The 72,089-nt window shown below is 39.6% G+C and overlaps 4 protein-coding genes across 7 annotated transcripts; 2 read left to right on the top strand and 2 right to left on the bottom strand.

Annotated features, from left to right (window-relative positions):
* Window positions 1-3,819: 3,819 nt before the first annotated feature.
* On the top strand, window positions 3,820-4,347 carry LOC107761929 (pectinesterase inhibitor-like). The gene has a single exon (XM_016580223.1). It carries the CDS (start codon window positions 3,820-3,822, stop codon window positions 4,345-4,347), a length of 528 nt encoding a protein of 175 aa, XP_016435709.1.
* A 21,623-nt stretch (window positions 4,348-25,970) lies between these two features.
* Window positions 25,971-31,152, bottom strand: LOC107761932 (nitrogen regulatory protein P-II homolog). 3 transcript variants are annotated; one of them, XM_016580228.2, is made up of 9 exons: window positions 30,847-31,151; window positions 30,706-30,751; window positions 30,520-30,547; window positions 28,925-29,012; window positions 28,765-28,832; window positions 28,299-28,368; window positions 27,979-28,048; window positions 26,465-26,500; window positions 26,283-26,382 (listed from the first exon to the last, which is right to left on the bottom strand). In XM_016580228.2, the coding sequence occupies exons 1-7, from the start codon at window positions 31,034-31,036 to the stop codon at window positions 27,984-27,986; spliced, it is 555 nt and encodes a 184-aa protein (XP_016435714.1). In that variant the 5' UTR covers window positions 31,037-31,151; the 3' UTR covers window positions 26,283-26,382; window positions 26,465-26,500; window positions 27,979-27,983. The 3 variants fall into 3 exon arrangements, with proteins under 3 accessions (XP_016435713.1, XP_016435712.1, XP_016435714.1); XM_016580227.2 differs by lacking the exon at window positions 27,979-28,048 and having other exon boundaries at window positions 25,971-26,382; window positions 26,465-26,497; window positions 30,847-31,152; XM_016580226.2 differs by lacking the exon at window positions 27,979-28,048 and having other exon boundaries at window positions 25,971-26,382; window positions 30,847-31,150.
* A 2,170-nt stretch (window positions 31,153-33,322) lies between these two features.
* LOC107761934 (GDSL esterase/lipase LIP-4-like) lies at window positions 33,323-39,068 on the top strand. 2 transcript variants are annotated; one of them, XR_012702739.1, is made up of 6 exons: window positions 33,323-33,722; window positions 36,024-36,209; window positions 36,295-36,452; window positions 37,676-37,940; window positions 38,649-38,959; window positions 39,050-39,068. XR_012702739.1 is itself a non-coding variant. In XM_016580229.2 (5 exons), exons 1-5 carry the CDS (start codon window positions 33,413-33,415, stop codon window positions 38,876-38,878), a joined length of 1,149 nt encoding a protein of 382 aa, XP_016435715.1. In that variant the 5' UTR covers window positions 33,323-33,412; the 3' UTR covers window positions 38,879-38,982. The 2 variants fall into 2 exon arrangements, 1 of the variants encoding a protein (XP_016435715.1); XM_016580229.2 differs by lacking the exon at window positions 39,050-39,068 and having other exon boundaries at window positions 38,649-38,982.
* Window positions 39,069-48,091: 9,023 nt separating this feature from the next.
* On the bottom strand, window positions 48,092-48,541 carry LOC142173536 (uncharacterized). The gene has a single exon (XM_075239142.1). It carries the CDS (start codon window positions 48,539-48,541, stop codon window positions 48,092-48,094), a length of 450 nt encoding a protein of 149 aa, XP_075095243.1.
* Between the last annotated feature and the right edge of the window lie 23,548 nt (window positions 48,542-72,089).

Below are 72,089 nucleotides of genomic sequence, written 5' to 3' on the forward strand. Positions count from 1 at the left end.
TCATTGTGAACGATGTTGTATCTGGCCGCTTGCATTCGCAACTTCTTGGCCTCTTTGTTATCGTTGGGGAGTACATCGTCCTGTAAATATGCAATAATACCGTTGCGCCAATCCCAAGTCAAGTTTATGGTTCTTATCTTGATATGGTCTATCGCCGAGTTGAGGAGGTGGACCACACTTCGATTTTCATTTGTAATGTTTTTGGTGGTTGCTGCTAATTTGGCGAGGCCGTCCGCCTCGATGTTCTGTGCTCGGGGAATCTGGTCGAGTTGACTTTCGTCGAACTCGGGTAGTAGTTTGCAGATTTCGGTCTGGTATTTTTGTAATCTTTGCTCCTTGATTTGGAAAGTCCTTGTGACTTGGTTGACCACGAGCTGAGAATCACAGCGCAACATTAGCCGGTTTGCCCCGTATTTGAGTGCTAGTCTCAATCCTGCAATTACGGTCTCATACTCGGCCTCATTATTAGTCATGTCCGGGCACCTTATGGACTGGAGAATCACTTCGCCTGTTGGGACTTCGAGTACGAGTCCCAGCCCAGACCAGACCCTGATGCGTTAGATGCGCCGTCGGTGTACAGGACCTATAGGTCTTGTGTTCAGGAAGAAGAGTGGACAACTTCCTTTTCGACTTCGGGCATTATTTGCGCACTGAAGTCGGCGAGGATCTCTGACTTTATCGTCGTTCGTGGCCGAATGCTCGCTTAGTTCGATGGCCCATTTGGCTAATCTGCCCGACAATTCGGGTTTATGTAAAATATTTCTTAAGGGAAAAGTCGTGATGACCAAGATGGGGTGGCATTGGAAATACGGTCTAAGCTTTCGTGAAGCTAACTAAGGCCAGAGCTAGTTTTTCAAGATGGGGGTATCTGGTCTCGGCGTCGACTAGTGTCTTTCAAGATGGGAGATTGCGTACCTTTATTTTCTTGGACTAAGACTGTGCTCACAGCTACTTCAGACATGGCGAGATAGACAAGGAGTGGTTGTCCCGGTTCTAGTTTTGAGAGCAACGGTGGCGAGGACAAGTACACCTTTAACTCCTTCCAGGGCTTGGATGCACTTAGGGGTCCATTGGAGGTCGTTCTCCTTTTTGAGTACGCCGAAGAACTTGTGGCACCTATCGGAGGATCGTGAGATGAACCTCGAAAGGGCGGCGATACGGCCAGTCAGCCTCTGGACCTGCCTTTTGGTGGTCAAGTGCTTTGGTATCCTTTCGGTGGCCTTGATTTGGTCGGGATTGACCTCGATACCTCATTGCGACACTAGGAAACCCAAGAACTTTCCTGAGGCCACGCCGAAATCACACTTTTCGGGGTTCAGTTTCATGCCGTATTGTCTAAGTATGCTGAAGGCTTCTCTCAAGTGGTCGATGTGATCTTCTTTCCTTTTGGATTTGACCAGCATGTCGTCGATGTAGACTTTCATCATTTTTCCAAGTTGTTCTTTGAACATTTTAATCACCAGCCTTTGGTAAGTTGCCCCCGCATTTTTCAATCAGAAGGGCATGACCCTGTAGCAGTACGTCCCCTGGTAGGTCGTACAAGTCCCGCGGAACATGAGGAAAAGCAGAAGCACGGGAAGAGGACGACTGAGCCAATAACTGCGCCTTCTTGACCTCGAGGGCAGCAACTCAATCACTAAGGTCCGAAGCCTCCTTTTTCAGTTCCCATATCCGCTTATCAAGCCGCTCATCTCTGAGCCTGACCGTCTCCAAAGCACTCTCCCGATCAGAATAAAGAATGCGGATCATGATCTCCAAAGCCTCCGCCTTCCTGGCAGCCGACAACTGGGCCAACTCCTCCTTCTTTAAACACGTTGACTTCTCAGCGACCTTGCCACTTAGAGCGTCCACTTTTAGTTGACACTTCTCGAGCTCGGCGCTCAACGAAACCACCTGGGCCTGAAGATCGGCTCATTGGGCCTCGACCCCCTTGCTCACCTCAAGTTCTTCTTCTTTGTCCCTCAACGCCCCCTCTAGAACGCTGCATTTTCCGATGACCCTCATCAACTCGTCATCTTTCTCCTTCAGTTCACCTCGGAGAGCCTGGAAATTGCCGCTCCAACCGAACCGCCTGTAGATCTCGCGGTGCTTATCACGATATTCGCGATATTTTCGCTCTATCTTCTGGAAAATGGCCTTATACCTCTCCTCTCGTCGGGCGCTCTCGATCTCCAAAATCACGGTCTGAAAGAAAGACAGAAAACGAGTAAGAACAAAACTTTGAACTCGACATAAAAAACGGAGAGATCGAAAATCTTACCCTAAGAGCGAGGTCGGCTATGCTCCTCGATAAAATGGCATCCTTAAGCTTCTCAAGGGTTTAACCCTCCACTTCAGAACAGAGGGGACCAAGAGAAGGGACCACATCCTCCGTGTCAACTAGCAAATCCCGGTCCAAGGGGATCGCAATAGTCTGCGTGGTCCCCTCCAATCTCACCTCAAGTCGAGTAAGTGCTTCCCCCATGATCCTCACTTCCTCGGCATCCATATCGGAGCCCGTTTCGTAACCTTCTTCGGCTACACTTTTTCCTCTTGTGTCGACCCTGGAAGAAGGATCCTCGGTTGGTAGCGAGGCCGATGGCTCATTCCGTCGTAAGTCGTCAGGGACTCTCGTCGACGGCCCCTCAAAATCCATCATGATCTCAGGGAAAGACGTACCCTCCTCGGCTCCCGATGACGGCGGAATCGTGGGCAGCAATTCAGTGCCGTCTTCAAGTTCTATGGTCGCCGTTTCTCGGACGACGAAATCCCCCATCGCCAAACTCGCCGCCCGGACAGCTCCTTCGCCGACATCCACAAATCGCCTCTTACGAGGAAGTAAATTATCACCATTCGACGACAATTCCTCCTCATCGTCCTCATCTACTAGATGATGCAAAGGGGAAGTCAAAAATCCTGTGGCAGGTGTAGTCGACGACCGAGCAGACCTCACCACAACAGAAGGAACAGATGCAGCCTTCATCTTACAAACGCCGGAGCAGGAGACTTCGGCCTTCTCGAAGATCCTCGGGCTGAAAAAGAAAAATTAGAAGACTGTCACTTCCTGTACAAAATCGTAACGAGCAGGCGCCCATGAGGTCAAAACGGTATAGACAAAGGATAATAATTATGTGTAAATAAATACATATAGACGAACTCACCGGTCACGGAAGGCACAGGCCCGAATTTCTTGATAAAGGCCGGCCATTCACGAATCCCCACTGTGTAAGGCAAGACCTGGCAGACCCGATCATAAATGTGCACGATCAAGGGAGGGAGCGAAGTCTCAGCTGCACGAAGAAGGGACGGAAAAACGGGCAAAACAAATGCTCGACGAAAAGATACTTACGGGGCGGTAATATTCAGAGGAGACCAAATACCCTTAGGGCAGGTAGTGTAGTTAATCATTTTGAAATGCAACACCTAAAAATTGTGGAGATCTATCTCATTTGAGAGGATAATTCCATTCTTTGCTCAAAAGAGTGGAATAAATATACTTTTAATAATATCTTTGTAATTCTATTGATGAACTTACTAATTACAATAAAATTCATTCTATTTATTCATTCATTTAATAACTTATATACTAAAAAGAAGAGTAAAAGGATTAATAGAGATCTTTCATTTGGGAGGGATAATTAGATTTTTACTAAAAAGAGGAGAACAAATCTGACTGTAATAAATATTTTTGTAATTTTTATTAATGAACTTACCACAGTACTAATACTTGAGCAAGTATATATATATGAAGGGAATGGAGGCTGGAGCCATGAATCATCCATTTATTCGTGCAATAAGAAGAAAAAGAAAGAAGAGTTGTACGTTCTTTTCTTCATAAAAATGGTTTTCATCTCTGGCTCTAATTTCCATCTCTTTTTTCTAGTTTTCCTTTTGAATGTGATTTCATTAGGAGCAGACCCAATCACAGGCGTCTGTAGTTTTACCCAAGATCCAACTTTTTGCACAAAGGCTTTTCAATCGGATCCACGTTCTAGAACTGCTGATTTTGCTGAACTTGAAATCATTGCCATCGATTTAGGAACAAAGAGCGCAAAAAACACCAGTGCAGAGATCCGTTCTCTCATCTCAGGAGCTAAGGACTTTCGTTCCAAGAGTAGCTATACCCAATGTGGCAGTTTTTATGAGGGAATAATTGACTCCTTGAGCCAAGCAAAGAATAATTCAAAAGCTGGAAATCATGTAGATGTTAATCTACAAGGAAAGAGTATCATTAATTATGCTGTTGAATGCGATGAATTGTTAAATGAACCACCTCCAGTTCAATCGCCAGTTTTATCACAAGATAATCTGTTTGCTCGGCGTTATGGCGAAATGATAGCCGTCGTATCTAAACGTCTTCTGCACTAATTTTATTTTTCTTCTTTAAAAATCATCATGAAATGAAAAATTCGAGTTTGAAATCAAACGATGAGTGCTTTTAGCACTAGTTCTGTTGTGTTTAACACATGCTTTGCTTATGAATATCTTTTATTATTATTTCCACAGTCTCATATTAACCGTCGTGGTTACTAAAAATAGTAGTCTCAAATTATTTATCATTTTAGAAATTAAAGACAAAATTAATTATTTTTTTCTTTTTTTACCCTTAGTAATAATTGTTCTTGAAGAGGGAGATAATACATAAATAGAACAAATATTTAATGAAAAGAGATTATATCTTAAGACATAAATAAGAGTAGAATAGTCCAATCCCTTTCCTAACTAATATTTTTTAAGAGACGTGTAAAAAAGAAACACGACACATATAATATGAGACGGAGGGAGTACGTCTTTTCTACCCCGGCCCTATCATTTGCGTTCTCTTCTTTTATTTACATATTACTCCTTTATGTTTTATCTACTTGCTGTTATTATTGTTGTTGTTCCAAAATCATGAAATAAGTGAGTTGCACCCCGAATTTATTATGCTCTCTTTTGTGGTTCGGTGTCTTCTTTTTCATATCTACAAGTGAGATTAGATTGGGCCTTATTTGAGAGTCATGTGATTATATATGAGAAGTCAAGTTAAGAAATGGTTAGATTTTCTTAAACCTATAATCTTAATGTGAACAAGGTTATCGTTATGTCTCCTTCTACTTCCATTTGCTTTGCTCGTGAGACCAAAAAAGTATGAACCATCTGAATGCACAAAATTAAAGAGGAATGAAGTTCCTTATTTTAAAATGGACACCATCTATGCGAATTTCTCTTCTCCATAGTCAAATTAAGTTACATTTAACTAACGTTTAAAAATATAATCTTTTGCTATTTCGTGAGAAAAATTACTTCTTTTGCTATTTCTTGATAAAAATTGTTAACTTATAATACTTTTCTATAATATGTCAGTACTAGGATTTTAATCTAAGAAAATGAAGTAATCTGTTTCACACTGAATTCAGTACATATGATTAATACACACTTGCAAACATTTGATATTTAATATTATCTAGAATTTAATTGATAGATCATTTCATGTAATGTACTAATGCATATGGCAAAAACGCGAAAATCCTGATTTTGCACAAAAGATGATTTGTTTACTCGACATTACGGTGAAAAGATAGGTGTCATCTCTGGATTTCGTGGATAATGATAGCCTTTTTGGCTAAGGTCCTCCAAATGCCAAAAGTATTTTTTCAAAAAGAGTGCTTTCATTTCTAAATTGACGTGGTTGCCAACGTTTTAGGAGGAAGAAAACACTTTTGGGTAGAAGTGTTAATCACGTCCAACTATGCCTTATAAAAAGGTTTAAGTGATTGTTGTAAATATAATTCAGTTTACAAGTTCGGAGTTGAATCTCACAAAGAATTAACCTACTAATCACAACTGTTAGTTCCGCCAGAATTCAAGTAATCAACTTCTATAAATATTGAATAACGAGTTGAGTGTTTGTTAACTAAAAGCAAGGTAATTAAAAAGTTGTAATTTTATTACTAACAAAGCAAATGTTGTAGACAAGATCGGAAAGGTATAGTGTTACGACTTCCCCTCTTATCGGAATCCACTCCGCTACGTTTCTTATAAATTCGCCTAGATATTCTCTACCGGTTGTGAGCACTTTAGGTGTCGTAATTCTCTTCCGAGCAACTACAACAATATGCTAGACGTATTCTTCCAAACTATGCTAGTTGACTTTAGTTCACCGCTCACTAAGTTCACACCAAGGTTTCGTTATTCCTAATCCCACCTGTAAACCCTCTGTATTGATCCCTCATATATGTTATGAGTGATATTGTTCAACAACTACCTAAATATGTATCATTTTCCAAGTAATGCACACTAAATAGGCATAGTCAACTAAGGGCCCTTCAATCAACCACAATAATCACGTAGTTGAACAAGTAGAGAAAATTTAATGGAAAACTTATATTAAACGCAACAAAAATTCATCCTCCAAGAGGTTCCATCAAACCCTAGAATAAAGAGTTTAGCTACTCATAATTGTTTGCACAACTACAATATAAGAATTCATCACCAATAATATAAAAAGGAAGAAGAAAGATAAAAACTCGTTTATGAATCTTCTGCCTTTCTCCTTGCTTGTAGAGCCTTCAAAGATGTTGTCTCCCCCTTAAAAAATCGTTCTTTTATGTATTTATATCATTTAGGGTTGATAAGGGGCGAAACATTTCAATCCAACTTCAGATGGGAAAAGCTGGAATCCGCATCTACCTTCGCGCGTCGCGCACCCATGGACGCGGATTCAGCTTTTGAAATTCTTCCATTTCGCGAAGCGATCCGTGCCTTTGCTTCACTTCGTTGTTTTGTGCCTTCAATTTTCTCCTTTTTCGCGTCCATTTTCGTGCCACACACGAGAATAGACGAGCTCCCAATCCTTCCACTTTTCTCCTTTTTGCAATAATTTGATATCTTTTTATCCATTATCATTCAAGCTCACTCCTACAAATAAGAAATACGTAATGAGTATAATTCACTTTAAAGATCATGTAATCTCCCGCAACTCACACGATAAATGAGATGAAAATACACTCGAAATCATGAACTTTTGGCCATTTATCAAGCATAAGCTATTTTTTATATGATGAAAAAAATAGCTTGTCCTGGAAACAAAAAATATTTTTAATTTATCTCTTAGCAAAAGTTTTATATACCAAAATAATCTTACTCAATTTAAACTAATATTTAGTTATTCTAAACGCAATTCTCTTAATATATAAGTTTTTTTTAGGATAGATTTCTAATATATAATTACTTTTGGGAATCACCCGGTTTGTTGTTGTTGATGACTTTTGTGATGAATATTTTCGTATTTGTTGAATAATAGAATAAATAAATTTTTATCTTTTTTTTTATTTTACTTAATAAAAAAACTTAATTATAATATTTCATAATAAAGATGTAAAATTATGTATCTACTTAAATAATACTATTAATCAATAAATAAATATTTTTCTGTCCTTATTTGTAATTTGACGTTTAAAATATTTTTTTTAAAACTTGGTCAAACGTAAATTGCTGTTTAAAAATTCTTTATAAATTGATTAGCTAAATACAAGTTATTTTTTTCTTCAAAGTACTTTTTCAAAAATTCTTTTCAAAATAAGCTGATTTTAGAAGCTTAACAAATGGGCTATAATTGAGTTATTATTGTTCTCAGAAGTCGTAAGTGTTTGATTGAGAATACGTGCTTCTTACTCCAGTTTAGAAGTAAAAATCACGGTGACCCTCATACTATGTAATTTGTAACATCTTGCCGCTAAACTAAGAGCAGTTCCACCCATCAAATTTTAATCATTTTTAGTTTAGGAATTAAAGTTGGTTTTCATATTTCAAGAATGTGTATTCTAATTTTTAGTGCACAATGAAATGCAATTATAGTTTGTTGGAAAAAAAAAAAAGAAGAGTAGGTTTTTGTTTGGGCAATTAAAGTTGCTTTCCCTTCCCTCAAATCCCCCCTCCCCCCATTTTCGTTCAATGAGATTTTGACCCTATTATTAATTGATTAGGTTTTCCTTTTTCTTTTTTGGTTTTTGTTTCTTTCTTTTCTTATTCTTTTTTTTTGTTATGTTAAAAGACCAACATACCCTAACTTAAATATGGGTCATTACATATTACTAACATGTCTGACTCTTTGTTTCTTAGGAAAAATTATAAAAAAAAAAAGGCAGCTAATGATGTCAACGTCGCACACAATGTTGAGGCACAAGAAAATCTGCCTCAACACCAAGGATTCGATCAGTGACACTCGCAACGAGGCAGACGTAGCAACGTCAGTCCATGGCAAGCTTTATCCCCGACATGTACGGGAGGCGACTCTTGACGATGCTGAGGACGAGCACGTTATGGAAACGGTGAGGATCTTGAGAGAACAACAAAAGGCCATCATGGGCCATCTCTCAAGGCAAGACCAGGTCATGACGGAACTAAGTCAAGCGTTGTCAGGTGCTTCCAACAACGAAAATGGAAGAGGCCATGTTCCTCCCGGTGCTCCCTCAAATCAAACAGCGTAAAGGGTTGATAACAACACCTCGAAGGGTGAGGTCGGCTTCGATGGGGCCGGGGGGATCGGCACCGGGTCTGGTAACGATAACAGCAATGATCCCTTCAAAATCGAGCTTATGCGGTTCAAGAGGGAAATGAACGAGCGGATGGACCAGAATGCGAAAGAATTCCACGCTCGAATAGACTAAATTCCAGGTGCACCACCAGTGATGAAGGGATAGAACTCAAAGAAGTACACCCAATTGCCGTTCAAATCGAGCGCGGCACCAGAATTAAGTCCAAAGTGGTTCAAAATGCCAGACGTACCGAAATATGATGGGACTTCAGACCATCAGGAGCATATCACCACCTATACAATGACAGTGAAAGGAAACGACTTGCCTTAACATGAGATTGAGTCGGTCCTGCTGAAGAAGTTCAAAGAAACCCTCACGAAGAGGGCCCTGACATGGTACTCACTCTTATCCGAACACTCAATAGATTCCTTTGAGATGCTCGCAGACTCTTTCATCAAGGCCCATGCCGGGCCCAGAAAGGTCCAGGTCCGAAAGGCGGACATATTCAGAATTTCGCAAGAAGAGTCCGAGTTGCTGCGTAAGTTCGTGATCAGGTTTCAAAAAGAAAGGATGATGCTACCATCCGCCAGATAAATGGGCGGCTGAGGAATTAACTAAAGGGTTAAACTCGAGGAGTTCCAATGCCTCTTAAAAAGTGAAAGAAAGCCTTCTCGGGTTCCAGGCAACTACATGGGTGGATGTCCATCACCGTTACGAATCAAAGATAAGGATAGAAGATAATTAGCTCAGGTTCCCAGCATCAAATAAGGTCCGAAGGACGTGACAATAGAGGGTACCAGTCAGCGGATAGGTTCACTCCAGATAGAAGAACTGACCACGGTCAGAATAACAGGTCATTGCAAGACAAAGAGGTATCGGGTTCCTGAGATTCCACCTATCCTGGGCTATCCGAGTATAATTTTAATGTCAGTGTAGTGGAGCTGATATCGACAATGAGGAACATCAAGGAAGCGCAATTCCTGAGGCCAATGAGATCCGATCCTAGTCAGAGAGATCCTAATTTATGGTGCGAGTATCATGGGACTAACGGTCATCGGGTTGGGGACAGCCGACATCTATGCGATGAGGTAGCAACGCTATTGAAAAATGGTCATCTCAGAGAATTCTTAAGTGATCGAGCTAAGAACAACTACGGTCATAGTCGAGACAATGCAGAGCCTTCAAAGATAGGTGAAGACCCTCATCGACTAACCATCAATGGTGTAACCTTCTCGACAGCAAAAAAGACAAAGGTATCGGTGACTCATAGTAAGAGACTCCGGAAAGTCACTGAGGACAACATCACCTTCACAGAAGAAGACGCTGATGGACTTCTACTGTCGCACAATGACGCCCTGTAATTTCTCTTAACGTTCTAGATTTCAAGATTAAACGTGTTTTGGTTGACCTAGGAAGTTCAACCAACATCATTCAATATAGAGTGCTGGAATAAGCCAAGCTAACCAGAAGCATCATTTCGACAACAAAACTCCTCGCCGAGTTCAACTTAGCAAGAGTGACAACCCGAGGGGAGATCTTGCTACCCACGAATGCCGAAGGGGTCACGAAGACTACCTTATTTGAACTGACAGCAAGGGAGATAAACGCGGTCTCGGTTTCGAGCAGTAAAGGGAAGAAACATGTGTCATAGCAATTATAGGAACCGACGCTTGCTCCCGAACCAAACGAAGACGATAAAAGGGAAGAGACGTTGGAATCCCACCAGGTACCATGGTATTTCCAGGTATCGGAAGAAACGTACGTGACAAAGTCCACGGCGGAAGAACTCAAAAGTGGCCTTGTTCGACAAATTTCTAGAGAGGAAGTTTCACTTAGGGACAGGACTAAACCCCGAGCTCGGATCAGGATTTATTGAATTTCTTAAAACTAATGTTGACTGTTTTGCATGGTTGCACACGGATATGACATGTATCCCGCTACAGGTGGCCGTGCACATACTAAGATTGATGAAGAACTTAGGTAGTTCATTATATAGTCTTTGTAATTATAATTTTTATTATTATATGAATAATAATATATTATATTGTGGTACCAGACCTAATATATACACGGTAAAGTTAAAGGCAAAAAACTGATTGTATGCAAATAAAGTTATTCACAAATCATCTAAAGGTTGTTTAAGAAGCATTGCGGTAAATGTCGTTCTAGTTCGGGAGGATGAAGGTACGCAATCTCCTATCTATTATCTTAACAAAATTTTATCGGGAGATAAAACTCGTTATCCGCACCTAAAAAATTGGCCTTAACTCTCGTAGTGCCGGTCGAAACTTAGGTCTTATTTTCAGTGCCACCCGATAGTTGTAGTGACAACTATTCCCCTACGAAATGTCCTTCACAAACCCAAGTTATCATGTCGACTGGCCAAATGGGCAGTTGAAATTAGTGAATTTAATATTAAATATAAGCCCAGGACAGCGATCAAATCACAAGTTTTTGGCCGACTTCATGTTTGATTTTAGTCCCGGGCTACTGCGTTTGGCCACGAAAGAAGAGGTGATGGTGTCGGAAATGACATCAGGAGTTTGGACCTTGTTCACGGATGGAGCTTCTAACATAAAAGGGTCCAAGCTTGGGGTTGTCTTAATCATGCCCTCGGGATAAGTCCTAAGGCAGGCCATAAAAATGTTCCCTTGACTAACAATGAAGCCGAGTATGAGGGTTTGATTATAGGACTTGAATTTGACCGGGGACTAGACTCCGAGGTCATTGAAATCAAATGCAATTCTCAACTAGTGGTAAATCAAGTATATGGAATCTTCGACACCAAAGAGGAGCGCATGCATCAATATGTGGTTAAGGCTTAATCTTTGCTCATACGGTTCAGGGAATGGTCGATAACCTATATCCCGAGAGAAGAAAATGCAAAAGCGGATGCATTGTCCAATTTGGGATCGTCCACGGAAATGAAGGGATCAGATTCTGGTACCGTCATTCAGCTCATGCATTCAATACTAGATGTGGACAGTTATTATGAAGTAAATACAACCAACCTAGTCTGTGACAGGAGGAATTATATCATCGATTACCTCGAGCACGGCAAGCTGGCCGAAGACCCGAAAGCATCCCGGGCACTCCGCACCAAAGTAACTCGTTACAGCTTCTGGGAGGACAATTATATAGAAGGTTGTTCCAAGGTCCATTGGCCCAATGTTTGGGAGCCTCGAAGGCGAACTACGTCATGAGAGAGGTTCACAAAGGAATTTACGAGATTCATTCAGGTGCAAATTCGTTAGTGCTAAAATTAGTTAGGGTAGGATACTACTGGCCCCGAATAGAACAAAACGCTAAGGCTTTCGTTCAGAAATGCGACAAGTGTCAACTCCATGCACCACTAGTGCACCAATCGGCAGAACTGCTGCATTCGGTACTATCCACATGGCTATTTATGAAATGGGGAATGAATATAGTCGGTCCGCTGCCACCGGCTTTCGGGAAGGTAAGATTTATTTTAATTTTAACTGATTACTTCACTAAGTGAGTTGAAGCAGGTCCTTACCAAAACATTGGCGAGCGCAAAGTGGTCAATTTCCTATGGGAAAATATAATTTTCCGGTTTGGAATACCAAAAGAGATTGCCTGCGACAATGGGCCACAGTTCATAGGTTTAAAGGTCACAAAATTCCTTGAAGATTTGAAAATTAAAAGAATCACATCTTCGCCATACCATCCGAGTGCAAATGGGCAAGCGGAATCAACCAATAATGTGATTATTCAAAACCTCAAAAAGAGGTTAGAAGCAGCCAAAAGCAAGTGGCCCGACTGTTTGACGACCAAATCAAGCACGGGAGAGACAACTTTCTCTATCGTATACGGTACAGAAGCTCTGGTCCCGGTGAAAGTAAGAGAACTAACCTTGCGGTACTTCCGGGTGGACGAATAAACAAACAATGAAGTATTGCTAAATTGGAGATGCTTCATGAAAGCATGGACTTAGCGCACATAAGGATGGTGGCCTAGAAACAAAGAATGGAAATGTACTATAACCAAAGGGACAATCTCCGTTATTTCAATGTGAGACCTGGTTTTGAGGAAAGTAACTCAACACACCTGGGAGCTCAATGTAGGAAAGCTGGGCCCAACGTGGGAAGGCCTCTACCAGGTTTCAGCTATCACCGAAAAAGGGATCATACGAACTAGAAAACTAAGATGGAGTCAAATTGCCGAGCAGCTGGAACGTGACTCACCTCAAAAGGTATTACTGCTGATCGGCACCGTTTATACTGAAAGTATGTGATACACTCTTTTTTCCTTCGCCTAGTTTTTGTCCCAAATAGGTTTTTCTGGCAAGGTTTTTAACGAGGCAGCAACATAAAGCATACTACGAAGGAAATGTCATCAGCAGAGATAAGACCTTTAAATGACAAGGTATTGAAACAAAAAACCACAGTGGGATGGTGAGATAGTCTTTGGCTCGATGGCAAATTCCTAATAGGAAGCAAAACTTGCCATCGGACCAAAGGCTATTCAACCGTTCACGAGTGCTCTTTCCTACAAGCCACTAGGGGTGGTTAGATAATCTTTTGCTCAACAACAAATCTCCTAATGGGAAATAAAGCTTGCTATCGAACCAAAGATAATCCAACCATTCACTAGTGTTTTTTCCTTAAAGGAAAAAGACCTCCAGTGTTCCAATTCGCATTCCTCGCATTCGAACACTAGGGGAATAGTATAAGAATAAGGCAACCTGATTTCCACGAAAACCAGGACTACGAGACTTGGGGAAAAATGCCTCATCAGGACCGGGGACTACACAGCCAGCCCCGTAGAAATAAGTTGTATAAATTAGCCCCATGAAATGACAATTTCTTTTCTTTCAGCAAACAAATGATTATGTATTTTTGAATATAGAAGGAATAAAATAAAGTCTTTTTATTTTTTATCTTGTTTCTTGTCCAAACGATGAATTGATTTTATCATTTGAAAGTGAACCAAGTACTTTAAATGCTAGTGTCAGAATGAATAAGAGACGTCCTCTTCAAGAGCACTATAAATATAAGAGGACCTTCTCTTATGAAACTCTCACAGTAAACGGTTGATTCCGGAAGATTTTATGCCCGGAACCCAAATGCTATTGAGGGAAAATGCACCCGAAGCCTTTCCTAATTCAACGCAAAAAATAAACTTTGCGCAATGCTTAAACAAAAAGCACTTCTATTTATCAAACGTGCCAAGTAGCACAAGTACAAAAATACAAAAGAAAAACAACAAAAGGAAAATAAAGCAAAAAGCTAAACTACTTCGCCAGCAGGACTCGGGGGAAGAGAATCAGTGCCCTGGGAGAAGCAGGTCGGATCTGCCGCTGGCGCAGGATCTTGGTATTCATCATTATCTTCTTCAAGTTCCTCCTCGGTTCCTGAAAATCTGGAATCGAAACTAGGAGAATCAGCTGCATTGGTATGAGTTGGGAGGCGTCCTCGAGTAGTTGACTCAAACGCTCGGGCCTTGGCGATCTTATCATCATCAATGACGCTCGCCTTGGCCTCTTCCAAGGTTTTCCTGCTTATATGATACATGGAGTGAATTTTTTCGATGATGAGGGAATCCCCTCGGCACTGAAGTTCTGATTTAAGACAATCAACCTCAGTAAAAAGGCCATCCCGCTCGGATCTCATAGCGCTAAGGCTAATTTATCTCATTCTTTGGTCCTGATATCCATGCTTAGACTAGTTAATTGATAAATTGATCGTTCTTTTCGTACTTATGAACTATCTGTGATAATTGAGTATTGTTTCTGAAGTTGAGATTGGTATTGTGGAACTATTGTTTACAGAAGACTTGATATTGCTTATTCCATCTCCATATTGTTATATGTTCACTGTTACACGGTAAAGGAGAGTGTTAAAGCACGAAGGGTGATACCGTGCCGTATTTAAGAGTTAAAGCACAGAGGGTGATGTCATGTCGTATCTATTGATTCATGAAGAAATTGAGAGTAAAAGCACGAAGGGTGATGTCGTGCCGTATTTATAAGTCATGTCGTTATTACTGTTTCATAGTGAGGCTGAGAGTAAAAGCACGAATGGTGATGCCGTGCAGTTTTATTCATTATGCTTGTTCATTTTTTTGATTGAAGGTTTATTGACTGATTCTTGTTATTATTCCCTGTTGTAGTTACCGTATTTTGTACCCCTTTCGCATGTCCCCTCCCAATTGTACTTGTTAATTCTTTATTTGTGGTTATTTTATATGTATATTTTCGTCTGTACAGGTTTAATTACGTGGGTGTCCTGTCATAGCCTCGTCAGTACCTCGTCAAGGTTAGGCTCGACACTTACAGAGTACATTAGGTCGGTTGTGCTCATACTACATTCTGCACTTCTTATGCGGATTTTGGTACTGGTCCCAGCTGTCCGTGAGGCGTACCAGCTCGGATTGGCATTTGGAGACTCGAGGTAGATCTGCTGGCGTCCACAGACCTTGAAGTCCCCTTCCATTTCTCCTATTTAGCGTCCTTTTCATTCGAGACAATTGTATTTATTTCAATCCCTCTTTTGTAGAGATTCTAGAAGCTCATAAACTTGTGACTCCAGATCCGAGTTGTACTTAGATATTATTGGTTTTATGTCATTTTGTACTCCATTTTTGTTTCATTTCAGCTTAATTGGTTTTACTTATTTGAATTGATTAAAAATTGGCTTAAAGATCCTCTAACATTGGCTTGCCTAGCAAGTGAAATGTTAGGCGCCATCACGGCCCTGAAAGTAGAAATTCCAGGTCGTGACAAGTTGGTCACTAGGTTACTTAGGTCTCAAGAGTCACGAGCAAGCTTAGTAGAGTCTGAAGGATCAGTACAAAGACGTCTGTACTGAGGCTATGAAGTTTAGGAACAAATTTCACTGTTATTCTTCTCTGTCGTACAGTTTTATTCTATTATTGATAATTGAACTCTTTTATTATTATCCTCCCGCAGATGGCGAGAACACGTGAAACATCTTCAGCTGGACAACAGTCGGAGCCCCCAGTGGCATCTCCTACTAGGGGCAAAGGACGAGGCCGAGGTTGCGCCGGAGGTCGAGGCAGAGGTAGAGCTCAGCCTAGAGCTCGAGTAGAAGCACTAGTAGTGTAGCCTTAGGTAGATTTTGATGAGGAGGTTCCAGCTCAGACTGTATCTGTTGGACCAACTCAGGTCCCGGAGGGGTTCATCGCCATCAAGTGCTTCAAGATGCTCTAGTCCGTTTGGTGGGCCTTATGGAGAGTGTGGCCCAGGCCGGTGCATTTCCTGTGGCACCAGCCGTCTCTCGGGCTGGGGGAGGAGCACAAACTCCTACTACTCACACTTCGGAGCAGATGGCTCCCCAGTATCAGTCTCCAGCAGCCCCTCTATTTGGGGTAGTTCAGCCAATTATTGCAGTACAGGCCGGTGATAGGCCCGCTATGTCTTTTGAGGCATTATTGAGATTGGACAAGTTTACTAAGCTCTTTCCAGTTCACTTCAGCGGTGCACCTTCTGAGGACCCATAGGATTATCTCGACAGTTTCCATGAGGTGCTACAGAACATGGGTATAGTTGAGACTAATAGGGTCGATTTTGTTGTATTTCAGATGACGGGTTCCGCCAAGAGGTGGTGGGGCGATTACATGTTGACTAGACCAGCTGGGTCGCCTACACTTACTTGGGAGCAGTTTTCACAGCTATTTCTAGAGAAGTTTCTCCTTATCACTTTGAGAGAGGATTACCGCAGGCAGTTCAAGCGTCTCCAGCAGAGCAGTATGACTGTTACTCAGTACGAGACTCGTTTTGTGGATCTAGCCCGTCATGCTCTCCTTTTGCTTCCTACTGAGAGAGAGAGGGTGAAAATGTTTATTGATGGACTCGCTCACCCTATCAGGCTACAGATGGCCAAGGAGACCGGAGTTAGATTTCCTTTTAGACGGCTGCTAATGTTGCTCGGCGGATTGAGGTGGTTCTTGCCCAAAAGAGGGGGCAGGGGTCTGATAAGAGGCCTCGTCATTCCGGTGGGTTTAGTGGCTCTTCGTCTGGAGGTAGGGGTACTTTTGGTAGAGGCCATCCTCCTAGGACGTATCATTGAGCGCTCCAAGCATCTCACAATGCTTCAGGTGGTCGCGCACTTCATATGTCTCATCCCAATCAGCTAGCCTACAGTGCACCACCAGCTCTTATTAGTGCACCTCCGCTCCAGACTTTTCAGGGTGGTTACTCAGGTCGACAGGGTCAGTTTCAGGGTGAGCAGTCACAACAGCCGAGGTCCTGTTATACTTGTGGTGACCCGAGGCACATTGCTAGATTTTGCCCTCGGGTACTGGGCAACTCACAATAGCAGGGTTCTCGTGCCATGGTTCCGGCACCGGTTGCTTCACTACCTGTTCAGCCAGCAAGAGGCAGGGGTCAGGTAGCCAGATGTGGAGGTCAGGTTGTTAGATGTGGAGGTCAGACCATTAGAGATGGAGGTCATCCAGTTAGAGGTCGTCCCAGAGACGTGGTTCAGAGTGGTGGGCCCCAGCCCCGATATTATGCTTTCCCAGCCATGCGTGAGGCTGAGTCATCTGACGCTGTTATCACAGGTATTGTTTTAGTTTGCCATAGGGATTATTCAGTTCTATTTGATCCGGGCTCCACTTATTCCTACGAGTCATCCTACTTTGCTTCATATCTGGTTTTGCCTCAAGATTCTTTGAGTGCTCTTGTGTATGTGTCCATACCTATGGGAGATTCTATTATTGTAGATCGTGTCTATCGTTCGTGTAAGGTTATCATTGGGAGTCTTAAGACTAGCGTAGATCTCCTACTTCTTGATATGGTGGATTTTGATGTCATCTTGGGTATGGATTGGCTGTTACCTTATTATGATATATTGGATTGTCATGCCAAGACGGTGACCTTAGCCTTGTCGGGGTTGACTCGATTAGAGTGGAGGGTACTACTGGCCATTCTACCAGCAGGGTTATCTCTTATGTGAAGGTTCGGCATATGGTCGAGAAGGGGTGTCTAGCTTATTTGGCTTATGTCCGCGATTCTAGTGCGGAGGTTCCCTCCATGGATTTAGTAGCAGTTGTTCGTGAGTTTCTAGAGGCCTTTCCTGCAGATCTGTCGGGGATTGATGACTTATTTGATCAGCTTCAGGGTGCCAAGGTATTTTCGAAGATTGGTTTCAGGCTACCATCAATTGAGGATTAGGGCATCCGATGTCCCTAAGACAGCTTTTCGGACTCGATATGGGCATTATGAGTTTCTAGTGATGTCATTTGGGCTGACAAATGGCCAAGCAACATTTATGGATTTGATGAACTGGGTGTTCAAGCCCTATTTGGATTCATTTGTGATCGTGTTTATTGATGATGTCTTGATCTACTCCCGCAGTCGAGAGGAGCACGAGCAACATCTTCGGATTGTACTTCCGACTCTGAGGGATAGCCATTTGTATGCCAAGTTTTTAAAGTGCGAGTTTTGGTTGGACTCGGTCACTTTCTTGGGGCACGTAGTATCGACAGAGGGCATTCGGGTGGATTTTAAGAAGATTGAGGCAGTTCAGAACTGGACTAGACCCACTTCAGCTACCTAGATCCGGAGTTTCTTGGGCTTGGCAGGTTATTACCGTCAGTTTGTAGAGGGGTTTTGGTCTATAGCAGCCCCATTGACAAGATTGACCCAGAAGGGTGCCCTGTTCGGATGGTCAGACAAGTGTGAGGCGAGCTTCCAGAAGCTCAAGACTGCTTTGACTACAGAGCCGGTATTGGTGTTGCCCACAGGTTTAAGATCTTATACGGTATATTCTAATGCATCTCGCGTTGGGCTCGGAGAAGTATTGATGCAGGATGGCAGGGTGATTGCATATGCGTCGCGGCAGTTGAAGGTGCATGAGAAGAATTACCATGTTCATGATCTAGAGCTGGCATCCATTGTTCATGCGCTGAAGATCTGGAGGCATTACTTTTACGGCATGTCGTGCGAGGTTTTCACGGATCATCGGAGCCTACAGTATTTTTTCAAACTAAAGGATCTCAATTTGAGGCAGATGAGGTGGTTGGAGCTATTGAAAGATTATGATATAACCATCTTGTATCACCCTGGGAAGGCCAATGTGGTGCCCGATGCCTTAAGTAGAAAGGCAGCGAGTATGGGTAGCCTTGCGTACATTCCAGTCGGTGAGAGACCGTTTGCATAAGATGTTCAGGCTTTGGCCAATCGGTTCATGAGGTTGGGTGTTTCAGAGCCCAGTCGTGTTCTAGCTTGTACAGTCGCTCGGTCTTCTTTGTTTAAGCGCATCAGGGAGTGGCAGTATGATGACCCTCATTTGCTTGTCCTTAGGGACACAGTGCGGCACGGTGGTGCCAAGAAGGTTACGGTTGGAGATGATGAAGTTTTGAGGATGCATGGTCGTATTTGTGTGCCCAATGTAGATGGACTTCGTGAGTTGATTTTTGAGGAGGCCCATAGTTCCCGGTATTCTATTCATCCAGGTGCCGCCAAAATGTATCAAAATTTGCGGCAACATTATTAGTGGAGGAGAATGAAGAAGGACATAGTTGCTTATGTAGCTCGGTGTTTAAATTGTCAGCAAGTAAAGTGTGAGCATCAGAGACCTGGTGGGTTGCTTCAGAAGTTAGAGATTCCTGAGTGGAAGTGGGAGCGTATCACTATGGATTTTGTTGTTGGACTTCCATGGACTCAGAGGAAGTTCGATGCAGCATGGGTTATTGTGGACAGGTTGACCAGTCAGCATATTTCATTCATGTGGCAGTTACCTATTTATCAGAGCGGTTGGCTGAAATTTACATCCGCGAGATCGTCCGTCTTCACGGTGTGCCCATGTCTATCATTTCGGATCGAGGTACGCAGTTCACCTCGCACTTCTGGAGGGCAATACAATGTGAGTTGGGCACGCAGGTTGAGTTGAGCACAACATTTCATCCTCAAACGGATGGACAGTACGAGCGTATTATTAAAATATTAGAGGATATGCTCCGCGCTTGTGTTATAGATTTCAGGGGTTCTTGGGATCAGTTCTTTCCACTTACGGAGTTTGCCAATAACAACAACTACTAGTCGAGCATTCAGATGTCTCCTTATGAGCCATTATATGGGAGGCAGTGCCGATCGTCAGTTGGATGGTTCGAGCCGGGGGAGGCTCGGTTGTTGGGTACAGATTTGGTACAGGATTCCTTGGATAAGGTCAAGATTATTCAGGATTGACTTCGCACAGCTCAGTCTAGGCAGAAGAGTAATGTCAATCATAGAGTCCGTGATGTTGCATTCATGGTTGGAGAGAGGGTGTTACTCCGGGTTTCACCCATGACGGGTGTGAGTAGATTCGAAAAGAAGGGCAAGTTGGGCCCTAGGTACATCAGACCCCTTTGAGATTTTGGAGAGAGTGGGTGAGGTGGCTTACAGGCTCACATTGCCACCTAGTTTATCAGTAGTCCATCCAGTGTTCCGTGTGTCTATGCTTCGAAAGTATCACGGAGATCCGTTCCATGCGTTAGATTTCAGTTCAGTCCAATTGAACAAGGATTTGACTTATGAGGAGGAGTCGGTGGCTATTCTAGCCCGACAGGTTCGACAGTTGAGGTCTAAGAGTTATTCTTCAGTTCGAGTGCACTGGAAAGGTCAGCAGGTCGAGGCAACTACTTGGGAGTCTGATTCGGACATGCGGAGTAGATATCCATACCTTTTCACCAGCCCATGTACTTTTTTATATCCGTTCGAGGATGAACGGTTGTTTTAAAGGTGGAGAACGTGATGACCTGAAAGGTCATCTAGAGTTTTAAACCTTAATTCTATGTTTTGAAACCTCTAACAGCTTCCTTAAGCCTTTCACGATTTGCGTGCACAGTCCGAGTGTTTTTCCAGAAGGCTTTTATGTTAAAAATTGATAAAGTATGAAATTTTGGCTTAAAAATCTCTATGAGTTGACTTCGGTCAATATTTTGAGCAAACGGACCCGTATTCATATTTTGACGGTCCCGGTGGTCCGTATCGTGATTTGGAACCTAGGCGTATGCCCGGAATCGAATTCGGAGGTCCCTAGCTCAAGTTATCGTTTTTGTCGAAATTGTTAATTTTAAGGCTTAATGAATTTCATGGTTTGACCAATGTTTGACTTTGTTGATACCAGATCCATATTTTGGTTTCGGAACTCGGTATAGGTTCATTACTGTATTTATGACTTGTCTGTCAAATTTGGTGAGAAACGGAGTTGGTTTGACGTGATTCGGACGTCCAGTTGTTAAATTAGAAGTTCTAAAATTTTCTTGAAAATTTTATTTGATTTGGTATCCGATTAATAGTTCTAGGTGTTGTTTTAGTGATTTGATCACGCGAGCAAGTTCGTATGATATTTTTGGACTTGTGTGCATGTTTGGTTTGGAGTCCCGAGGGCTCGGATGAGTTTCGGATAGGCTACCGGTGGATTTGGACTTAGAATACATCATTATATATTAGGTTTCTGGTGTCTGTTGCAGAGTTCGTAATTATGAGGTCTGGATCACAAATGCGAGCCTCGTATTTGCGAAGAAGACTTCGCATTTGCGAGCAGGGGCATGGGGGTGGACTTACGCATTTGCGAGATCTGGGGTCGCATTTACGATCCCCTCGGTTTCGCATTTGCGAACATATGGTTCGCATTTGTGATGGCAGCAAGAATGTGAAGGCTTCGTATTTGCGATAGTTTTTTTGCATTTGCGGGGTAGGCAATTGTGAACCCCAGGTCGCAATTGCGACATCTGCGCATGATCAAAATCTGAGTTAGACGGGATTTTCTCTCATTCTTCAAATTTTCAAACTTAGAAACCCTAGAGGCGATTTCCCCAAGAGTCATTCTTCCCCAATTCATTGGTAAGTGATTCTAACCTATTTTCTTTCAATTTTCCATTTCATTTTATAAGATTTCAACCTAAAATTTAGGATTTTCATGGTGGAAATTGGGGATTTGGAAAGAATTAGGGATTTTTGTAAAATTGGAATTTAGACCTCAAATTGAGGTCGGATTTCGAAACAAATTACATAACCGGGCTCGGAGGTGAATGGGTAATCGTGTTTTGGTACGAATTTCGGGTTTGGACCAAGCGAGTCTGGGAGTTGACTTTTTTTAATAATGACCTAAATTGAACCTTTTTCATTCGTGGGTAGTTCCTACGGCTTATTTTGAATCGTTTGGTTGATAATTTGCTAGATTTGGTTGGTTCAGAGGCTTGTTTGAAAGGCAAAGCCGTAATTGAGCTTTGAGTTGGTCTTTGAAGAGAGATAAGTGTCGTGGTTAACCTTGACTTGAGAGATTAGGACTTGTTTGCCTATTTGCTACTTTTTTAAGTGTTGGATACAACATATATATGAGGTGACGAGTACTTATGCGTTGTTATTGGGTTAAAGCATGCGGGTGAGACTTATTTATCATAATTTATCTCATTCTTTGGTCCTGATATCCATGCTTAGACTAGTTAATTGATAAATTGATCGTTCTTTTCGTACTTATGAACTATCTGTGATAATTGAGTATTGTTTCTGAAGTTGAGATTGGTATTGTGGAACTATTGTTTACAGAAGACTTGATATTGCTTATTCCATCTCCATATTGTTATATGTTCACTGTTACACGGTAAGGGAGAGTGTTAAAGCATGAAGGGTGATATCGTACCATATTTGAGAGTTAAAGTACCAAGGGTGATGTTGTGCCATATCTATTGATTCATGATAAAATTGAGAGTAAAAGCACGAAGGGTGATGTCGTGCCGTATTTATCATTTTATGGTGAGATTGAGAGTAAAAGCACAAAGGGTGATACCGTGCCGTTATTACTGTTTCATAGTAAGGCTGAGAGTAAAAGTACGAAGGGTGATGCCGTGCAGTTTTATTCATTATGCTTGTTCATTTTGTTGATTGAAGGTTTATTGACTTATTCTTGTTATTATTCCTTGTTGTAGTTATCGTATCTTGTACCCCTCTCGCATGTCCCCTCCCAATTATACTTGTTAATTCTTTATTTGCGGTTATTTTATACGTATATTTCCTTCTGTACAGGTTTAATTACGTGGGTATCTTGTCATAGCCTCGTCACTACCTCGTCGAGGTTAGGCTCGACACTTACGGAGTATATTGGATCGTATGTACTCATACTATACTTTACACTTCTTGTGCAGATTTTGGTACCGATCCCAGCTGTCCGTGAGGCGTACCAGCTCGGATTGGCATTTGGAGACTCGAGGTAGATCTGCTGGCGCCCGCAGACCTTGAAGTCCCCTTCCATTTTCCCTATTTACTGTTCTTTTTATTCGAGACAGTTGTATTTATTTCAAACCCTATTTTGTAGAGATTCTAGAAGCTCGTGAACTTGTGACTCCAGATCCGGATTGTACTTAGATATTATTGGTTTTCTGTTATTTTGTACTCCGTTTTTGTTTCATTTCGGCTTAATTGGTTTTACTTATTTGAATTGATTAAAAATTGGCTTAAAGATCCTCTAACTTTGACTTGCCTAGCAAGTGAAATGTTAGGTGCCACCACGATCCCAAATGTAGAAATTTCGGGTCGTGACATTTTGCTCCTCTTCGGACCCCTACTGAAGAGAAGACCGGAGCTCTTGGAAGAGTTAGTGAAAGAAGCCATAATCAACAGAAGGTGATAAGAGTTTTTAAAGAAGAATAAAGAAAGAGTGAAAGCAGAAAAGAGTTGAATGCAAAGAAATTGAGAGAGTTTGTGAAACTATTAAGTGAAAAAGAAGAAGAATGAGGCGTATAAGTAAAGGAATAGGCGACTAAAATCGTGGCCATGATTATCTCGAGAACCGGCGAAAAGATTGGTAAATCATGGAGTAACATATGTTTGGGGTATTAAATGCGAGGAGATGTATGTCTTATCAAGCGTCAGAAACTTTTCAAAAGGGTTCAGAAAATTTTTCGCCAAGAAAGGAATCTTCACCAACTTTTCGGTGGCACAAAGATGTGCTACCGGAAAGCAGGGGGACTTGTATAGGGTAAAATTGGTTTATATTAAATGCTCGAATAATAGCGTGGTACGTGAAACTGGAGGCAGATGAAAGATGAAGCGAGTAGAAATCAGGTTCGAGGACAACAACTTTAGTTGGCACCGGGAAGATCCCGAAGGGAACACAGTCAACGGAAGCAAATGAATGTTTGTTATTAGATGACATTTAGTAAAGAATATTCCTCAGTATTAAATAACACAACCGTTACAAAGACTTTTGGCATTCATGGCCTGCCGTTACATATTTATCAATGACCCCCATTATTTTTATTTAAGAGGGGTGTGATCTTAAGACCTTGTTCCCTAGGTATAACTATAAATAGTGGCTTCAATAATCATTATAAGACACGAAAATTCTGATAAACTTATGCTACACATTATTCCATACTGAATAATATTTTATTTTCTGTCTAACGTTATCCTTGTTGTTGCCTTCGGAAGCCTTGCTCTCGGAACCAAGTCGTCTGCTATTTTATCTCGATTTCAACGCTAAGTCTTGCATTTTATTTAATTTATTTATCGTTTTGGGATCAAATCGATTCGCTTGTCTATAAACTATGCTATAAATTTAATTATACCGTTTTACGGGTAAACACTCATAAAGTGTTTAAAATTTAATAATTTTAAATCTAAATTGAGTTCATAGTGAAGGACTCAAATTTAATAACATGATATTCCAAATCAAAAATCTGAATATTTGAGAAAGAATTAAATGATTATCTATAAATAGAAGAAAATAATTAAAATATTATTCCTAAATATTAGAAAAATTATTAAATGTCTATTCCTACATATTAGGAAAATAACTAAATGACTATTTCGTCCAGTGTGAACTCGATTTTTATTGGGTAAAAAACATGAACGATATTTCGCTAAGGGTCTTTGTGCTTTTAATATAATTAGTTTTAGTGTACGCGCGATGCGCGTATTCCCTATCTAGTAAGTAATTTTTGGTAAGAAAATTAGATATATATTTTTAAATATAAAATAAAGTGAAAATTATTAAATATTAATCCTATATAGCTAACTCAATAAGAAAAAGTTTTGTTCACAAAAGTCCTCAATCATTATTCAATATATTCGTCTTAAATTTTGTTCTAATTTTTTAGTTTTATCAGTTCAATTTTACCAGTTATTGTGCTTCCTTTTTAATTTCAGTAAAAACACAGCCTAGAAGATTTTAAACTCTTTCTGAAAATATTATTCAAAAGCTATTTTCAAGTTCACTTGAGAATACACAAACATGTTTAATTAGCACCTTTATTATGATTCTTTAAAAAAAAATCATATAACATAAATAAAAAATATATATCTTATGTTCTCAATTTATCTCCTTTCAAAGGTTTCAATGTTACCCAAATAGTAAGGTTTTAGTTGCTGAGATAAAATAATTATGATTTATATAATTTTATCGAAACGTGTGTGGCAAAGAAAGCATTGCTAAAACATAAAATTTAATAGGGCAAATAAATTACTATGAAAAGTTATTGAAATTCACTGCGTGTGTATGTGCATATTAATTAGACATTTTATTTATAATATTTAATCCATTTTAAAGTTCTAAATATTTATACTTCCTATATAGTTTAAAAATATTCAATAAATAAAATTTTAATTTTTAAAGTCCTAAACATTAGTAAAATATTTAAATTATATTTTTATTCAATATGAAATTTATTTTAAAGAATAAAAAGTCAATCAACATTTCTTGTAGAGGTTTCGTGCTTTTATAATATAGATTTAGGCTTTTACGATTTAGTATGATTAAATATGCTATCAAATAATTATTTTGGTTGCTTAATTGAACATGGATTAATTATATTATATGACTAAAATAAGAATTTTCAAAATGCACATTTAATTGTTCCATGCTAAAATAATTTTAATGTAGACACTATTGTATTAAAAAAATTTAATTTAATACGTGATTTTATATCCTCATATTTCAATTTAATTAGAAATCAATTCAAAGCACCGTATAAAAAGTTCTCATCTATTTTCAATTAGTATAATATATATAAGGTAAAGTACTTATGTATTTTTTTTCTTTACCTAGTCTAATAAGGAAAAATTTTATATGCAAAGTTTTAATTGATTTCAACGTCCTAAATATTAGGAAAGTACTTGAATTACAATTTTCGCTAAGGGTCGTCGTGCTTTTAATATAACGTAGTATAGATAGATAGATATAGATATATCTTACTCTCCTTTTTAATAAAAAAAGTCGCATTTGTATAATTTAGTTTAAATCACAAAATTCAAAATCTTCTTTACAATTTTATATTTCATACTAAAACACTAATAAATGAAGGGGAGAGACTAGAGAGATTCCTTTGGAAAGATGAAATCCAAATCATGTTTTTTGCACGCTGCTCTGTTTCATCTAAAGAAATCCTATTTCTTTCAAAAGCTTAAATAAACTAAAATATCATTTACACATTTAAATAATTAGGATAGAGGGCGAACAACTACAGAAACTAGCTACCAACTTGAATTCTGAAACTAATATGATATCGTGCTATGTTCTCGACCGATTAAACAAAATATATGAACATAGATTCAACTACAGCAGAGGCATACACAGATCTTTTGAAATGAGCACATCCACGGTAAAAGGCACTGTCCGAAAACTCAGAATAGCCTAATGTAAGCCAGAGGCTACCAAGCTTAACTAACCTGAAATTAAAAGGACTTTCCTGCAAGTCTAATTTGTAACTCTTAAACAAATCAAAAAGGTAAATGACATAGTCCAACCTATTGACAGCATTTTTCATAGTGATAAAATGAAGCTTAGAGTTTCACAGATAAACACATAACAAAAGATGGTACGTTTAACGTCAACCGAGCTGCATCAAGAAGTTGACACAGACGAAGATATATCAGCATGCCCTCCCACCATCCTCTCTGCCTTTTCTCCCCGCTCCCCTGAAATGGTGTGAAGTTAAGAGGATAAGTCAAGATGCAGTGACAATTAAGTAGCACTTGTAATGCTCTACAACATGCTTACCAGTGCGAACTCTTATCACATCAGAGATGGGAACTACTGCAAAAGCAAAATAAAAGTAATTCAGCATATTCTAGAAATCTCCTATCACAATGACGTCTAACATGTTTCTTGTTCTTTCGGACCCGCATGAAAATACAAACATCAAGAAAGAGAAAAACTAGACAAGATAACTCGTCTATGATGAGCATAAATATTTTTTAGATCTGAAGATTATGCTTCATTAAATCCAACTCCTATGCTTTCCTGAGCTGAGGGTTTATTGGAAACAGCCTCTCTATCCTCACAAGGTAGGGGTAAGGTCTGCGTACAAACTACCTTTCCCAGACCCCACGGTGTGGGATAAGATTGGGTGTTGTTATCGTTGTTGTAAATCCAACTCCAGAACACTGTCTCCCACCATGAATACAAGATATAGCTGAACAGCAACAATTAAGATCAAAGAGATGTGTTTTTCTTTACATTTTTTTTTTTCTACCAGAATCCATGGCACACTTCACAGTAAACAGTAAGCCAGAGTTAAAAAGATGTATAAGCTGTGTATATGACTTTACTAGAGAGATCCACCGTTATTTACCAAGTTCGACTAACTACCTATACAACACATATTTACTCACTCCGCTTGCTTGCTACAGGCCCCCTTCAATGAGGAGGCCATTGGTACTTGGTGAAGCTGCAAGCAGCTTGTATCTCCTACAACTCCTACCAAGTTCATCACATACTGATGTTCCTTCACCAAACCACAAGTCTGAAAATAGTCTACGCAGTTCTGAATTCTATAATTCTGATGATGTACATAAATAAGTGTGACACAGCCGTTTCCATTGTAAATCCATCCTATGTTCTGGATAAGTCATCTTCTACTACTGGTTTACAGAAATATCATGTCTGCAAGCTTACTGTCACAAGATGTTATATGGCATTATCGTTTGGACACATTCCTTATTCTAACATGAAGCATATCTCTTTTTCCTTTTTCCACGAATATGAAGCATATCTCTAATATCTCTCTATGTGGCAGTGACAAGCAGTTCCATGTGATATTTCTCCTATGGTTAGACAGTCTAAATTGCCTTCCCCATGAAACTTGAACTTATCAATAGCACCTTTGACAGTTCTAATTGATTAATTGGTTAAGCAGTAGAAGATCATAGGACTCATTAACAGTATGAATCGCTCAGTGATAAGCCAAAGGTTGGAGGCTATTTAGTCAACCAACCATCTTAGCAGAAGGGTCTCTTGGTATTACTACTTAATATTAAATGTATTAGAATTTCAGAATATTACCAGCTAATACAAAATTTAGAAACAATAACTATCTAGGCTAAATCTTATCATAGAAAAAGCCACAATTACGACATGTGTAACATATTTTCTAAGATTCCCCTATATAAGCCCATGTTAGGAATGACCAATTGGAGATATTCTTTCAAGTCACAACTAGACCAGAACCAAAAGACGAAGAAAAATAAAAAAAGGCTTCCTATATATAGAAACAGTTAAAATATCTATACCACCTTTGTCATTGGAATATAAATCTTTGCCAGATAGGCACCAGCACAGAATTTAAAAGGCTTTGAGTTCCACCTATCCCAACAAAGATTGCAACATTACAAGGAAAAACATGAGATTCATTGAGGAGAAACTACCAAAATAGTAGGCAGTAGCCTCATTAAAGAAACTTTAACTCGTCAAACTCAAGCCTGGTTGGAGAAATCCCAGCACAATTATAAGCATGAGTTGGCTATCTTTTTCTTTTCTTTTTTTTTTTCCTTTGGGTCTTTTCTTTGGTGCAACATAACTGTTGAATTCCAGGGTTATGAAAAGAAACACTTACAGAAGATCTTCCCGTCACCAATTTCACCAGTTCTTGCCTCTTCAGTTATCTTTGCTATGACAGCTTCAACCTAATACGGCAGTACAACAGGCTAGATCAGGGCATCATTCAAAAGCATGGGAAGCTAGATCAGAAAAAGTTAAATGGAGGAATCCAAATATAAACCTTTAAAAATTTAAGCAAAATGATAAGTCACATCACCAAAATTCAGGACTAAAAACTTAAGGGTCAAAAGAACAGTTTCCCTGAACAATTTCGGGGTACAGGTTTGGGATGACCATTATTTTGGCAAAGAAGGCTCCATCCCACACAGGAAAACTGAAATAATTTCCCAAAGGATCAAAAATTTTGTATGAATATATATGTGCGCACACACACACACACACACACGCACTATATATATATATATATATATATATATAGTGCGTGTGTGTGTGTGTAGCCTTGCAGGAATTTAGTCCAAAACCTGGTCTTTGCGCACAACAATCTCCATCTTAACTTTTGCAAGAAACTTGTCTTCTGAGAATTCGGAGCCTGCAAAGAGCAGATATATCAAAGGCTCAAAGCCTCAGAATTGCACAACAATGCTCAATAAGGAGCAGCTAAATCAATGAATATGTCCATACCAGCTTGTCTCTCTGTCAAGCCACCTTGAGCGCCAAATCCACGAACATCAGAAACCGTGATGCCACGAATGCCCATTTTCAATAGTGACTTCATGTTTCAGAAAGTACAAGTAAAGGCACCTTTTAACTTTGAAGGAAAAAAGTACAGTACTGAAATACCTTACAGGAAATTCTGAAATGAATTCTAACACGTTCTTAGAAAAATGTGGACTCTACTGTACAAGGCTATATAATTGGCATTAAGTCTGTTCCTCTTGTATATCCTTTCAACTTATAAGTCACAAAACCTCCCACCTTCAGAATAGAAATCACAGAATCTACAAAAGATCAATAGCAACAGGGGTGCTATGTGTCAAGAACGTACAAACTAATGAACAAATGTGCACACTGATAACCTCTTTGAAGGACACATCACAAGAACCAATGGAATTTGAATTTGCATGTGAAATTTGTGAATTATATTGCTTTATGGGATAGATATCCATAGAAACAGGGTAGAACTGCCGCGGAGAGAACGAAACAATAAATTTATATCGTTCACAAGACTAGGTCTTTGCTCTGGTTTGACTATGAACTATGAGAAAGATTAGGAAAATAAATATTAACCAACAACAATTAATATGGCTTATCATTACAATACTTTTCAGAACCTAGATGGCACTGAAAAGGCAAAGGGATTAACCCCTGCAAGCGTGCCTATCAAGGTACTTCGAGATAATCTCCTACACTCGTGTCATTAATGAGTCAAAGGGCAAAGAAGAACAAGTATAAGACTATAACCAAAAAAAGTGGAAATGTGGGTAAGACAACAAAGGTTTGCACCTTTGACGAAGTAATAAAATGGTGTTTTAGACGTGGGGTCTAAAGTATCTTTCAAATTCTTGATACAAACACGCAGGCATAGCAATCAACATTCAAATGCCATAGATCTTGTTAAAGTAGATCACGCCTAGTCAAAAGCTTCTATAATGGAAAGCTACTACATCAGATTTTTAGAGTCCATCTTGCATGAAAAAGCAGTAACAACAACTACAGACATTCTACTGTGTTAAGCAGACTTATCCGCTTTTTAACCATAGATCATGAAGGCTAATGTTACTTCCATCATTTTATAGTTTCTTAATTTTGTAAACGGAATTGAAGTGCTGCTGGAAAACATATTCTCCTTCCAGAATTGATAAATGTCATTTTACGACATAAATCCTCAAAATCTTTGTAAATCTTTTCAGCTTCCAGATATAGATTTTAGCCTACATTTTATATTCAGTGTTCATTACTAGTTAAAATACTAACTCAGTCTTTCTGAGCTTTGCAAGCCTAGCCGGCCCCAACTCCGATAAAGGAGTAAGCCTGTAGTAGTTTGACTACTAGCATAAAAATAGTCTAACTACAACAATTCTTCTGAATATTGAATGATGCTAGCCTTCTAATGCTTACATACAGCCTAAATAGAGCATATTGATATAGACAATTCATATAGCTGACCCTAAATAATTTCGTATCGAGGCTTAGCTGATTGATTGAATACTACCTAATTAACAAAACTAAAATCAATTTGTAAAAGCAGCATGCACATGGCAAGTGCTAGTCCTTACCGAAGAAACCTGTTGAATCCTCCATGGTCTGATCCATTCCAAATTTTGGCAGACGTATTTGAAATAGGCAAAAAAAAAAAAAAAAAAAATATCATGCAAATTACAAAACCGCAGGGAGAACGGGAAGAGGGTAGAATAAATTAAATAAAACAGAGAGTAGTCCATAAGAAAAGTGAGTTAGGTCACCTTAAGATTGCTTCAATTTTGTAAAATTTTGAATCAGGGACATAATCTGAAACAGAAATAAACCAACGTACCATTAAGAAATACTCTAGAAACTGAAAAATCAATTCAGTAAATGGGGAGGGGCGGAGGTGAAGTTTTGACCTGGAGAGAGCTGGGCTGTGATACGTGGACGAAGAGAAGCATTTCTGGTACGTTTGAGGGTGAATTGAGAAGGGAATAACGACTTATTGCGAATGGAAATGGATGCAATGTGGGGAAATTCTAGGAAAGGATAAGAAACTGAAGGAAGGGAAGTGTTGGATCTAGAAATGGAGGAAGACGCGGACGCCATTTATGGAGCCTCGTAGTGAAGCAGAAGCAGGAATTATCGATGAGATCTACGTAAAATGGAAAGCACAGAATGAAGAAACAGTGCAAACTGTTTTTTAATTATTTAATTTGTTTTCCTTTTTTTGCTAAAATTCAATTTAGTTAGTTCAATGTACAACTCCATGCCCATAGCCATAGGTCTTAATCTACACCTATATTGTTGACATGTATTTAAATAAGATGTACCAACACCTAATTTTTCAATAAGCCGTAATTCAAATAATCAAATTTGCGTGATTGATGTCCCAATGTTGCTGGTATGTGATTGAAGCCTTTTCTTACCACGCTCTCTTTATCAATTATATAAATTAGTATGTTAATTGTTAAATTTCAGATATCTGTCCTCCTTCTAATACCTCCATCTCAACCCCACACACACAATCACCCAAGCAATATTAACTTTTTTGAAAAAGGTGTATTTTAATTCTCTTCCATACTCTTAGCCCACAACCAATTTAGTCCAAGCCGACGAAGAGTTAGCATAAAGAGTATACATGTCTAAGCTGAATTATTATCGAATAAGAAATTATGTTTAATAACATGTTGCATGAAATTAATCTTTCCTTCACATGAAGGACGAAAAGCAGGAAGATTGAAGAGTCATACCTGCAAATATTACTAACTATAGATTAATATCTCATCTAAATGTTGGGTCATTGGTGATCACATACAATGGTTCTTGAAATTGCTTCCCTTGCAAGTCAGATCGAGCTTGCCAAGTGAACGTTTAGGGCTAGAACTTTTATGTTAACTATTAGTCGAATTCTTCGTTGTACATTTCTAATATCTACTCTTAGATAGTTTTTTTTTTCATCTTTCTCTTCTCTGTTTTAGAGTATTATGTGCGAGGCACGTATATATATATATATAGATATTATACATTAACCGGCTATTTTTAGTTTAATAAATTAGGTGAGCGGCTATTTAGGTTAATTCTTCTTTTTAAAAAGTTCATTATTCAACTCATTTTTAATGGATAATATAGATGAATAACTATTTTTTTATTCATTTTACCACCGCTGATCACGGAAAACACAAGTTATTTTATGAGCTCATGAGTCATATCGAGTCACAAATATCTTGCTAGAGATGTCTTATTAAAATTGGCGTGTAAGAGAAATACATTATGAGTTGGCTAAGTAGTCCAGTTGACCAGTAAAAACAAATATGGGCAAATTACACATTTGGTCAGTCAGTCAGAAATAATTATATCCGTTAGTTAAATATACAAAAATATATTAATTATGTATTAACTAAGTATATTTTATGTATAATATTTATTAATATACAAAATAATATATATTTCGCCACCTATTATTTTTTGGGAACAACTATAGAATGTAGTTTTCCAAAAAACTTATTGGTAGCCAATGTCCGGTTATTCTGGAAGAAATAGCCCGGTGAGCCGTCTAGACCTTGTGAATCAAAGTTATTATAGCGAAAGTGGTTAGCAAAAACACTGAATATGGGAGTAATCTTCATAAAGCAGCATAGGACACTCTTATTTGTCATAACAGATAATTTATCTTATTTTAACGATTATGAATTTCATATTTTAAAAAAATTCACTTGCAAATATCCTTCGAGTAACGTGTTAGAATAAAAAATTTCTTACATAACTGTATATATAATTTAAACTCAATAAAAATTTAATACAACAATATTTACGTAAAATGAATGAAAACGTTTTATCTGATTAAAAAAGAAAGCTATATTTGGAGGGCAATCTAAGTGCCCTGGCAAATTAAAAATCGTGGTCTGATTTGGTAGCCTTTTGCTTATTTATGCCATTAGCTCTATAAGATAGTATTTCTATTCTTGATTAAATTCTCAATCGTTTATCAAATAATGGAAGTATTTATACCTTGCAACAAATTTGCGTATTAAAGAAACTCCATGCAAAGAATTGTTAGTTGTTACAAGTTAATACTCAAATCCATCATTGAGATTTCTCACTTCTTGAGGAAATTTTTTAAATGCGTTTGAAATTCTAATTAATACCAGTGGCGACCACTCATAGATTTTAGTGGAATTGTCCACTTGTCCACGAATTGGTTAATTATCTAGGAAATTGTGTAAAAATTCGCTATGCAATCTCGTGAACGCAAGTGGACAATGTCAATTTAAAATCATTATTCTGTCAATTATGATTCTCCTCAACAGTTGTTAAAAAAAAAAAAAAAAAAAAGACCATATTTCCACTATATATACCCATTATATGTGAAGTGCTCTCTTACTCCATCCATTGCTCCACTTCGTGTGAAAAAAAATCAAGTAATTTAATCTCATTTGTGTGTGCTAGGTCCTTGATTTTTCTATATATTGGCTCTATCATAAGATGTGTAATATACTCAGTTATAAAAGAACGGAGCAAGTATATATGAAGATGAAAACTAGTAGTAGAACAAATTCTACGTTTGTATTATTTGCTTGTTTTTCGATGTTGTGCATCTCTCAACTGGCCAACGTTGTTGTTTGTGAGTGTAGCAAAAATATGGTGATTTTTAATTTTGGAGACTCAAACTCAGACACAGGTGGTTACGCGGCTGCCCATGGAATCAGATTTGGATTTCCAGATGGTCGTACCTTTTTTCATGATCAGCCATCTGATAGATTATGTGATGGACGAATAATTCTTGACTTCCTTTGTAAGCCTTTCTTGCTCTTTTTCGTAAAACTTGTTAGTTCCTGAAATTCCAATTTATCTAAAGTAGCTTAAATTGGAGTTTAAGAAAGAACCAAAGTTATTTTGAATTTGTGCTTTAAACATGTCGTAACATTTGTGTAACCATAAAAATTTCTATTAAACATGAAACGATGAGTTTAAAGTTAAATTGTTTTCACATATAAATATATATTATTCTTTTTCGACATCAATGCATCAAAATTACTTGCTTCCAAGTAAAATGTCTCTGCCATATGCAACCGATATTTGATTTCTGTCCCAATTTATGCGACTCTTTTTTTTTAGTTAGTCCTCAAAAGAATGATACTTTTTTATTTAGTGATAATTTAATTTTATTCATTTTATCCTTAATAAAATTATTCACAACCACATGAATATTTGTTAGATTACAAGTTTCAAAAATTCTTTTTTCTTTTATAACTAAACTTCTTGCCCAGTCAAATATCATCACATATATTGGTTTTATGCGGAGTTTTTCACGTCACTCTTCACAAGCAATCCTTTAACCCGTGAAAGTATATACCAGGTAGGTAAACAATCAATATCCCTCAGCTTTCTTAGAATAGTTTTGATCAACTCATTCAAGAAATACTGCTGGAATTTCTTTTAAAGTTAGATACTTTGATCTTTTCGGGAAATACTCAACATTCTATTCCGTATGTGCATGTGTGAAAGTGTAATTATATTTTGGAAATCATTACATCCAAGCTGCATGATGCATATAAATTTACAGACTTCTGCACCAAAAACAATTTTTAGGAATGAGTTTAGTTAGTTTTAAGAAAAGATACATTGCAACTTGACTTGCATCCACTTCCTTAAGTTTCTTTTGGCAGTATTCATATTTGTGTACATAACAAACTCTCTTTTACCCCCCGCGAAACAATATGGTAAGAAAACATTCTACTTTCGTTTTCTTTAAATATATACACTACTACTCCATCCGTTCACTTTTAGTCGTAGAGTATTCTAAAAATAAAATTTTATTTTTATTTGTCACTTTTCGCATATTAAGAGAAAAATAATTTATTTTTCTTGTTTTGCCCTTAACATTAATTATTCATTCCAAATCATTTTTCAAATTCATTAAGACTATACACCAATTAATATGAGTATCATGCTAAATTATGCACTTTATTTATTATTTCTTAAGGGGTGTGCAAAACCAAAAGTGGACAAGTAAAAGTGAACGGAGGAAATAGTACTTTTAAATATTGCGGAGCCAAAATTTAAATTTTATTAGTTCTGAAATTTAAAACGAGGACTTCATAATTAATAATTAAATTCTAAATTAAGTATATACACATATTTAATTAAATATTGAAAATAAATACACTATTTGAATAAAAGTTACACTATTAGATTTACCAAACTCGCATTCAGACTTTTTACCTCCGCCGTACTATATTTACTTAGACTATATTTTATTTTTGGTCGAGCCCGTGAATAATATCTCGGTACTGTCAATTCTCCATTCTTACGACCACATATGCAGCCTGCATGCTTAGTTTTTAATAACAAATGGTTTTATAATCACTTCAACTACATAGAGGTGAAGAATATTTATCCGTCAAATGTTTATAAGAGTATTATGTAATATCTTCAAATTTTAAATTGTTGAATAATATTTTCACGGAATCTATATCTCTATCGTGAATAGGGGTGTTAAATGAGCAAATCATACTATTTTTGGGCGGGTCAAAATGGGTTGAGTCAATAAGTGGACAGGTCATTAACCCGCTCAAAAGTAACTTGAGCTGAGATGGATTGGGTCAAGATGGGCTAAAATTTGGGTCATAGGCCAATCCGTCCAACTCTTACTAAGCTTTAATTGATGTGTATTGTTTTCTTATGAATTGTATATCTATCAAATAAGACTTTTTTTCTTTTGTTATGGTCATATATAATATATCAAACAAAAAAAGTTATTTTTAAAATATTTTAGCAATGTTACTCATGAATTAATTTGTTTTTAGCAAAACTTTAAATGAACTGAAATAAGTTAGGTTAAGATGAGCTACGTTCAACAAATGGGCAGGTCAATAACCAACCCAACCTTGAACGGACCAAATGAGTTTGGGCTAAAATTGGCACTCCTAATCATGAATAGGATACATGTTTATATTCAAGCCCCTAAGGCTCTTTGTCTCAACATGAATGAGAGAGTAATGTGGTTATTAATAAAATACTAGCCAAAATCATTAGTCAAAAGATTCAGTGACAAACGCTAACTATTTTTCTTTGGTGTGATACATGCTGACAGGTGAGAGTCTGAACATGAGTTATTTGAGTCCATATCTGGAATCTGTAAAACCAAATTTCAATAACGGAGTAAATTTTGCAATAGGAGGTGCAACTACACTCCCTAAAAATGCTTTATTTACTCTGAGTACTCAAGTTCTTCAATTTATAAGGTTCAAAGCGCGGTCCCTTCAGTTACAATCCAAAGGTAATTTACTACTAGTATATTGTTACGTATTTACTCCCCTTAACCTCAATTAATATGCTAATTGTTCAACTTTTAATTTGACAAGGTCTGAAAGACTTGGCTGAAGAAGATTTCAAGAATGCAATTTACATGATAGACATAGGACAGAATGATATTGCTAATGCATTCTCGTACCTTTCACAAGCTTCTCAAGTTCTCGAAAAGATCCCTTCTTTCATATCTGAGATTCAAGCTGCAATCTGGGTGAGTCTTTTTTCCTTAGGGTAAAGGTCCCAATTTGTCAATAACATCCAAAATTGCTCAATTTTTTTTCTATGCTACATAGGGGTGTATATGGTAATATGGACCGGGTTGGTTCGGATATTATCAAAACCAAACCAAACCACTTATATCGGTTTTGATTGGTTCGGTTTTGTCTGATTTTTCGAGTTTTTTTGTTACATGAATATTATTTTAATTTTGCATTATTAAAGTTATAGATAAAATTTTGATAAGTGAATATATGTTAACTAAAAATTAAAAAAAAAAATAACAAACATATGATCTATTAAAGTGATCTTATGGGAGAATTTGTTTTAGTAACACATAATAGTTTATTTTCTTAGTCATCTACCAATAATTTTTGGTTGATGTACGCTTTCAGGGTTAACCAAATTTAATAATTAAACATAAAAATCAATATGATACCTAAATAATAATATGTTATATGTAATTTTAGATTATCGAAATACCACTTCAAAACATATAATAAATCTTGACATATGAATATGAAAGAACAAAGAGATGATTGCCGTATTTCAATAACACATAATAAAAAAGTGATACAATCTATTGTTTAAAGTAAATAAAAATGAATGCACTTTATAGTTCTATTAAATATTATATCCCATGAGATGATCTCAAATATTTCTAAATAGCTTTTAAATAAAATTTTATATAAAGTCCTAAAATTATATATAAAAAATTATATATTTATATATCGGTTTGGTTCAGGTTTTTTTACTCAATATCAAACTAAATCAAACCAAACCTAGTCAGGTTTTTTAATCGATTTGGTTTGACTTTTCGGTTTGGTGCGATTTTCATTTGTCCATTTGTTAGCAAATAGTCTCATATTTTTTCTTCTTATTAAAAGAATTCCGGCGTAAAGTAGGTGGACTACACGTGTCCAAATTTTCAAGAAAATTAAAAAGTATAAATTTACTCCTTAACTTTTTGACTATCGTTCAAAATTACCCTCAAATTGGAGTTCCATCCGGACTTAATGACAAAAAAATGAGATTTATCCTAATGGTGGACGTAACATGAGACCAAAAGTCTAATGGAAGGCAAAAATCGCCCAATTTCAAATAGTACACAGGCTAATTTGATCCTTTTCTCTTTTCTTTTTCCCCTCGTTAACCAAAGTAAATTGAGTTGTTGATTTATGATCTTCCCCATTAACTAAGAAAAACTAATTAATGCAGGGCATATACAATAACGGTGGGAAGAATTTCTGGGTTCATAACACAGGACCCTTGGGTTGTTTGCCACAGAAGCTTGCCACAAGAAATGGGAGCAATTTGAACGATTATGGATGCATTAAGTCTATGAACGAAGCTGCAGATGCATTTAATAATCAGTTGCGCGCTCTTTGTGAACAGCTGAGGCTCCAAATGAAAGACGCCACCATTGTGTATGTGAATATTTATGCCATCAAGTATGACCTCATCGCCAATTCTAGCGCTTATGGTGAGCTTAACTTGTTTATTTGAGGATTTCTACGCATTAATTGTTGCACAGGAACTAGCACAACACAACTTTTTGAGTAGCCCTAATTATGAATTATACGTCACAGGATGGGTATCAAATTTAGAGCATGAAAATATAATTGGGCCCAGCTTTAAATGGATTGGGCTGGGTATATATCCACTGACGGATCAGAATGGCGATAGCCCAACATAGCCATTTTAAAGCTTGGGCAAATTTGAGCTCCATCCATATATAGCCCAAATATTTTTGAGGAAACTTATCAAAGCATTGAAAATGGGCTTTTTTGAGTTTCATTTGCGTGATTATGTCATGATAAATAAAGAAAAAGCTCTTAGTAGTTGATTTGGTATGTAAACAAATAAAGAAATTGAAAATATTTTAAGTTGGGTGGATTGGATTATAACAAATAAAAAATATTTTTATTCAATCCATGTTGAACGGGTTATAACCCAATCCATTGATCGATTCGACCATTTAAACCGGCCTAAATGTAGCTCAATTCACTCATTTGACACTCCTAAGTCGCAAATACATAACAAGCATTGGTTGATGAAGTGTCCAGGCAACTCTATTTGAACTATACATATAGTAGAATAGTACTCCAATATATTTAAAGAATTTATTTTTAAACTAAGTTTGCATTCTGCATTTACTGATTACAAATTCTAAATTCGTGTGTGATAATAGGTATTCAAAATCCATTGATGGTGTGTTGTGGTTATGGTGGTCCGCCTTACAACTATAATTCCAACATAACGTGTCGCCAAAGTGGGTATAGTTTGTGTGAGGATGGCTCTGCATATATCAGCTGGGACGGAGTTCATTACACTGAGTATGCTAATGCAATTGTTGCCTCCAAAATACTCTCTACAAATTATTCTACTCCTCCTCTCAACTTGAATCACTTTTGTACCTAGAAATTACTACTAGGTTTTCAAACTCCATTGATGATTTACCATTGACTTCGAAATGGTTAATTCCGGACTTGAGATTAAAGGGTAACTGAAATTATTTTTGTTGACCTCTCCTTTTGATCGTTCAGTCATTTCATTCACAATTTGGTAAAATTTTCGTATTAATTCTGTTAGGCATCAAAGATGCAAAACCATGCAACAAATCAAATAACTTTGTCAAGTGTATCCACACAAAAAGAAGAAAAAGAAGAAGAGATATTGCAGTCTCAGCGTGTCGAAATTTCTTGATGGAAGAAATGTTGAATCGATCTTTAATTTCCATTCCAAATTAATTCAGGTTAGTCCTATATATTGAACATTAAATAGGAATTGCTTTAACGGAAATGAAAAGCAAGATATAGTCTGGCATTGGATTTTGCTTCAGATCTAAATCTAACTCTGGGAGAGAAACTTATTATGTACAAGTTCCAAAACCCTTTCAGGGTGCCACTGCTCGAGCTCCCTTGCCTCGATATTTAGGACAAAAGACTAATCCAACACATGTGGCCCCTTGAAGCAACTTTTTTCAAGATTCCTTTTTCCTACTGAATTTTGAAAGAGGAGGAAATTAAACACAGTATAGAAGCACTAATTAATAACCATTTATACCATTTATATCCACGTTCTAACAGAAGCCCAAAAAAAGAAGGGCACAATCTAACATTGGCAATGTTTGACCAAAAAATATATTTTTAGGCTAAAACGGTTGTATTTATATAATGATGCGTTAAACTTAGTTAATAATAATATCTCTAGATGTGAGTTTCGAAAATGTGGCTAACATTAAATAGATCTGGTGGTGGATTGATAACGTGTATTAAATATTCTAAAAAGTCTGAGCAATAATGGAGAAATAACTAGCAATAAATAATAATAAATGACATTTAAGTAAATAGGAAAAGTGATTCACCCAATAAAGGATGAACTAGATGATTGTTCATCATGACAATGATGAGTGACAGACAAATCCTAGAATGTTCGAATTATTCTCGGATCTGATGGAAAAGTATGAAATAATATAAACAAAAATCTTGATGAAAAGATGATGTTTGTATCTTTACAAGAGAGAGAGAGTCTTATATCAAAAGTCTGCTCTTATCTAATAAATGTCACATGCCCTCATTTATTGCCTTTTTTCCTATTTATATGGGACATATCCCTAACAAACCATAATAGTATAAGTGGAGAAAATGTCCACTAGAATATTCTCTTTGATAACCTATTCTAAAAACTAGTTGTTACAACTCTTTCTGTGATACTCGACCTCAACCATTGTTGACACCTCGACCATGAGTCCCGCTGTTTTCTGGTCGACCTCAACCGACTCTTTTCTCAATGTTACCTTGCCCTAAATATTCTAGGGCAGATTTTGACCTTTACAGTTACTCCCTCCGCTTATTGAGGCCGGCCTCAGACGACCTTGATGAGCGGATTCTGTTTTTTGTGGTCGAGAAGATTGGACGAGTGGGTCGGGTAGTGATGTTTGAGACGAGCTGACGACGTGACCTTTCGTGGGCCGTAACTTTTAGGGTTACGTCATTTCTACACCAGAGTGATGTCATGACATCATGTATCATCATGACGCGTTTTTCCGATATTTTACGTTGTTTCCCGTGCGTCTTTCGGTTGGGACTGCTATTACGATTCCAGTGCTGAGTAATGATGGCATAATTTCTTGGTTTTGATGCCCAAATTCTTATAAATAGGGATGTGAGGGCATTCATTCGTTCTTTACGTATTTTTAACATTGAATCCTTGCGCCTCCTTCTCCTTACTCCATTGTTGTGTGTCTTCTTTCCTGGTTCTAGCGACTCTTGTTGCTTTTAACCCCTTTTCACTTGAATATCTTTTCTTTTGTCTCAACTATGGCTAATGTGTCCTCTGGTTCGTGTGAGGGAAATAACCTTGTTCCCTCGGCGGTGATTATGCCTCCTCATGCTGATGGAGTCTCTGTTTCCATTGAAGACGAGAATTTTCCTACGGTGGAAGAAATAATTCCTCGTGATGAGAAAGTTAGGTATGACTTCTCAAAGGCGCCTGAGGACGAGCTCGAGGCCTCTGAGTCGGTGATGAAAAAGGCTGATCTAGCAGAGCTTAGGGCTAAATTCAATATTCCCGCTCACATCGATTTGGTCCCTGCAGAGCAAGATGTGGTACAATCCACCGCCCCGGGTATTGTGCGTTCTACGCATACCCCTTCTAGGTTGGCTACGCCCTTCCCCTTCTCCCATTGGCGGAGGAATTTTGCTGTTACTATGGCGTTTGCTCGGCTCAACTGGCCCCATATATCTACAAGCTCATCAGGATGCTTACTAAATTTGCGTAATTCGCTAGGGTCGAGATCACACTCCGGCATCTGATGCATCTCTTCACCCCTAGTTTCTATAGGGGGACAATGTTGAACCTTCTCCATCGAGGGGGAAAATGCCTGGTGGTGAAGATGGATGACAAGGCGATTTGTCAGTTCTGGCACAATTGTTTTTATTTCAGAACCAAATACGTGGTGGCCAACGCGGACGGCTTGCCCGAGACTTGGAATTATACTCGTAAGCGTCTAATCTTTCTTCGTTAAAACATTTGATCTTCCTTTTTAGTCGTAGGTTCTGAACTCTTGTTCCCTTCTTGTGCAGCCAAGATTACGCCCCCTCCTTTGGTCGGGGACATTTATGATTGGATTGGCCGGGTTCTGCCTCACTCTGTTGGAATTCGCGAGTGGCCGGGTTTTTTTTAAGAAGTTCGAGCCTACTCCTTCCTTGATCGGTGAGTTTGTCTATTTTTTTTTGTTTTGGCCTCTTAGTCGCCTACTTCTTATAGTTTGCTTTTGATGATAATGATAACTTTATTTCGATTCTTGTTTTTCCAGCCCGAGGATCTTCAAGGAGGTCGAGAGCTCCCCCTCCTGCATTCCGTAAGAGGAAAGTTGCCTCCCCTTCGACGTCTATCCTCCTTTTGACCACGGCTAGGCCTACTCATTAACCTGCTTCTGTTCCCTCCTCGATCGCGGCTAGGTCTACTCGATCTTCGGCAACGTCTACCGCTGCCTCAATATGAGTTTCTTCTCCATCTAAAAATATTTTGACAACGGACTTGGGGCTTCTCCTTTGTTCCGTCTTGTGGATGAGAAGGAGGAATTGTCGCCAAACAACGGGAATTTGGTTCCTCGCAAGAGAAGGTCGGTGGATGTTGGTGACGGGGTTTCCTAGGTTGTAGATTCCGTAATGGATAATTTTGTCATGTACGAGACGGCGACAATAATACTTGAAGATGACGTTGAGCTGGCGTCTGAGGTTCCGATATAGGTGGAGGTCATTGATGGTATATCTCTTCCCTTTGTGGCAATAGGAGCCAAAGGGCCGGCCGTTGTGGCTTATGATATTTTGCGGCAGGAGGGTCCGTCGACATCGAAACCGACTAACGATGCTTCTTCACCGGCTGACGGGAAAGGCAAAGGTGTTGCCGAAGATGGCTACGAGAAGGGTTCTGATCTCGACGCTGCTAAGATGAGGATAATGGAGGAGGGATTTACCTAGATCTAGGTGAGACTGGAGGGGTCCACGCAGACCATTGCGATCCACATGGATTAGGATTTATTAAAGAATATGGAAGATGTGGTTTCTTCTCACGATCCCCTTTGCTCCGACGTGGAGGGTCGAACCCTCTAAGATCTGGATGGTATTACTTTATCGAGGAGCATAGCCGACCTCGCTCTCAGGGTAAGATTTTCGACGCTTTTTGTTTCTGTCTGTTATGTTCAAAATATTAGGCTTCGTTCTTACTTTGTCCTTCTTTTTTTTTTCTTTCTATTTCAAACCATGATCTTGGAAATTGAAAGCGCCCGAAGTGAGGAGAGGCGTAAGGCTATTTTTATGAAGTTGTAGGGAAATCACGTGAGTACCGTGGCAAGTACCGGGTGAGGGCGACAATTTGTAGGCTCTTCAGGATGAACTGAAGGAGAAGGATGACGAGCTGGTGGGGGTCATCGAGAAGTGCAACGTCCTTGAGAGGACACTGAGAAATAAAAAGGAAGAGCTCGAGGTTAGCAGGGACGTGGAGGCTAAATGTGGCGATCTCCAAACACAAGTGGTCGAGTTGCACATGCAGTTAGAGGAGTGTCGTCTGCAGATGGAGGTTCTTCACGACGAGATTACAGAGAAGCAAAATGAGTTGGAGAGGGCGGAGTCTGCTTGGTCGGTTGATTCGAGGAAGGCGGAGGGCTTTGAGGTAGTGATACGGACTCTCCGTTCTGAGCGAAAGAGCGACTTGGAGACGACAAGACTTAAAAAACAGTGGCTTGATCAGAGGATTGGGGTAATGGAGAGAGACAACTCCCTCCTTCAGGACCAGGTGGCCTCCTTAGAGGTTGAGAAGGCTCAAATGCTTGCGCAGCCGTCATATTCTCATACTTCAAATTTTCCAAACATTCCCGGGACCTGTACGAGGAATGAATTCACTTTGAGGCTCAGTTAAATGTGTTCTGAGATTTGCATGTGGCGGGATTTGTTCCTGAGGCCGACGTTGAAGATTCTCGTGTTAAGGCTCGTGAAGCTCGAATTACTTGCGGGTATGATCCTGCTACGCCAGAGGCCAGTGAGGACGAGGGGGACGAAGGTGTAGAACGGCTTGAGCAAAATGCCTGGTATGACACTGCATACCCTGAGGGCGATGGCGAGGGTGTTGAAGGTCAAGAGAGCGACGTAGTTGAGGGCCAAGTCGGTGAGGATACTGCGGGCGAAGCGATGGCCATTAATCTTCTTTTTTCTCTTTTTGTATACTTTTGTGTAGTTGGTGGCGTCTTCATGAGCCTTTGTAAAAATATTCTTAAGTATGAAATGTCAGCTTTGTTATTTGCATCTGATTCTCTTCTTGTGGTTCATACTTGTATGTTTTTTGTTTTCGTCGCTTGGTTGTCTTGATTTTATGGCCGTACTCATTTGGTTCGAATATTGTTATATCAAGACCTAAGTTTGATTATGACCAAGGGCCAGTAGATGTTAGTTCGAACAGGGTCGAACATAACGTGAGTTTGACTATGGCCAAGGGCTGATAGGTGTTGCTTCGAACAAGGTCAAACATAACCTACGTTTTAACTGTGGCCGAGGGCCAGTAGGTGTTGGTCTGAATAAGGTCGAACACAACTTGTGTTTAACTATAGCTGAGGGCCAATAGGTGTTGGATCAAACGAGGTCGAGCATAACATATGTTTAACTATGGCCGAGGGCCAGTAGTCATTGGTTCGAACGAGGTCGAATATAATATATGTTTAACTATGGCTGAGGGCCAGTAGGCGTTTGTTCGAATGAGGTCGAACATAATATATGTTTAACTATGGCCGAGGGCCAGTAGGCGTTAGTTCGAACGAGGTCAAACATATCCTGTCTAGGTGCGTAGTTTGTCGACATCGTGAACTTTAAACATTGTTGCCTTGGTTGTACATTTGGGAAAATACTAATAAACTTCATGCATTGTCTCTTAGTTCATACACTTTGGAGAAATTTATAAATTTTCGGGCATTGGCTGGCGTTCCAGTCCCACTCCCAGTCTATCTAGTCCCTTCATTGGTCGAACTGGAGAAGGCTTGAGAGGGCGAGCAATGAACTAGCCGTCATGTGCCTCCGCCTTTGTGTACTTCGGCTTGAGGTGTCCCCTTCGTTACCTCGTTAAAACCCTCCTTGAAAAAACCGAATTGGGACAAAACTCAAGTGGGGGAAAAAGAGTACGACTTGGGGGACGCCTTATCTTTTAGAAGTTGAAGTACTTGAGGTGGGTTATATTCCAGTTGTTTTGTAGTATCTTTTCTTCCATTGTTTCTAGTTGGAATGACCCTTTGTTCGCTGTTGCCGTGATCTTGTACGGGCCGTCCCAATTTGTTCTAGTTTGCCTTCCCGTGGGTCTTTGCTTGCTTGTGTTTTAGCTTTAAGCACGTAGTCCCTGACTTTGAGTGGACTGACCTTTGCCTTTTTGTTATAATAGCGTTTTGCTTGTTATTTTTGGGCGATAATCCTTACGTAGGCCATGTCTCTTCGTTCTTCGACTTCGTCGAGCTCCTGCCTTTTTGCTTTCATCATTCCTCGGTCCGCTCTCGTGGGAGTATCTTAGGCAGGGCTCCCCGACTTCGACCGGTATTTCTGCATCAGTCCCATAGACTAACGAGTAAGGCGTCACTCCTGTGCTCGTCTTCGACGTTGTTCGGTAGGCCCAAAGTACTTCTGGTAATATTTTCGGCCATAACCCTTTGGCGTCTTCAAATTTTTTCTTCATGATGTTTAGTATCGACTTGTTGGAGTACATTTGTCCCTTGCCCGCGGGATGGTATGACGTTGAGAGTATTCTTTTGATATGCCATTTCTCAAAAAATACAGCGACCTTCTTTTCGGTAAATTGGGGTCCGTTATCGTAGTTGATCTCTTTGGGGAGGTCGAACCGGCATACGATGTTTTTCCATACGAAGGTGATCACTTCCTGTTCACATATTTGGGCGAATGCTCGTGCTTCTACCCATTTAGAGAAATAGTTAGTCAAAACCAAAAGGAATCGTATGTTACCTCGTCCTGTCGGGAGGGGGCCCACGATGTCCACTCCCCATTTGATGAACGACCAAGGGGAATGACTGAGTGGAGGTGTTCGCCTGCTTGGTGAATCGTTGGGGCATACTTTTGGCATTGCTCATATTTTTTCACGAAGTCCGCGACCTCATTTTTCATAGTGGGCCAATAATACCCTGCCCATATGAGGCATCTGACCAAAGCCTGATTGCCAGAATGAGCTGCGCAATGGACCTCGTGGACCTCTTTAAGAATGCGCGGCGTCTGATTTTGGCCCAAGCATTTCGCCAGAGGGCCGTCGTACGTTCTTTTATACAGGTCGTTGTGGATGATGTTGTACCTGGTGGCTTGCATTCTCAGTTTCTTGGCCTCTTTTTTATCACCTCGGAGTATGTCGTCCTGCAAGTATGTAACAATACAGTTGCGCCAGTCCTAAATCAGGTTTATTGTTCTTACCTCGATTTGGTCTATCGATGAGTTAAGAAGGTGGACTACACTTCTATCTTCGGTTGGAATGTTTTTGGTGGCTGTGTCTAATTTGACGAGGTCGTCTGCCTAGGCATTTTGTGCTCGGGGGATCTGGTCGAGTTGACATTCGTCGAACTCGGGCAGCAGCTTACAGATTTCGGCTTGGTATTTTTGTAACCTCTGTTCCTTGATTTGGAAAGTCCTTGTGACTTAGTTGACAACGAGTTGAGAATAGCAGCTTATTCTTACCTGTTTTGCCCTGTATTTGAGTGCTAGCCTTAACCCTGCAATTAAGGCCTCATACTCGGCCTCGATGTTAGCCATGCCCGGGAACCTTATGGACTGGCGAATCACTTCGCCGGTTGGGACTTCGAGTACGAGTCCCAGTCCAGACCCTGACTCGTTAGATGCGTCGCCAGTGTACAGGACCTAGAGGTCTTGTGTTTGGGGAGAAGCATGGACGACATCTTTGTCAACTTCGGGCATTGTTTTCACGCTGAAGTCGGTGACGAAGTCAACAAGAACTGCTGACTTTATCGTTGCCCGTGGCTGATATGTGATATCGTGCGCTCAGTTCGATGGCCTATTTGGCCAACTTGCCCGATAGCTCAAGTTTATGCACATTTCTTCTTAGGGGGAAAGTCGTGACGACCGAGATGGGGTGGCATTAGAAATATGGTCTAAGCTTTCGTGAAGCTACGACTAAGACCTGGGCCAATTTTTCTAGGCGAGGGTATCTCGTCTCGGCGTCGACTAGTGTTTTACTAATGTAATAGATGGGGGACTGCGTACCTTTATTTTCTCTGACCAGGACTGGGCTCACAGCTACTTTAGATATGGCGAGGTAGACGAGGTGACGTTCCCCTAGCTCTGGTTTTGAAAGCAATGGTGGCGATGACAAATATGCTTTTAATTTCTTTAGGGCTTGGATGCACTCAGAAGTCCATTGGAGGCAGTTATACTCTTAAGTACGTCAAAGAATCTGTGACACCTATCCGATGATCACGAAATGAATCTTGAAAGGGCAATGTTATGAACAATCAACCTCTGAACCTATTTTTTGGTGGTCAGGTATCCCTTCGATGGCTCTGATTTGATCAGGGTTGACCTCGATCCCTCATTGTGATACCAGGAAACCTAGAAATTTTCCTGAGGCCACACCGAATGCGCACTTTTCAGGATTTAGTTTCATTCTGTACCGTTTGAGTATCTCGAAGGTTTCTCTTAGGTGATCGATGTGATCTTCTTTACTTTAGGCTTGACCAGCATGTCGTCTATATAGACTTCCATCGTGCCGAGTTGGTCTTTGAACATCCTCATCACTAACCTTTGGTAAATTACCCCTGCATTTTTCAATTCGAAGGGCATGACCCTGTAGCAGTACGTCCCCTGATGGGTGATGAAAGTGGTTCTCTCCTGATCCTATTCTTCCATGAGGATTTGATTATAGCCCGAGTAGGCATCCAAGAAGCTCAACAATTCATTCCTGGTCGTTGCGACGATGAGTTGGTCGATGTGGGGTAATGGGAATGAATCCTTGGGGCATGCTTTGTTCAAATCTGTGAAATCTATGCACATCCACCATTTCCTGTTCTTCTTTCTCACCGTGACCACATTGGAGACCCATTGGGGGTATTTTGATTCCCTGACGGATCCATTTTCCACCTCTTTGCGTACTGCGTCATTGATCACAGAGTTGAACTTAGACCTGACCTGCCTCACTGGGGGTAGAATGGGTCGACATTCAGCTTGTGCGTGGCAATTTCCTTTGGGGTACCTGGCATATCTGCATGGCTGAAAGCAAACAAGTCCGCGTTAGTAGTTAAGAATTGACGGAATTTATCTGGTTCCTAAAGTTTGTAGCCGATGTAAACTTTCTTGATATGGTCGTTGCTGTCTAATTGAATGGGGTTGAGGTCTTCTATGGTCGATTTCACAGCTTCGACCATATCGGGGTCCCTGATGACGTCCTCGCTATCGTCACATATCGACCTCGGCCTTGTTGATTGATATGCCTCTTTTTCTTCGTCCTTTGTTTGTTGAGTAACCGTGCAGTCTAGCATTCCCGGGATGTGCGTTGTTCTCCTCGTATGCTGAATATTCCCCATGGAGTTGGGAATTTGATGACTTGGTATAATCTGGAAGGCATTGCTCTCATGGTGTGTATCTATGGTCGCCCTATTATGGCGTTGTACGCTGTGTCTTGGTCCATGATATGGAACGTGGTTTCCAGAGTGACGTCGCCGACCAAGACGGGGATTGTGATTTCGCCAGATGTTCGCTCAACTGCATTGTTAAAACCAGTTAGCGTGATGCAACGCGGCATTATCTTATCTTCGAGTTTGATTTGTGCAAGTACTCGAGGGTGGATAATGCACATGCCTCTCCCATCATCTGCCATAATGTGTCTCACATCGGTATCTAAAATTCGTAAAGTGATAACAAGGGCATTATAGTGAGGGAAAGCCAAACCGTTGGTATCCGACTTATCTAAGATGATACTTTCTGCGAGTTTATTATATCGTTGGTGGGTGATTAACCGTTTGAGCTTGTGAGTTGTGGTGAACTTCACACTATTGATGGAATCATCGTTGTCGTTGCCGCCGCCGATGATCATGTGGACGGTGCAGGTTGGCAAGGGCAGTTTCGGCGGTTATTGATGTTGTTCACGTCCTCTAGAAAAGTTGGTCCATCCCCGGTCTCTCTGCAATTCTTTGAGGTGTACCTGTCGTAGTATGTTTACGACCTCCTATCTTAGGGCAATGCAATCCTCGGTTTTGTGCCCTCGCTCTTGGTGGAACTCGCAAAGAGCGTCCGATTTTCTGGTACTCGGGTCTGACCTGATCTTTTGTGGCCACTTCACCTTTGGTCCGAGCTTCTCCAAGGCATAGACTATTTCTATAGGTGACACACAAAAATTGTGAGCAGATAATAAATGGGGCATACCTCTTTCGTTTCGCTGAGTCCCTGTCCTTGATCTGGGTAGTCCCTCTTCATGGCGGGAGGAGGATGTAATCGCCGTTCTGACATATGGTAGATGTCGTTCCTTGTTGGGTCGCAAAGCTGTGAGGTTCCTTATGGTATTATTTCTTTGATCTTTTTTGGATTCGGCCTATACCGAGGTCAGTCGATGAGTTGGTCTGTTGAGGTCATCCTTGTCTGCTCGGACCTCGGCACAATACGCGTTGTGTATTTCATCCCAAGTAGTTGGGGGTGCTTCATGAGTTGACTTAAAATTTTCCTAGTCTCCCTCGACCCGTTCCTGCTCAGCCCGTTCTGGAAGGTTGCGACTGCCATACCTTCCGACGTGTTCGGCAGGGTCATCCTTACTCGATTGAAACGGGCGAGGAAGTCCCTCAGTCCCTCTCCCGGAGACTGTTTAATTGCAAATATGTCATTCACTCTTGCTTCGGCTTTCTTGGCCCTATCATGGGCCGTTACAAACTTGTCTACCATCTCTTCGAAAGTTTCAATAGAACGTGTAGTTAGTTGTGAATACCATGTCAACGCTCATCCCGTGAGGGTCTAACAGATGTTTTTCAACAAAATGGAGGATACTTGTTCCTTGGCGAGATCATTGCCTTTCACGGCGGTGACGTAGTGAGTCACATGGTCTTCGGGGTCAATGACCACAAATGTGGAGGCTCCCTTACCAAGAGACTTTGTGATGCTGTAGTAAGGTGGAGGTGGCCCATCTCGTCTAAGGGAGGCATTGGGCGTTGCGTCTCCGTCTGGTATTTCACAGCTCGCATTGCTGACGTTCATGAGGTTGGTTGGGAGGTCACTTATTATTCTCGTCCTTTCTTATATGTTACCTGCCATATGGGATTCGTGCACACAAAGAAAGGAGATCTTGTTTTTTTTTTTTTACGTTAGTGATCCATGTTAGTTATAGATCTAGAAGAAACTAAAATTTTAACTAGAAAATTCCCGCAGACGACGCTAAATTATTTGACCAAAAAATATAATTTTCGACTAAAACACTTGTATTTATATAATGATGGGTTAAACTTAGTTAATAATAATATCTCTAGATGTGAGTTCCAAAAAAGTGGCTGACATTAAATAGATCTGGTGGTGGATTGATAACGTGTATTATATATGCCGAAAAGTAGGAGCAATAATGGAGAAATAACTAGCAATAAATAATAATAAATGACATTTAAGTAAATAGAAGAAGTGATTCACCCAATAAAGGATGAACTAGATGATTGTTCCTACTCACAATGATGAGTGACAGATAAATCCTAGAATGCTCGAATTATTCTCGGATCTGATAGAAAAGTATAGAATAATATGAACAAGAATTTTGATAAAAATGTGATGTTTGTATCTTTACGAGAGAGAGAAAATCTTTTATCAAAAGTCTGCTCTTATCGAATGATTGTCACATGCCCCCATTCATTGTCTTTTTTAATTATTTATATGTGACATATCCCTAACAAACCCTAATAGTACAAGTGCAGAGAATATCCACTAGAATATTCACTTTGATATCCTATTCTAAAAACTAGTTGTTACAACTCTTTCTGTGGTGCTCGACCTCGACCATTGTTGATACCTCGACCATGAGTCCCGCTGTTTTCTGGTCGACCTCGACTGACTTTTTTCTCAATGTTATCTTACCCTAAATATTCTGGGGCAGATTTCGACCTATACATGCAAGTCAGCTGAAACTCATTGTATTCGATAGCCGAAAAATATATAAAATATGTATTTTTTTTTTGTTTTGCATTTGTTATGCATTTCTATCCACGTTCTAATGGACGCCCTGGAAAAAAAAGAAAAAAGAAAAGGATAACAGGTGAATAAGAAAATGACAGTTGCAACATGCTGAATGATACTTGGAATGAACGGAATGGTTATTTACGTTTTAGAAGTAGCTATGTACATGCCCGGTAGTACGGTACGGTACATTCCTTGGTTTTTTCACCGCAAATTGAGCCCTTACTCTCATTTAAAATATAATATTATTTCCTTCAAGTGTTTGCACCTAACAAAATACCACGAAATTATGTTCTAGTATTTCAAATAAGTTTATGGAAATGTGCCGACTATATCATAACCTTATTTGCAACAAAAAAAACATATTGAACAATTGATTTTTGTTTTTCTTTTCTGCCCTTTTCTTTGCTGCTTGACTGTTACATAATAGTAAATATTTTTAGATGATCATATATAGCAATCCAATTTTCTCTGCAGAAAATTTTTTAGTAGTAGAAAAACTATGAATGTTTTAAGAAAAATGTAATGTGTCAAAAGATTTTATCACTATTTTCATTAAAAATAAGATTTGCCAATTCTCTATATTTCAAAATAAAGTCTTAATCTAGTTAATGGTATAAGGAAGAGTGCCTTATCAAGCGTATATATCGTTTTAAATGAGTGCCAAAAAATATTAGTGTTTGATGTAACGAAGGCGAGCCAATTATAAAGTCGTCTTCGTATGGCTTATAGGTCATGAGTTCAAGCTGTTAAAGCAGCTCTGTTTAAATGACATTCCTTGGGGTGCAGTTTTTTCTACAGGATACTTTAAGCATCAGACTTTTATTTTTTAGTGTTTGCATTAGGCTATACATACCGTAGCCAACTCCAAAAAATTTTGAAACCTAAAGGGTCCATTTTAATTTTGAACGAGACAAATTGTTTGTGAATGAGATTATTAGTAGACTTGTTGATTTGACGATACTTTAAAACAAAAATAATTGATTGTTGAAAGGGTGTAAGGATCAATCATGGAGGAAGCCAACCCACTCAGCACTCAAATAAATTAAAGTCAATGGTGGAGATGGAGGATCATTGATGTATATTTTTCCACCTTTAAACTACACGTGGCTCCGTCATCACCCTACAAATTACAACATGAGTTTTAGTCCTCTATTTTTTGGAAGAAAGGGTGCCAGACAAAATCATTCGTTTTGCAATTACAACACCAAAAAGAATGGGAAAATTGGGAAGTAGTATGATTAAAGTCCAAAGGAAGTAAGGATTGTTGAGGAAAACATGAAGAAGGAAACAAAATAAGTGCGGTGCTTTAATTAATTTGGCTAATTTTGAAGCTTTCGCTATTGCTTCTGATTATGAAATATTCATGCGTGAGAATTGAAGCTAGTGGATGTTTCTGTGTTGTTTCGAATCACCTAAACTAAAGCAAACATTAATGTTTGGTACTTAAATAGATCATAGGCTTCCTGCTAAATATGAATCCAGAATTTAAAATCGATCATCAATGAAGTGAGGTGCAAAATTTGAAAATCACGTTCCAATCTGTTAAAATTTTAGGGGGCAAAGTAACTCAATATTTATCTATATATAGTAACCAGGACGCAAATATTATAAAAATAAGATTTTAATTAAGGTGACGATTAGAGTATAAATAATTAAATTTGAATGGATGGTCATAGTAATAATTATAGAGGAACAATTGTGAAGAATTCATATAATCGACTTTAAATAATTTATAATTAAAATGTACATTGATTGAGTAAATATTATACTCCATATAAGAAGTGTGAAGAATTCATATAATCGACTTTAATTAATTTAGAATTAAAACGTACATCGATTGAGTAAATATTACTATATGATATAAGTCAGAAGTGTGAAGAATTCATATAATCTATTTTAATTAATTTAGAATTAAAACGTACATTGGTTGTGTAAATATTAGTATATGATATAAGTCAGAAGTACTATCTCAACTATTGTAGGAGTATTTTTCTAGTCAAAGTGGTTAACCACACTATATGTACTTCTTGCACCTTTCCTTTAGAAACTAATTTAACGTATGCCTTGAGCAGCGAAATTACGTTATTATACCTGTAAATGTAACATCTCATATTAAATTATTAGTCAGCTTTATCTTGACGTCATTTTAATGATAGAAGCTCTTCCCCATGATTGTACTCGTCCAAACAAAGCAATCAAAAGCAAAAAGCATTTGATGCATATTATTGGAGCACATACCAATTAATGTGTTGGTTTTAGTACCTTTGATTGGCTAAAAACAGGAATGGAAAAAGAAAAAGATTCCTTTGCAATCACTTCTATAAATAATGTCATAGAGTATTAAATTAGTAAAATGGTTCTGAATTATCGTTTCCGATATTTGCTGGTGTATATATAATCTTATAAATGCCCTATATCTGGTGTTTGTCTCTGCTTTCGCCCAAAGTTGTTATGATTACTTATTTTTAAACTAAGTGGTGTTGCAAATTTGCAATGATGGGTTATGATTAAACCCCTAATATGGAGATTTTTGGAATTTCCCTAATCTCAAATGTTTAAAGACACACATGAAATGCAGTCAAGTAATTGGTAAATGCTAATATAGATTCCAGTACTATGTACTCCTATAGGGATTTTGAAGTTGCAACTATATACATAAACGGATCCAGAATTTAAATTTAATAAATTTAACTTTTAAAATTTTTAGTATTAAACTTATTATACTATCAAAATTATGTGTTCAAATCTAATTCTTGTTGAGATTTTAGTAGATTTTAAATATATATCTATATTTCGTGTCAAAAATTATGAGTTTAAATAAATTCGTAGCTAGTAGGCTACATTCGCCCTTGGCAACAAAATGCTCTCAATTTCGCTTACGTTTACTACGTTACTTCATAGTATTTCCATAACTTCTTCTTACGACCACGAGTTCATTTCTCATCCAAGAGAAAAAAAGAAAGAGAAGAAAACAAGAAATATACAATTCGGTTGGACTGACTTTATACACTAAGAAAGAGAAGCTGCAATAATCTCCGCTGCTAGTACAGCTAATAGATGATTTAAATATGAAAGTTAGAATCTTAATTAAGGTGTTTGGTGGGTGATGGCCCATCCTATTAGAAGTATCTTCGATTTAAATTCATGTATTGGAGTATTATATACTTTTTAACCCTTTTCGAAAAAGGTATGCGATTCATAATCCTTTTCCTTTCTCGCTTTTCGCTTTTGGATGGAAATTGGTTGTTGGACCCTCTTTTTTTTTTAACCCTTTAGAAAAAAGAGTTTTTTCCCGCTATTTTTGTTGGATTTATTTGCTACTATAAGTTAATGAGAATGCACTTCTTTTTCCATTTTTTTTTAAAATGCCAACATTATGATGAAAGAAAGTGTATACGGGTAAAACCGAGCTCGATATTTGATCGAGCTTCCGAACTCCTTGATTAGGCCAGAGCAGAAATATCTGTGATCGGGTGATGTCGAGCTCAAAGATCGATCTGACGACTAACACCATCAACCAAGATCGGCACGTGGTAATTATTATCAAACCCAAAGCACTATCAAAATTAGCCATCGAAACCATCCGATTTGCCCTTGAGTTTGCCGAAGGCGTGACCGGTCCTGTTTCTAACATTCTCGAAGAAAGCTTTGCCAACTCATCCGACAGGGGTCCGTAATTCTCGCCATTAATCAATCATTGTGACGAAAATCACGGAACAGCTCAAAAAGGGAACCAACGGTCAGCAAATCAAGGATTTTTGCCTTTTATAAAACAATAAAATAATATCTCAAAGGGTAGATCTCCCCTAATATATAAGGGGGGACTTGATAATTCATAGGACATATTATAACTCATATGAAGCGCGGCTCCGAAGCTGATCCCCAAGAAATATCGTATGCCCGAAATACCTAAGTATAACGGGACGACCGATCCAAATGAGCATGTAACCTCTTATACATGTGCCATCGAAGGGAATGACTTAGAAGATGATGAGATCGAGTCTCTTCTACTAAAAATTTTTGGGGAGACCTTATCAAAGGGAGCCATGATATGGTATCACAACTTACCTCCTAATTCTATTGACTCATTTGCTATGCTTGCATACTCTTTTGTAAAAGCACATGCCGGTGCCATTAAGGTCGAAACCAGGAAATCGAACCTTTTCAAAGTCAAACAAAAGGACAACGAGATGCTCAGGGAATTCGTGTCCCGTTTTCAAATGGAATGAATGGATCTGCCACTCGTCGCTGATGATTGGGCCGTTCAAGCTTTCACTCAGGGACTCAATATTCGAAGCTCGGTGGCTTCACATCAATTGAAGCAGAATCTGATAGAGTACCCTACCGTTACCTGGGCCGATGTGCACAATCAGTATCAATCAAAAATCAGGGTTGAAGATGATCAACTCGGGGCCCCTTTAGAGTCTACTTATCCCTCCAGAACCCTCGACAGAGTCAAGAGAGACACCGATCGTGAACCCGAATCAAACAGGGATTAGTATCGGCCATATAATGAAGATTGGAGGAGTAGTGGGTCCGGGCGGAACCCCATAAGAAGCGAAAGGAGAAAAGAACAAAGTCAAAGAAATCAGGAGTTCATGACCAAAAATAGCTTTGACAGGTTCGTCGGGCCTAAAGAAGCGCCGAGGCTATCGGAATATAACTTTAACATCGATGCCGCCGCTATCGTATCAGTTATCGGGTGCATCAAGGAGACCAAATGGCCCCGACCTCTACAATCCGATCTAGCTCAAAGGGATCCCAACCAGATGTGCAAATATCATAGAACTCACGGTCATAGAATGGATGATTGTCGACAATTGAGAGAAGAAGTAGCCCGATTATTCAACAATGGGCACCTTCGAGAATTCTTGAGCGACTGGGCCAAGAGTTATTTCAGGAACATGGATTCTAATAGACAGACATAACAAGAAGATACCGAACCTCAACACGTCATTAATATGATTATAGGTGGAGTCGATATCCCACAAGAGCGGATGTTGAAACGGACCAGAGTGTCCATCACCAGGGAGAAACAAACTCAAGACTACATATCGGAAGGAATCTTATCTTTCAGCGATGAGGATGCGAAAGGGATCATACAACCTCACAATGATGCACTGGTAATATCTATACTAGTAAATAAAACTAAAATTAAACGTGTGTTAATTGATCCTGGTAGCTTGGCCAACATAATTCGGTCGAGGATCGTAGAACAGCTCGATCTACAAAATAAAATCGTGCCTACAGTCCGAATCCTAAACGGGATTAACATCGCATGTGAAACCACAAATGGAGAGATAACGTTACCGATTAATACCGCCGGGATCATACGAGGGGCTAAGTTTTATGTGATCGAATGGGACATGAGGTACAACGCTCTCCTTGGAAGGCCATTGGATCCGTCATATGAGGGAAGTGCCCTCATCTCTTCACCAAGTGTTGAAATTTCCAACCCTCCCCCCTTCGGGGGGGGGGGGGGAGGGGTTAAGACAATCTACGGGGAACAACCGATAGCAAGAGAGATGTTTGCAGTTGAAGAAGTGGTTCCAATATTATTAACATCCACAACATTGAATGAACCAAATTCGAGCACGAACCAAGAGGCCAAATAGCAATCACCGATGCCGGCCAAGACTCAATCGGATAAGGAGAAGACTTATGAAGATGATGGTTACGGGGTTCCTTGAGCTTTTATAACCCCCGATGACTCCGACACAACCAAATCAATGGTCAAAGAGCTGGAACAGGTTATATTGATCTAGCGTTTACCCGATCGGAAGGTATACCTAGGCACGGGATTAACTCCCGAACTCAGAAAAAAACTTATTCATTTTCTTGTAGCTAACATAGATTATTTCGCCTGGTCCCATCTTGATATGACAGGGATCCCACCAGAGATAACCACTCACAAACTAAGCATGGACCTAAAAATCAATCCGGTCAAGTAGAAGAGGAGGCCCCAGTCCGAGGTCAAACATATTTTCATCAAAAACGAGGTATTTAAACTCCTTAAAATAGGGTCCATTCGAGAGGTTAAATACCAGATTGGTTAGCAAAAATAGTGGTAGTACCTAAAAAAGGGAATAAACTAAGAATGTGTGTAGATTACAAAGATTTGAATAAAGCATGCCCCAAAGACTCTTTTTCCTTGCCCAACATTGACCGTATGATCGATGTCACGACCGGTCACGAGATCCTTAATTTTCTCGATGCCTATTCCGGGTATAACCAAATACGGCTGGACCCGGGTGATCGGGAAAAAACCTCCTTCATCACAAAAAATGGCACATATTGTTATAATGTAATGCCGTTTGGATTAAAAAATGCCGGTGTCACATACCAATGCCTAGTAAATCGGATGTTCGAAGAACAAATAGTAAAATTGATGGAAGTTTATATTGATAATATGTTAGTTAAGTCCATGCGAGCAGAGGACCATTTAAAACATTTGCAGGAAACCTTCAGCATTTTGAAGAAGTACAATATGAAGCTGAACCCGAAAAAATGTGCGTTCGGAGTTGGATCGAGTAAATTCCTTGGGTTCATGGTATCCAACCGAGGAATCAAGATCAACCCCGACAAGATCAAATCCATAGAAGATATCACGATCGTTGACAACGTAAAGGCCGTGTAAAGGGTAGTCGGACGCATAGCCACTATGGGGCGATTTATTTCGAGGTCGTCCGACAAGAGCCACCAATTCTTCGCACTGTTAAAAAAGAAGAATAACTTCTCATGGACTCCGGAATGTCAACGAGCTCTAGAGGAGCTCAAAAGATACTTATCGAGTCCACCACTGCTTCACACACCAAAGACAGACGAACAACTGTATTTGTATTTAGCGGTCTCGGAAGTAGCGGTAAGTGGAGTCTTGGTTCGGGAAGAGCAAGGTATGCAGTTTCCAATTTATTATGCTAGCAGGACCTTAGGTGAGGCCGAAACTAGGTACCCTCACCTAGAAAAACTGGCGCTCGCTTTGCTAAGTGCCTCTAGGAAGCTAAAATCATACTTCCAATATCATCCCATATGTGTCGTAACTACTTACCCGTTAAGGAACATTATGCATAAACCCTAACTCTCGAGCCGATTGGTTAAATGGGTCATGGAAGTAAGTGGGTACAATATTGAGTACTGACCTTGGACCGCCATCAAGTCCCAAATCTTGGCGGACTTCGTGGCCGACTTCACGCCGGCCCTAATACCTGAGGTCGAAAGAGAGTTATTGGTTAACTCAAGGACATCTTCGGGAATATGGACCCTCTTTACGGATAGGGCCTCGAACTCCAAAGGTTCCGGACTTGGTATCGTACTTGTAAGGACCCGTAATGTTTTTTTTTTTAATAATTTAAGATTTTAAAGTGCGCCAACGGTATTTTGGAATAACGTATTTGAGTATTTAAGGAGACTATGGGATAGAGACACATTATGTTGAATTAATAATGTATGTTTAGGGTGTGTTTGAACATTCTAAGGTGTTTTGAGAATGGCAAGAACATGTGTGGAACAAGTTGGACACATTAAGTGGAAAGGATGTTTCAATTGGGACAAGACCCAACTTCAAATAAATAGAACTACCTAAATATAATGACTTAGGTGGTGATCTACCTATCAAATTAAATCCCTTTGAATCTAGTTTTCAACTCATCAAACCGTTTGTCATTTGGATATGTATACAGAAAGTTATGGCCATTTTACTGGACCTGTGCCATATGCGCGCTCAGATGCGCGGCCGCGCATATTCGAGAGTTTCTGCCCCAGGTGCGCGGCCAATGCACAACCGCGCACATAGGAACTCATTAAATATCCCCCAAGGCCGGGTATAGAGAGAGGTTAAGTCATTTTGGCCTAAAATCTGATATTTTTAGAGTGAGAGAGAGTGTCCTAGAGTGAGAAGGTGTTCTTCAATAATTGTTCTTCAATTCTTGCTCAAGTTTTGGAACATTAAGAAAGGAAACTCACTAGGTTTTCATCCTAGAGGTAAGATTCTACACCCCTAACCCTCAATTTCGAATTTTGTCTAGAAATGGGTAATTAACAAGATATTGTTTGGGCATGAGAGTTGTTTATTTTACATGCATGTGTTATCAAATGGTGTAGGAAGATTGTTGAGCTAAAAATGGTAAAGATTGGGTTGTGGGTTGAGGGAATCCTCCATAAAAAGACCTTGAAACCTTAATGCACACCTAGTGTTTGATAAAATGCTCAAATGAGCTAGAACCACGAGCATCTTCTAAATTTTGGTTCAATTTGTTATATTTCAACAATATATTGAAGTTGCTAAGAATTCCGGAATATTTTAGAGTTTAAGGAAGCTCGAGTGAGGTATGTTGGCTAAACTCTTCTTTAAGAATTGGAATTCCCATTATCCTTGTAAGTTCCAAGATGTTGTTTACAAATCGAGTATTCCGATAAGTTTTGTGATAAAGATATATGTTCAATTCGTGTTTCAAATGCTCTTATCATATTGCATTATAAATTGAGGATATGTTCCAAACTATGGATTATGTATCCACATGTTAAAATTTCAAGTCATGATTTATGTGAAAGTTATTATGCCAAGTTGTGTAGAGATTGTGATTGTGATATACCTCCACCCGCATATATTGGTATGAGGCGGCATGACCGCTTTGTATGGGGATTATGGTATAGAGATTATGATTGTGATACACCTCCACCCGCATATATTGGGGTGAGGCAGCATGACCGCTTTGTGTAGGGATTATGGTATTGTGGGACTGCACCTCCACCCGCTTACATTGGGGTGAGGCGGTATGACCGCTTTGTGTATAGTTTTGGTATTGTTGTGGCACCAACACTCGCATAAATTGGGGTGAGGCAACATAGCCGCTTTGTGTTGGTATTGGCATCGTTGATGCATTTCCACCCGCATACATTGGGGTGAGGCGGCATAGCCGCTTTGTGTAGGTTCTTGGTACTGTAGTTATACATCCACCTGCATACATTGGGGTGAGGCGGCGGGGCCGCTTGAGTAGAGTTGTGGTATTGTACTTACACCTCCACCTGCATACATCGGGTGAGGCGGCGGGGCCGCTTTGTGTGAAGATGGTTATAGAGGATCTCATCTTAAATCCTATAAATGATATTGATAGCTCTTAATAAGCTTGCTCTGGTTTAAACGATTAGCTATATCATGCTATTGTTGCCCTGATTTATCATATTCATATTGTATTTTTAAATTCTTAAATTGGTGTTTGGTTTTCATACTAGTACTATTCGACGGTACTAATGTTCCTTTTGCTGGGGGAGCTGCATCTTTAAATAGATGCAGGTGATTTCACAACAGGAGCTATTGATCAGTGATAGCAGCACACCTGCTTCCCAGCTGACTTGGTGAGCCCCACTTCATTCTGGGGTCATGTATGTTTTGTCCTTTGTGTATTCTGTTTGAGGTATAGCCGGGGCCTTATTGCCGGCATTATTATTGTACTCTTCCTTATCTATAGAGGCTCCGTAGACATAGTGTGGGTTGTGTATTGGTACCGGAAAAGACATAATATTTTATGTTGTTGTTGTATTATTTGTCCATTTGAGACTTTAAAAATGATGAGACTATTGGAAATTAACTGGTATTGTAGACATGAACAATTTTTGGTCTAATTAATGAAAATATGTATTATCTCCATTCGTGGATGAGTTTGGGTAGAATGAAATCTAACAGGCTTGCTCGGTCGGGTTCACTCGGTTGAGCGCCGGTCGCGCTCCTCGAAATTTGGGGTGTGACAAACTTGGTATCAGAGTCTAAGGTTTTAAAGTCTCATAGGATGTCTCGGATCCGTATCTAGTAGAGTCCTTATTATCGGTGTGTTGTCGACCACATCTATAATTAGGATTCTATATGGGCATTTAGGAATAATACCCTTCTTTCATGTTATTGATCGTGCGATAAAGCTGGTTGTAATATTGTTCCTCCTTTAACTCCTGAGTTGCTCTAATTTTCATTACATGGCACCTAAGAATAAGGCAAGAACTCGCCAAAGAACCAATGTCACCCCAGGAGTGGCAGTTGATCCTATATTTGATGATGCGGGTGAGCACCCGAGGGGTGAGGATATTCCCCCAGTTACTACGCTACCTGATTCTACCACAACCGATCAGACTGCACCTGTCCCTACACCTACTAAAGGTGTAACAGTTCCTCCGACTGATATTTCAGTTCCACCTCCAACTCTAACTTCCGATTCTTGTGTGTATGATGTTGATCTTAGGGGAGCCATACAAATGTTGACACAGATATTGGCTTCTCAGGCCTAGAGATCGAGTGTTGGGCCTACTTCTTCCAGTCATCTAGTGTAATCTTCTAGTTCTAGGGTGAACAAGTTCCTTCAGTTAGATCCTCCAGTGTTTACGGGTACTGATCCGGAGAAGGACCCCCAGGACTTCATTGACGAGATGCACAAAACTCTCCGGGTTATGCATGTTACAGAGACGGAGGGAGTAGAGTTAGCCTCCTACCTCTTGAAAGGGGTGGCCTATTCTTGGTTTGAGTTGTGGAAGAAATCCCGTAAGGAGGGAAGCCCTCCGGCAAGATGGGGTGAATTCACTTGCCTGCCAAAACTAAGGCAGCTCGTGCCGCTGAATTTGAAAGCCTGAAGCAAGGTAGTATGAATGTGTGGGAGTACCATATGGAGTTTGCGCGCCTGTCCAAGTATGCTATTCACATGTTGCCCACTATGGAGGCTAGAGTGCGCCGGTTTGTACAGGGCCTTAGCCCCTTGGTTATCAATGAGGCCTCTACAGCTGCCTTGAATTCCGATATGAACTATGGTAAGATGGTGGCATTTTCTCAAGCCACAGAGACCCACAAATTAAAGAATAGAATAGAGTGTCAAAGCAGTAGAAAGGCCCGGTCTGCGGGAAACTTTGGTGGTTCTTCCGATGGTAGTGGTGGTAGGTCGTCATTCAAGGGAGGGTCATCAGGGCCATCCCAATCATTCGCTCAGTCTTCGATGGGTGCACAGTCATCTGGACCCAGTCAGGGCAATAGGGGAACCCACCAGCAAGGTCGGCCTGACAAAAAGTTTCAGCAACGGAGGCTTCCATGCTCTAAGTGTGGGAGAATGCACTTTGGGTCCTGCTTCATGGACCTATCAGTATGCTATTGGTGTGGTGTGAGGGGTCACATTTAGAGAGGTTGCCGCTCGTCCCGCCAAAATATGGGTAGAGGTGCGGCATAGCCAGCTAATTCTGTAGCTACTACATCCATAGCACCTCCAGCTTGAGGCACCCCAGCACCCACAGGGCGTGGTACAGCTAGGGGTGGTGCACAAAATTCGGGAGGACCCAACAAATTTTATGCTATGCGAAGGCGTCGGGAGTCACATGCTTCTCTAGATGTTGTCACAGGTATATAGTCTGTTCAATCCCATGATGTATATGCTCTTATTTATCCCGGTTCCACTTTGTCATATGTCACTCCTTATGTTGCTATGGAATTTGGGATAGAACCAGAACAACTTCATGAGCCGTTCTCTGTATCTATTCTAGTTGGTGAGTCTATTTTGGCCGTGCGAGTTTATAGGGGTTGTATTGTCACGTTGCGTGGTCGAGATACCGTGGCCGGTCTTATTAAATTGAGAATGGTTGATTTTGATGTGATAATGGGGACGGATTGGCTTTATTCATGTTTTGCCAAGCTTGATTGCCGAACCAGAACTGTTAGGTTTGAATTTCCAAATGAGCCAGTTATTGAGTGGAAGGGTGATGATGTAGTGCCGAAGGGTAGGTTTATTTCTTACCTTAAGACCACAAAAATGATCAACAAGGGATGTATTTACCATTTGGTCCGGGTTACGGACACCGATGCTGAGGTACCTACACTTGAGTCTGTGCCTGTTGTGAATGAATTTTCGGGAGTCTTTTCGGATGAACTCCTTGGGATCCCACTAGACAGGGAGATTGATTTTGGGATTGATGTGATGCCAGACACACATCCTATATCTATTCCACCCTACAGAATGGCACCGGCAGAATTGAAAGAGCTAAAGGAACAATTGAGAGATTTGTTAGAAAAGGGTTTTATCCGGCCAAGTGTGTCGCCTTGGGGTGCACCGGTCCTTTTTGTAAGAAAGAACGATGGGTCACTAAGAATGTGTATTGACTATCGGCAGCTTAATAAGGTAACAATCAAGAATAAGTACCAACTACCAAGGATAGATGACTTGTTTGGCCAATTGCAAGGTGCCAGGTACTTCTCCAAGATTGATTTAAGATCCGGGTATCACCAATTGAAGATCAGGGAGTGAGATATTCCGAAAACAGCTTTTAGGACCCGATATGGGCACTTTAAATTTTTGGTGATGTCTTTTGGGTTAACAAATGCCCCAGCAGCCTTCATGGATCTTATGAATCGAGTTTTAAGCCATTCCTTGACTTTTTTGTGATAGTGTTTAATGACAATATTCTTGTAAATTTGATCACGCCCAACTCTAGTCCTAAAAAGGATAAGCGGTCGCTGCAAATATAATCCGGTCTAAAAGTCCGGAGTCGAATCCCACAGAGAACTAAGGCTTAGCTATAGCTTTTTAATATCACTAAGAAGACAAGTTTGAACAATTTTCTAAATTATAAAGATTGAGATTTATATTTCTAACGAATTAACTAGCAAATACTAGAAAACAGTAAAATTATCAACTAACGAGACAAAGGGTTGGAGACTAAATTAAGGAGGTCTAGAGTTATGATTTCCCTAATTGTCGGAATCCTTCCAGCTATGTTCCCAATAATTTTGCCGATGTATTCTCTACTGATCGTGAGCACTTTAGGTGCTGTAATTCTCTCTCGAGCAACTACAACAATTTACTAGACATATTCTCTCAAACTATGCTAGTTGGCTTCATCGAACCGCTCACTATGACCACGTCAAGGCTTTGTTATTTCTAAACCTACCTTTAAATCCACTGTATTGATTTCTCACATACGTTAGGAGTGACGTTATTCAACAACCACCTAAATATATATATCCTTTCTCAAGCAACACATAATAAATAGGCACAATCAATCGATGGCCATTCAATCAACTGAAATAAACACGTAGTTGAACAAATAGATAAATTCAAAGGCTAAATTATATTAAAACATAACAAGAATTTATCCTACAAAAGGTTCTATCAAAACCCTAGATAACAAATTAGCTATAAATAATAGTATGCATAACTACAATACTAGAATTCATAACCAATAATAGAAATAGGAAGAAAAAAGTGAGAAAGTTGTAGAAGAATTTTCCGCCTTGCTCCTAGTGTGTTCTTGTCTCCTTAGGTCGAATCCCCAGTCTCCTTAGTCTCCTTAGGTCTAAATTGTGTCAAAAATATGTCAAAAGTCCTCAAAATACCATTTTTCCATGTATATATACCAAGTAGGGTCGGGCCCAAACAACTATACCCTATCCTACGCGAAAAAGGATACTTTTCCAGGTCAGGACGTCCGCGGCCGCGGATTCAACCGTGGATTTGACCGCGGATTTTGGCCAGTTTCTGCCTCACATCCGCGGCCAGTGCGCAGCCGCGCACTTGTCGCTCATTTTGCACCCTGTTCTGTTTGGCATTTGGAAAAACGTAAAACATAAAAGTTGTAGCCCTTTGAATTAGCTTTCCAACCATATATTGTGAAGCTCCAATGGAGTTCTGAGTGAAAGGTTATGCGTATTTTACTAGACAGTGCATAATATGCCTACTCGATTCTTCGTTCGTTTTTAACTGTCATCCGTTGATCCCCGAACACGATCCTGGCTTAATTCCTTGGGCTTTTACTCAGACTTCAAAGCTTCAAATCACTTGAATTCATTCCATAACATCTACATAGCTAGGAATCACTCCTACAAAGCATAAAATTTATAATTAGTGCAAAACACTAGCGATTAAAGCTCAAACTCAATTAAAGTGCAGTAAATTAGAGTGTAATAAGCGACTAAAATACGTAATTATAGCCTATTATCAATATTCAAAAAGTCAAGAAGACCATGCCGATCATCTCAGGGTAGTTCTGCAAACCTTACATCAGCACCAGTTATATACAAAGTTTCAAAGTGTGAATTTTGGCTTGAATCAGTCATATTCTTGGGTCATATAGTTTATAGTGATGGTATTAAGGTTGATCCTCAAAAACTTCAGCTGTGAAGAATTGGCCGAGGCCTACAACTCCAACAAAGATTCGTAGTTTCTTAAGCTTAGTTGGATATTACAGAAAGTTTGTAGAGGGGTTTTCTACTCTTGCCTCTCCATTGACTAAATTGATGCAGAAGGCAATCAAGTTCCAACGTTCAGATGCTTGCGAAAAAAGTTTCCAGGAGTTGAAAGCAAGATTAACTACGGCACCGGTGTTGACTCTACGAGAGGGTATAGATGAATTTGTGGTATATTGTGATACTTTAAGAATCGGGCTTGGGTGTGTATTAATGCAACATGGAAAGGTGATAGCTTATGCTTCTAGGCAACTAAAGAATCATGAAAAGAACTATCCAACACATAATTTAGAACTTGTGGCAGTGGTATTTGCATTTAAAATTTGGCGTCATTATTTATATGGGGTCCATCCTGATATATTCACGGACCATAATAGCCTTCAATATATTTTCAAGCAAAAAGAATTGAATCTGAGGCAGAGAAGATGGCTTGAGTTACTCAAGGACTACGACATTGATATTCTATATCACTCCGGAAAGGCCAATGTTGTGGCACATGCTCTTAGCCGGAAATCTATGGGTAGTTTGGCTCACTTGGAGGCATATAAAAGGCCATTGGCAAAAGAAGTTCACCGATTAGCTAGTTTAGGAGTTCGTCTTGCGGATTCTAGTGAATGAGGGGTAATTGTGCAAAATAGGGCTGAATCATCACTTGTTGTGGAAGTCAAAGAGAAACAATACAACGATCCATTGTTGGTGCAATTGAAAGAGGGGATTCATAAACATAAGACCATGGCCTTTTCTCTTGGCATGGATGATGGTACACTAAGGTACCAAGGGCGACTATGTGTTCCAAATGTAGATGGTCTCCGTGAAAAAATCATGACTGAAGCTCACACTTCTAGGTATTCCGTACAACCAGGTTCTACAAAAATGTATGATGATCTTAAGGAAGTCTATTGGTGGAATAATATGAAGAGAAATGTGGCAAACTTTGTGGCAAGATGTCCGAATTGTCAGCAAGTGAAGGCCGAACACCAAAGGCCCGGTGGGTTGGCACAGAACATAGAAATTCCAATGTGAAAGTGGGAAATGATTAATATGGACTTTGTGGTAGGATTACCTCGTACTCCTTGTAAGTTTGACTCGATTTGGGTGATTGTGGATAGACTCACGAAGTCAGCACACTTTTTGCAGGTTAAGTCTACCGACATAGCGGAGCAGTATGCTTAGTTGTATATCAAAGAAATAGTCAGGTTGCAGGGCACCCCAGTTTCCATCATTTCTGATCAGGGGCCACAATTCACTGCTAAGTTTTGGAAGAAATTTTAGCAAGGCTTGGGTATTCAGATGAATCTTAGTACAGCCTTTCACCCGCAGACTGACGGGCAGGCAGAACGGACTATTCAGACGCTTGAAGATATATTGCGTGCTTGTATTCTAGACTTCAAAGGTATTTGGGATGATAATTTGCCTACAACAATAGTTATCATGCTAGCATTCAAATGGCACCGTTCGAGGCTTTATATGGAAGGAGATGTAGATCTCTCATTAGGTGGTTCGAAATTGGGAAAGCAGAGTTGATAGGGCCAGACCTCGTATATCATGCTACGAAAAAAGTTAAAATGATTAAGGAACGGTTGAAGACTGCTCAGAGTCCTCAGAATTCCTATTCGGATATTCGCCATAGGGATTTGGGGTTCAAAGAAGATTATTGGGTATTCTTGAAAGTTTCCCCCATAAAAGGTGTAATGCAATTTGGTAAGAAAGAGAAATTGAGTCCGAGGTATGTCGTACCGTACAGAATCATTCAGAGGATCGGTGAGGTGGCATACAAGCTTGAGCTACCGCCTGAAATGTCATTAGTGCAACCGGTGTTTCATGTGTCTATGTTGAAGAAAGTAGTTGGAGACCTGACAGTCATTGTTCCGGTTGAGACTATTGAGGTTAATAAAGAATTGACTTATGAAGAGATTCCAGTTTCTATTATTGATCGGCAAGTCTGAAAGTTAAGAAATAAAGAAATTGCCTCCGTAAAAGTGCTATGGCAAAACCAACGGGTTGAAGAGGCTACTTGGGAGGCCGAGGAAGATATGAATAAACAGTACCCTTATTTGTTTGAATAGCTATGTAATCATTCTATGAAATTGTTCCCTATGAATTACGTATCATTTGTACAGCTTATGTTAAAGGTGTACCTTTTTTGGTAGTATACTGCTCGTGTAGCCACGGTTGGCATTGTTTTAATGTTATGTTGCGTAATCGGTTCATGTATATGTTGTTAGGACTGGTTTTGGTGATTCTCTGGCAGGTGGTTAGGACTAATTACAGGAAAGACTCTGCCAAAATTTCTAAAAAGTTTTGGAGTTAGTCAAATTTGGGGGATTGAAATGTTTGAAAGAAGTGTTAAGTTATGTTAACTGTTTGGGGCCGGACTCTACTCCTCATTCGAGAACGAATGATCTTAAGCGGGGGAGAATGTAAGGCCCCATAAAAAGTTTATAATGATTTAAGATTTTAAAGTGCGCCAACGGTATCTGAGAATAACGTATTTGAGTATTAAAGGAGACCTATGTGATAGAGCCACATTATGTTGAATTGATAATGTATGTTTAGGGTGTGTTTGAACATACTAAGGTGTTTTGGGAATGGCAAGAACGTGTGTGGAACAAGTTGGACACATTAAGTGGAAAGGATGTTTCAATTGGCACAAGACCCAACTTCAAATGAATAGAACTACCTAAATATAATGACTTAGGTGGTGATCTACCTATCAAATTAAATCCCTATGAATCTAGTTTCCAACGCATCAAACCATTTGTCATTTAGATATGTATACAGAAAGTTATGGCCATTTTACTGGACCTGTGTCATATGCGCGCCCAGATGTGTGGCCGTGCATATTTGAGAGTTTCTGCCTCAGGTGCGCGGCCAATGCATGGCCGCGCACGTAGGAACTCATTAAATAACCCCAAGGCCGGGTATAGAGAGGGGTTAAGTAATTTTGGCCTAAAATCGGATATTTTTAGAGTGAGAGAGAGTGTCCTAGAGTGAGAAGGTGTTCTTCAATAATTATTCTTCAATTCTTGCTCAAGTTTTGGATGATTAAGAAGGGAAACTCACTAGGTCTTCATCCTAGAGGTAAGATTCTACACCCCTAACCCTTAATTTTGAATTTTGTCTAGAAACAGGAAATTAGCAAGATAATATTTGGGCATGAGAGTTGTTTATTTTACATGCATGTGTTATCAAATGGTGTAGGAAGATTGTTGAGCTAAAAATGGTAAAGATTGGATTGTGGGTTGAGGGAATCCTCCATAAAAGGACCTTGAAACTTTAATTCACACCTAGTGTTTGATAAAATGCTCAAATGAGCTAGAACCATGAGCATATTCCTAATTTTGGTTTAATTTGTTATATTTCTACAATATATTGAAGTTGCTAAGAATTTCGGAACATTTTAGAGTTTAAGGAAGCTCGAGTGAGGTATGTTGGCTAAACTCTTCTTTAAGAATTGGAATTCCCATTATCCTTGTAAGTTCCAAAATGTCGATTACAAATCGAGTATTCCGATAAGTTTTGTGATAAAGATATATGTTCAATTCGTGTTTCAAATACGCTTATCATATTGCATTATAAATTGAGGATGTGTTCCAAACTATGGATTGTGTATCCACATGTTATAATTTCAAGTCGTGATTTATATGAAAGTTATTATGCCAAGTTGTGTAGAGATTGTGATTGTGTTACACCTCCACCCGCATATATTGGGGTGAGGCGGCATAACCGCTTTGTGTGAGATTATGGTATAGAGATTGTGATTATGATACACCTCCACCCGTATATATTGGGGTGAGGCGGCATGACCACTTTGTGTAGGGATTTTGGTATTGTGGGACTTCACCTCCACTCGCATACATTGGGGTGAGGCGGTACGACCGCTTTGTGTATAGTTTTGGTATTATTGTGGCACCACCACCCAACATATATATTGGGGTGAGGCGGCATAGCTGTTTTGTGTTGGTATTGGTATTGTTGATGCATTTCCACCCGAATACATTGGGGTGAGGCGGTATAGCCGCTTTGTGTAGGTTCTTGGTACTGTGGTTATACATCCACCCGCATACATTAGGGTGAGGCGGCGGGGCCGCTTGAGTAGAGTTGTGGTATTGTACTTACACCTCCACCTGCATACATCGGGTGAGGCGGTGGGGCCACTTTGTTCTTAAATCCTATAAATGATATTGATAGCTCTTAATAAGCTTGCTCTAGTTTAAACGGTTAGCTATATCATGCTATTGTCGCCCTGATTCATCATATTCATATTGTATTTCTAAATTCTTAAATTGGTGTTTGGTTTTCATACTAGTACTATTCGACGGTACTAACGCCCCTTTTGCCGGGGGCGCTGCATCTTTAAATGGATGCAGGTGGTTTCACAGCAAGAGGTATTGATCAGTGATAGCAGCACACCTTCTTCCCAACTGACTTGGTGAGCCCCACTTCATTCCGGGGTTATGTATCTTTTGTCCTTTGTGTATTCTGTTTGAGGTATAGTCGGGGCCTTGTTGCTGGTATTATCATTGTACTCTTCCTTATCTATAGAGGCTCCGTAGACATAGTGTGGGTTGTGTATTGGTGCTGGGAAAGACAGAATATGTTATGTTGTGGTTGTATTATTTATCCATTTGAGATTTTAAAAATGATGAGACTATTAGAAATGAATTAGTATTGTAGACATGAACACCTTTTTGTCTAATTAATGAAAATATGTATTATCTCCATTCGTGGATAAGTTTGGGTAGAATAAAATCTAACAGGCTTACTCGGTCGGGTTCACTCGGTTGAGCACCGGTCGCGCTCCTCGGATTTTGGGGCGTGACAGTACTAAAGACACCAACAGGTAATATAATTAGACAATCTATTAAGACTGTGAAATTGACTAACAATGAGGCCGAATATGAGGCCATGATTGCAGGCCTTGAATTAGCCAAAAGCTTGGGGCAGAGGTGATCGAATCCAAGTGTGACTCCTTCTTTGTGGTAAATCAAGTTAATGGAACATTCGAGGTCAGGGAAGAATGAATGTAGAGATACTTGGACAAATTACAGGTGACATTATATCGGTTCAAAGAATGGACTTTGCAACATGTACCTCGGGACCAAAACAACAAAGCCGATGCCATGCCCTCGCTAACTTGGGATCGTCGGTCGAAGACAACGAGTTCAAATCTAGAGAAGTCGTGCAGCTTATGAGATCAGTCGTGGAAGAAGGCCACGTCGAGATCAACTCGACAAGCCTAACTTGGGATTGGAGGAACAAGTACGTGGAATATCTCAGGACCGGAAAATTACCCTCGAACCCGAAAGAGTTGACGGTCCTGCGTACAAAAGCAACTCGATTTAGCCTGGCCGAAGACGAAACCCTGTTCAGAAGAACATTCGATGGTCCACTTGCAATATGTTTAGGGCCGGGGGATACTGAGTACGGTCTGAGGGAAATCCACGAAGGCACCTGTCGAAATCATTCAGGCACCGAATCGTTGGTCTGGAAAATAATCGGAGTCGGTTACTACTGGATCGACATGGAAAAAGATGTGAGGGAGTTCGTTCGTAAATGTGATGAATGCCAAAGACACACTCTGATGATTCATCGACCTGGGGAGCTGCTGCATTTAGTTTTGTCGCCTTAATCGTTCATGAAATGGGGAATGAATATCGTCGACTCCCTTCCATGGGCACCCGGTAAGGCTCGATTTATATTATTTATAACTGACTACTTTTCTAAATGGGTAGAAGCCCAGGCATATTAATAGGTTAGGGAAAAGGAAGTCATTGATTTCATTTGGGACCACATCATATGCCGGTTCGGGATACCAGCCGATATTGTGTGGAACAATGAAAAATAATTTATTGGCAGCAAAGTAAGTAAGTTTTTCGAAGACCATAAGATCAAAAGGATCTTATCCACTCCCTATCACCTTAGCGGGAATGGGAAAGCTGAATCTACCAACAAAACCATACTCCAAAGCCTTAAAAAGAGGTTAGCCGACGCAAAAGGAAAATGGAAGGAAATGCTACCCGAGGTCCTACGGGCAAATTTCCAGTACAGGGGCCACCCCATTTTCTTTGGTTTATGGCAGCGAAGCTTTAATACTAGTCAAGGTCGGAGAACCAAGCATCAAACTCCGATATGCAACAAAGGAATCAAACGACAAAGCTATGATACGAGCATGAAGCTATTAGATGAAAGGCGCGAAGCCGCCCTCGTCCAAATGGCCGCCCAAAAACAGCGGATCAAAAAGTATTATAATCGAAGGGCCAACCTTGGACACTTCAATACAGGGGACTTTGTATTAAGAAAAGTCACGCTGAGCACCCGAAATCCAAACGAAGGGAAATTGGGCCCAAACTGGGAAGGACCATACCAAATTATCAAGATCACCGGAAAAGGATCCTACAAGCTCGGAACAATGAACGGCGAGCAATTACCGAACAACTGGAATATAACTCACTTAAAACGATATTATTGCTAAGGTATTACCCCAATTCTTTCTTTTATTTTTCTTTTTACATTTCAAACTGACGCTTGCAGGCAACCTATAAAGGATGATACGAGATCCTAGGTCTGAAAGCACGCGTTGCACTCTTTTTTCCTTGAACCGATTTTGTCCCAAATGGGTTTTTCGGCAAAGTTTTTAACGAGGCAGCAAGTAAATCGTGCTAACTTAGAATCGAAAGATGGCTATGAACCGGTGGCAATGATCACAACAGCATTCGAGGCCACTTTTCAGTAAGCCCCAAACACTGGGAGGAAATACCCTCGGTTATCGACTCCAACAAGGAAAGAAACTTCGTGATTTAAGGGCCTCGATAAATAGGATTTATTGTAAGGGCCAAATGGTCAAAAGAACCATGACCACACAGACCGCTCGAGCTCTGGCACAAAACATGTATACATGTACAACTATTGTGCACAAGAATATAAAAGAAGATTCTTCCTTGCACATAAACATCTTGTCCTTTGAAATATTTCTTACATCTTTCAAGAAGCCAAAGATATCGAGCCCAAGGGCCACCCTAATCCGAGTTCGAACATTCACTTTTCTCGGTGACTGTAGGCATTGCCTAAATTAAAAGGCTAAGGCCATTCCGATTTAATAAAACTTGAGGGCATGAAGTTTATTTGGTATTGCCCGAATTAAAAGGATAAGGTCGTTCCGAGTTAAAAATACCCGAGGGCATGAAGCGTATTTGGCATTGCCCGAATTAAAAGGCTAAGGCTGTTCCAAGTT

The sequence above is a fragment of the Nicotiana tabacum genome, chromosome 19 (assembly GCF_000715075.1).
Source record: "Nicotiana tabacum cultivar K326 chromosome 19, ASM71507v2, whole genome shotgun sequence".
Lineage (NCBI taxonomy): Eukaryota > Viridiplantae > Streptophyta > Magnoliopsida > Solanales > Solanaceae > Nicotiana > Nicotiana tabacum.

What these genes read in the sequence shown, in the direction of transcription:
- LOC107761929 (XM_016580223.1), top strand. Translation starts at nt 3,820, where the DNA reads ATGGTTTTCATCTCTGGCTCTAATTTCCATCTCTTTTTTCTAGTTTTC.
- LOC142173536 (XM_075239142.1), bottom strand. Translation starts at nt 48,541, where the DNA reads ATGATCATCGGCGGCGGCAACGACAACGATGATTCCATCAATAGTGTG.
- LOC107761934 (XM_016580229.2), top strand. Translation starts at nt 33,413, where the DNA reads ATGTGTAATATACTCAGTTATAAAAGAACGGAGCAAGTATATATGAAG. An exon ending in AATAATTCTTGACTTCCTTT is followed by an intron (nt 33,723 to 36,023) that starts GTAAGCCTTTCT and finishes ACATGCTGACAG; the next exon opens with GTGAGAGTCTGAACATGAGT. An exon ending in AGATTCAAGCTGCAATCTGG is followed by an intron (nt 36,453 to 37,675) that starts GTGAGTCTTTTT and finishes TAATTAATGCAG; the next exon opens with GGCATATACAATAACGGTGG.
- LOC107761932 (XM_016580226.2), bottom strand. Translation starts at nt 31,036, where the DNA reads ATGGCGTCCGCGTCTTCCTCCATTTCTAGATCCAACACTTCCCTTCCT. An exon ending in TGGTGACGGGAAGATCTTCT is followed by an intron (nt 26,501 to 28,298) that starts GTAAGTGTTTCT and finishes TTGCTTTTGCAG; the next exon opens with TAGTTCCCATCTCTGATGTG. An exon ending in TGTGATAAGAGTTCGCACTG is followed by an intron (nt 26,383 to 26,464) that starts GTAAGCATGTTG and finishes ACACCATTTCAG; the next exon opens with GGGAGCGGGGAGAAAAGGCA.